The sequence below is a fragment of the Cenococcum geophilum genome (genome assembly GCF_001692895.1).
Source record: "Cenococcum geophilum 1.58 unplaced genomic scaffold K441scaffold_13, whole genome shotgun sequence".
NCBI classification, from domain to species: Eukaryota; Fungi; Ascomycota; class Dothideomycetes; order Gloniales; family Gloniaceae; genus Cenococcum; species Cenococcum geophilum.
Window position 1 is genome coordinate 1,031,508 of NW_027137571.1, and position 66,435 is coordinate 1,097,942.

A 66,435-nucleotide genomic window follows, 5' to 3' on the forward strand; every position below is an offset into this window, starting at 1 on the left:
CCTTATAAGGCCCCTACTAGACAGTTTAGACCTAAAGAAATACTATATCCTTACTATATAAGAACCGTATTATAATACCTTTATATAATTAATATACTACCCCTAAGGATTTTAGCTCCTATATAAACTAAAAGCAGCTATATACGTATACTTTATAATTAGTAAGGCTATTAGCCTATCCTTATAGTTATAGTAGGCAGTTAACCTAGATATTATAGTTATAACAATCCAAATATATAGGGGACCGGTATAAATTATTAATATATATAACCCTAGGGTTAAAGGGGTCCTATAAATAGAGAATATTATATTAGTAATAAGTTTATTAGAAACCAAAGGTATAGAGTTTATCCTACTAGGAGATATAAACCTTTATTACCTATAGTAGGGGGGTATCTATATTACTATAAATTAATAGTTAAAGTGCCTACTAAGAGCTATAGATATCTAGGGCCTTAAGCTAGCTACCCCCCTAGGAGTAATTATATAGTAATAAGGCACCGCCAGAAGTATAATTAACCTTATATTTATAGATAAAGGCCTATACTAGAGACTTAAAAGGTATAACCCCAAAGAAGAATAGGCACTTACCCTAGACTATATCCCTATCTAGATATAGCTAGACCTAGATACTAAAGCGTAACTAAATAGAAAAAGATATATAATAAGGAAGCTTAAGATAAATAGTTTCCTTAATATAGTTAAATAACAACTCTAAGACCTAAAAGAAATCCACCTAATACTAAATAAGTAAGGCTTATTGGCCACCCCTAAGAAAATTAACTAAAGACTAGAAAGGATCTAGGTAGCAATTAAAAATAGGCTAAAAGAGCACTGCCCGGTTTTAAAACCGGGCCCCTACACGCAATACGTATAGTCTATATAATATATAGTTCTAGTTACCAGCTAATAATAAGCAAGAAGGAAATATATAAGTAGCTATAACCCTAAAGACAAAAGATAATATAAAGATATAAGAAACTAGCTAAAGAATACCCTAAAAAAAGAAGTAAGGAATAACAAGAGATGGTTTATAAATAAGCATACTTTTAATCCGAGCCTCCCCTATAATAAGGGCCTTTAGGCTATAGTAAAATAGGTTAAAAAAAAAAGGTAGGGCGCCTAGTAAAAGACCTATACTTACTACCCCTATAAAGAGCAGAAGAATTATAGGCTATAAAAAACAATAATAAGAAGGTAAAGATCCTTATAGAAAGGTTCTTCCCTTAACTAGCTCTAGCAGACCTTAGTAATATTATAGACAAAACACTAGTAACTCGCCTATAGGTTAACAGCGACATAATAACAGAGGAAATGGCTAAAATTATTAGCCGCCTTTTAAATAATATAGTACTAGGACTAGATAGGATTCTAAATAAGGCCCTAAAAACCTATGGGCTACTTATAGCACCTTAGCTTATAGATATAGCTAGAGCATACTTTACTATAGGCTACTACCTATAACTTGGAAGATCTATAACAACAGTTATCCTATAAAAAGAAGGTAAAGTAGATTACTTAATCCCAGAAAGCTACCGCCCTATTGCCTTAGAAAATACCCTTAGCAAGATCTTAGAAAGGGTAATAGCGAAACGTATAGTAGATACGGCAGAGGAATACGCCCTACTACTACAAAGCTAAATAGGGGCAAGAAAGAACCGCTTAACACTATTAGCACTTACGCTACTCGCTACTACTATTAAATCTACATAGGCGATGCAAAAGGACTTTATAGTATTAATACTTAGCCTAGATATTAGTGGTACCTATAATAATATACCCCACAAGCGTCTTCTATATATCCTTAGGGTAAAGGGCTTTCTAGAATAGATTATATAATTTGTTTAAGGGTTTATAGGCCAGAAAGAAACATTACTAGTCTTTAGCGGATACTAGAGCCCCCTTATTACAGTTGTAATAGGAATACTATAAGAATTACCCCTCTCGCCTATACTCTTCCTTTTCTTTATAAGCAACTTACTTAACTCCTTTAAGAAAGGGGCGACTTAGGGGATAGGCTTTATTAATAATATAAACCTAATTATATACGGGCTAACAGCCATAGAGAATTGCAGAATACTAGAGAAAGCCTATAATACTTATATAGAATAGGCAAAACGTTATAGAGTCTAATTCTTACTAGAGAAATACCAGCTAATCTATTTTATAAGAAAACGTAACTAATTTACAGATCTCTAGCATATAATTTACATCTAAGGCTTTAGGGGTTAACCAGTTTAGGGCCTAAGGGTATTAGGAGTATAGGTAGATAATAAGCTCTAGTAGAGCATATATACGGCGTAAGCGGCCCATAAAGGCCAAGCATAGTTTGTCGCTTTATTTAGGATTATTAATTATATATAGGGTCCATACTTCTAGGGGTTACGCCTACTATATATAGTAGTCGTCTGGCCAACCATAACATATAAATCTAGTATTTAGGCCATTAGAGAAACTAAAAAGGGCCCCCCTAAATTACTCCTTAAACTACTTTAAAAGGTCTAAATAGCCTACCTTTAGAGTATTATAGGNGGGTATAAGNNAACGGCNATAGNACTNCTTAAGAAGGAATCTAATATTCCCCCCCTATAGTTATATATTAAAGCCGCTATAATATAAAGGATATAAAATAAATATAACTCTAATATTATAAAGTATATTAAGATACGCCTAAGTAAACTATAGAGGGATCTTAGGGTGCCCTATAGGAGAACAAACTAATAACCCTAAAGTAGGGAAGAGATATTAGAGAAATAGGTAAAGAAAGTAGAAGAAAAATAGTGCCGCTTTAGGGCCTAGGCCTATATAGAGAAGGAAGGGAGACGTATAAGAGGTTAGTAAAGATAATAGTAAGATAGAGAAAGGAGCTAAAGTAGAATATATAAGAACGCTAGGAAACTATCTACCGCAATATAATACTGGTTAGACTAACGCTAAAGAGGCGAATAGGAGTTAAAGGTATAGAGGCTAACTTAGGTAAGACGAACCTAAGCTATAGTATAGTTAACGCTATAAGGGGTAAATACCTAAGGGCTCTAAGAAGGCCTAATAAAGGCAGAAAATATAATAGCAATACTCTTAAGAACAGGAATAATAGGACTAAAAGATTAGCTTTACTAGGTGGGTGTCCTAGTAGGTAGCCTAAGATATAAATATAGCTGGCCAAGATAGACACTAAAACACGTAATACTANTATGCCNCNTACGCACTAANNNAGAANTAATACTCTTAGNAGCTAGCATANAGAACTATAANANACTNCTCTNNATATAAAAAGGCCTTAAGGCGGTTACCTAGTGGCTTATTAGTTAAAATATGCTAAATTAGTTCTAGGTTATAAGGGAAATGGTAATAAAAGGTAAGGGGGTAAGTAGTAGGTGCCCCCTAGTAACTCTATAGTAGTAGAGTAATAGTTTATAATACTAGCGCGTCTATAGGCTTATTACGGCAGCAGTGGTTCCTAAGGAGGTTAAACAGTAAGGTAGTAGAGCACTATAGGCGACTTATAGGCGCTAAGTAGGCGAGTCCCAAAAGGCGGGGAGATGAATTACGGGGTTTTCTCATTTTTCTTAAATAGAGTTTTCTCCCTATATGTAAATAAGGAGTAGTCCGCGTGGGCCCAATAGGGATCTAAATCGGACATTAAGCAATAAATTATTATTATTAATTATCTATCTAAAAATAAATTTTTTATATATAATATATATATATAGCTGCCTAGATGCTGCTTAATGCGTATGGTCTGTTTTAAATGCTGCGAAATGCTGCGAAAGGCTAAAAATGCTGGCAAAATGCTGCTAAATTTTTTCCTAACGTAGTAGTAAGTTTATTCTTAAGGTAGGACGCCTTAAATTAAATATAAAACCCTATACTAAATTATATAAGAAACTAAATAATTATATTAAATTATAAAACGTATATATTTAGCGTTAGAGACGGATTAAATATTATAGGATAATTGTATATTTACTCGCGTATACTTAGTATAAAAAGAAAGTTAATAACTAGACGGAGCCATATATTAGGAATAAGATAGTATAACTTTACTAAGTAATAAAATAATAGTTATTAGCTAATTATAATAATTAGACGCAGAGGATTTAATAAAGGGTATTAGAAATAATAAAGGTTATTAAATTAAAGATAGGAATGCTATACCTCTAATAAATAACTTAGAGATAGGAGATATCTTTAAAGACGAAGATAAAAAGGAGGGGGATAGTATTATAGACCTTATATTAGCAGTAGTATAACTACTAAAAAGAGATATAAATAGGTTAGTCAAGATAGTATAGAAGGTGCTAGAACTAATTAAGCTATAGGATAAGAGGTAGCCAAGTTACGTAGCTAGTTATATTATAAGTTTAGAATATAAAAATGTAGAAATATAGGAATATAAGACATACTAACGTACTAACGTACTTAGTATATTTCTTAGGCGCAGTATTATATATTTAAAGGACTATCCCTTAACCCGCCGGAATTCGTCCACTCGTTATCGATAAGGATCGGCCAATCAAATCAATGCATCCAAATCATCGTGATTAGAAATACGCTCCGAGCCAGTGGTGTCCAAAGAACCCCAGTAATCCTCAATGGATGATTCCTGTGTAAGGCCCATATAAATAAGCACACCAAAATACGCCCAGAGTTCTTCTTTGTATGTTGGCTTCCATGGACGGGCCCGTAGCTTTTCACCTACATCATTCAACGGGTGCAGCTCTGCGTACTTATTCGTCCACTCTACCAGCTTATCCATAATCTCACTAGTAAAGAATTGACTAAATATAGCGAACGGATCGTTTCGATCAAGCGTAGGAGGTAGATTTGGGGTGCCATGGTCGTTGAGATCGTTAATATGCAAAGGCTCGAAATCGGGCAGCTCCTATGGCTTGGGGGGTGGTTTTTTAGCAACCCGGTTTGGTAGAACTTTATATTAAGTCGGTTGAACAAGATCTATATCATTGGAAGTACGATTAGAAGGCATGGTTGATGGTAATTAATTGATCAAATCTATAGAGGTATACGCGTAGTTTTGATTCTGGTGTTCCGCACGGACCACCTGCTGAGTGGACGTCGGCGGGTTAAGGGATAGTCCCTACCTAAATAGTTCTCTTTTTTATAGTAAATCTTAGAATATAATTAGAGTTAATTTGTTGGGCAACCACTCCACTAGTTGTTATTACATTGTTGACTTCTTATTTACCTACACACCTAGCCCATTAATAAGTCTACCGTAGTACTTCCTACAAGGCTTCGTTACACTCCCTATATACATCCTCACTTCATAAAAAGGCTAAAATAAGAGCAAAGGAGCTAAAATTAAAGCCTTAAAAGGTATTAAATAGCACGTAGGGGCAAATATTTAATTTAATTAGTTGTAGATAGCTTCTAAAGTGGTGGTAACCGATTGGGTTAGAGAGCCGAGTTCTAGGCGTCCGAGTTTATAAATTTGGTATCGTAACTCTAAATAATGCTACTAAACGCTGGCAAGCAGCATATCCGCCATGAAGAATCCGTGAGATTAACGCCTTATATCCAATCAGCCTGAGGCTGATACCACTCCCAAATTTAACCAGCTTAAACGCCAGTTTATAGCCAAAGTACAACGCCTAGGGCAATGAGCATGCGGTAGTAATGTATACAGGCCCCCAAAAGATGACTCCAAAATAAACCTTCCTGATTTGAGCCCGTGACTAAGGAATGCCAGGAGCCCATTCTAATTAGTTCACCATGACCTACGATGCACTAGGTCTTCCTGTCCGTTTTTCCACCATAGCCTTATGCTGTCGATTCCGTAAATGGACTTCGAAATTCTCCACTGTTAACCCAGGGCCCGCGGTATAGAGCTTTCCTGGGCAGTCAATACACCGGATACGTGGTAGAAATTGAGTTTTGACGTTTGGAGGAAGTGGGGCTCCTGGCGGTAGATCGGCCTTGACGCTGTTTTGTGTTTCCCGGTCTACAGCGCTGTAACGCATAAGTGCTTCAAATTTGTCATTTGGATATTTTTCACGCAGTTCTTGAAGAGCCGAAGTTAACCAGGTTGGAGGAGGTGCCTATAGATGATGCGTTAGCATGACTGTTGTTTCACCGGCAGACAGGAGAAGTTTAAATTGAAAAAACCTAACAAATCTGTCACGGTGTTAATATCAGGAATTGAAATCATACTCACAGGCGTCGACCCGGCCGGCAGTGGATATGGTGCGTCTGCCCGACCATCAGGGTAGTAGTTCCATTGGTGGTTTCCATTGCCTGGCGTTTGGGTCGATTGCATGCGTGGCGATGCTTCAACATTGGTAGCTCCAGAAGTGGGAGTTGAGCGTTGCTGCATCGCTGGAGAGGGGGGAGGAGGCATCGAAGTTACCGTAGGTGTGCTATGTTGCGGGGTAGTGTTCTGTGATGCCATTAGGGGCGTTGATAGGTTTCTCTGCTGGTACTCGCCGCTTCGCCTGGCCTTCTGGCTCTGCCACCATTGCTGAAACTTCTTTGGAGAAATGCGGAGTTTCACAATGAGTGTCGGTTCAGCGACGCTTTCTTCTCTCGCCTCATAACCTCCGAATCGCCTAGCCGATGTCCTCGTCTCATGGTGATGGAGCGCAGATATTTCCGGGGTGGCCGACCTCCCGAGATTTGCCCTCATGGCGGCCTGGGCCGCAGTGGCAGCCCCTCGGATTCCTCTGGTCCGTGCGGTGCCGCCCATAATTTGTGACGGTGCAGGTGATTCAGGAGCAGAATCTTCGCTTTCAGATTCATCTGAATCATCGCCACCATCAGTTCGTCCTGCAGCCCGCCGGCCGCGGCCAGATGCAGTTCGAGAGATCTTGAAAACTCGACTGGTATCAATGGTTTCCGCGGCTCCAGGCAGGACAGACGAAACAACCAATGTCCGAACGGTGCGCTGGCGGTCCTTGAGATCTGGTAATGCAGGCCCTCCGCGGCGGTTCACTGATCGTTTCTGTCGTCGCTGCTCTCTCAAGATTGACAGCTCCGCTCGCTCTAATTCTGCTTCGCTCAACTCGTAAAGATACGGCGTGTAATCCTTTGCAGACTGCATAGGTCGGAAAACTGAAGGGAGTGGAGAGGGTAGGAAGCCCTCTCGCACATCTGCGTCCTCAATGGGACGCCCATCGAATGGGTGTCCCGTGATGTAGAGACTCTTCGTAAACATTTGGCTTTGCTCTCGGATAGAATGTGCTATTGCAGTTGTAAATTCCCCAGATAATGAAAGGTCTCGGGCCATTTGTCTTGCAAACTCCTCAGGGGAGTTTAAAGGGTTATTTATCTCCCATTCAAACTGATCCACAAGAGTGTGCTGGCCAATAGTAATATTAAGCTTAATAAGGATTCGCATCTCGTCATTTTTGTATGCAGAATAAGGGAGATGAGGGTCAAGCGGTTCTTCGTCGATGAACACGTGTGGGTAAAAATCTTGAATCTGTTCCTGTACTTCTCTGTTGATCTGCTGTGTCAAGAGACTCCTAGTCTCGAGCGGCAGTTTGAAATCTTCAACCAGGTTCTCAGCGAAAACTTCAACAGGAGTGACGCGGTCATGAAGATTCCACGTAAATGTGTCTCGCAGCTTGATTTTGTCGAATTCGATATCAAGTCGTACGGGGATGAGCTCTTCCAACTGATCTGCTTGTGTAGCCCCATCCTTCCTTGATACGTGCAGTGGTTTCGCTCTTCGGTTTCCGGGCCTCTTCCTCTGAGCTGGATACTCTAACCGTGAGGGTTTGGATTCTGTAAGGCCATTTCCATAGCCAGCATAGCCGTAGCCAAATAGAGATCCAGGATCGACTTGACGCTGCTGCCTCAGACTTGCATGATATTCGCTCTCTCGCAACTTTTCTGCAAAGAGAAGCCTTTTCCTTTCCTCCTGGTCATTCATAGCCACTGCATGAAGCATGTCCCGAGTGATATATTGGTTCAGAAGAAACTCCGGAATCCCTGGTTGATCCTGTTTTTGTGCACTGTTGAGGACAGGATGGGAAGGGATACGAGAACCAGAACGAGAGCGTTTTCGACTGGGAGAGGTACCATTCACAGTCTCTGTGGTTGTCGGTGAAGTTGTCTCCTGTCTTGGGGGGGATGCTTGGCCGGAATCCGCATCGAAAGTCACACCTGACGCAGCTACGACTGCTTTTGCCTTTTCCTTTCCCTCTCGTATTAAATCTTTCCCTTCAAGTATTGGCTCGGCGCCGTCTGTGCTCGTGATGGTATCCGGGTTTTGCACGGCGCCTTCTCCAATAGAACCGTTTTGTGTGGACGATGCGCCTTGCGCCTGCCGTAGGGATGCATCGTGCGCCTGGTCAGGTTGGGCGGAAGTGGTAGTGACGGGAGATGGCATGTCTAGTATTGTAGTACGGCGCTCTTGAGCACGTTACAGGCTCACCCTGAACGAAGGTCTCACGCAACAAGGCGGATACATGAATAATCTAGTGAGGTCAGTGTCAGGGTCGCAAAGCGATCGCGTCGCCATTGCGGCCGCAGCGACGACGACCATAACAGGGAGAGCGGAAAGCGACACAAGGGGGCTTCCATCTCAGCAGTCAATGGCCGCGAGAGATAGATCACGATAGTGTAGGGGTAGGAGAGCTGGATACACATACCGGCCGGTTGATGCAAATTGCGCGTCGACAATTCCAGGGCTGAGCTCTGTTTGGCTGAGGGAAGACTTGCCGATCACGGGGCAGTCGCGCGCAGGACTCGGGACTGCCTCCAAGGCGGAGATGGATTGCTTCCGGAATGATGGCTCCTCTCCTCCCCTGGATGTTCGGGGGCGCGGCGGAGGATAAGCTCGGAATGCCAATTCGTTGATGCGTGTTACGGTCGATACAGTTGATGGAAAAGGACGAGGCGCTGGATCCGCCGGCCTTTGCCGACTGACGTGGCGCCTAGAAGCCCGCCCGTGCCGGGAAGAGAAGCAACAATGAGAGGGGCGGCGTGCACCTGCAGTCGCCATGTAATGCTGAGCTTAATGTCAGGGACAGATTTAGCCTTCGCATTTGTTGAAGAAGTCAATCTACTCCAAAGTATAACAATGTTGTCACGTGATCGCCGATATGTTTCCTCACTGTATAGCTAGGCGTGGGCTGCTCAACTGTTGCCTAGCTTTCCTCCTTAATTAATATACCCTTAGGTATAGCTTCAAGCTGTTAAGAAGAGTTTGCGGACGAGTACAATAGAGTCTCAGGGAAACTCTTCCACACTTAGTAAAACGTGAACTCTACAGCTTTCTCTGCACATTCCATTCTAAACTTCTTTAAGAGCAAGGGTAAAATAACCTTTTGTGGGAACGACTTAACGGACCACGCCTTGAAGGGGAAGACACTGAAGCCATTGCCGCATTTTGTACTGGATCTCCAATCAACTTTGAACCAAAGGAAGAACCAGAATAACAGTAGTGCTAATACAGTGTCCGAATGGCCGCCAGACGCCATACAGAAACACAGCTCCCTAAGATGAATCGCTAGGAATGTGGAATGAGACTGTCAACGCTCCGGGCAGCTTTGTGTTCCCGGATGATGCACCACCAATGGGCCATCGCGCTGCCCCTTTCCCCACGACCTTCAAATCGCTCAAAAAAACCCCCTCATATAAAATGATCAGGCAATAATATCTACTACCGAAATCGCCAGGACCCAACAAAATCCTCTCTTATTCTGTTAGCCAGCTATATTAGTGACAGCTGTTTAGCAGAACTTGATCAGAGTAAAGAGTCAAGCCTTGTAAACACGCTCAAGCACGCAGCCACAACCTACGGCAATAGTTAGTTAGCACTGGGATCAAAATGTCTACATAAGACTAGAATATGTTTCCACACGTACCTCAAACTGCAGCTCCTTGTCTTTAGCGTTATTGATTTCGTCGTTGATCACCTGTCCTAAATTTGCGCCTACCCCACCCGAACCCCCAGCCCGTCTGGCGAAAGGCCATTGGGAATACTCTGCGAGTAGCTCATCTACTTGTGCAAAGGCTCGTTCTCGGGCTTCATGGCCAAGGGTTGATAGAGCGTTCTCAAGAACATTCGCGGCGTAGGCAGCACAGACCATGGCAATGGTCCGGAGGTGTCTAAATTCCATTTCCTCGGGTAGGAATTGGCTGGCTGGGAGTACAACTGTTCTGCTCGTGAGGACATTCCGCACCCTGCGTCTTATCTCGTCTTTAGCACCACCGTCAGCCACCGGGTGTGTTGCCATATCGAACAGGAGGAAGTTTTTCTTTTCGGTTCGCAGAATGCCCTTGTCTACAAGGCCTTTCGCCAGTCGTTCGCGGACTTGCTTTAGTTGATAGCCAATCTTCATGAGATTCCACGTCTCTCCTATGAGGACAAGAGGGTTAGCGGCCGCTTCATACTTTGTTTAAACGGACATAGTATGAAAGAGAACCCACCACTCATCAAGTCGATCCAGGAGTTCACACTCATCTTCTCGCTCGACTTCATCATCTTGAGCGCCTCATCCAGCAGAACCTCTCCCGTCAGAGTATCATCAATAACTTCAATGACTCGATCTGCTAGAGGAAATCGTCGCCGTGATGAATCCTTTTGCATGCTCACACGACCCCTAAACGCAAGTTCTATAACAATACAGCCTCGCAGTGCATACGATATATTGTCGTTCCAGAAAGATAGGTAGCCCTATGCACCAGACTGTCAGACCAATTCCTTAAAAGGCAGAATTTACCCACCTGCTTGTCTTTCAGGCCCATCAGGAGCACCTCCTCCATGAGTGTCAACTTTGGTTGTTTGTTCCTCTCTGCACTCTCGCTGATGTCTCGTGGATCAAAGGCGATTTTATGTCCATTTTCAGAACTTTCGTAAGACGTCTCTGGCGCTCGAGAATCGTCATTCCGCTTCGGCACTGGGGAGCTGACCCGACTGCCATCCTCGTTGTCCGCACTGCTTGCCGCTCCTCCTCCCCTTCGGCGGGTGAGACCTGACGTTGTAGATGCCATCTGCTGGCTAATAACGAGCGTTGGTCGAAGCTTTGAACGAGCGCAGGGATGGTAAGGCGCTCTTATGTTCGCATGCGTAACAGAAAAACGCCGGTGAATCGTTCAGAGTTTCGGCTGGATGGACAACAGTGTTATAGAGGTTCGTGATAAGGATAGAAAACGGTTCAGGGTAAATTATCTGGTTTTGGGATTGTTCTTTGGTGTCGTAAGTCAATCATGTAGGTTGCGGTTGAGGCACGCTCGCTTGGCGGCTCATGCTAATTTGGGAGAACGAGTTCAATGGAAGGATCACAAAGTTGTGGTGGAGAGGAAGTATTCATTCTTCTAGTCGATAGTACACGCTTGTAGACCCTACGGCCAGAGAATTACAAGCAGGAGAATATATATAACAAGGTTCAGAGCTTCATGCGCATCCGATAGAACTCATCTCCATGTCCTTTAACCACACAATAATCCGCCACTTCCCTTCTCAATGCGCTGAATGACAATCAGTCAACTGCTTTTTATAATATTTCCTCAAGCAATTACATACCATCAGGCTGACTCAAAATATATTCCACTGCCTTGTCAACTACAAATTCATTAGCATACGGAAAATTATACCCAAAATAATCGGCATACCACTATGAATCGCATCCGCCTCCTTGTCTGGAATTTCAATGCTGAACTCCTATTCAATCGTCAATTTCGCACCAAGCACCATTCTGATCAGCAGAACTAACCTCCTCAATCGCCATCACCACCTCCACAGTATCAAGGCTGTCTAGGCCAAGGTCGTTCGAAAAGTGGGACGTTGGGGAGAGCTAATATGAGTGAGATACAGCTTTATGTGACAGACATATTCCCAGGTAAATGTACCTTTGATGTATCGCTGACCTGCAATTGCTGTTATTAGCCATTGGGTCAGTCCGCTCGGAGGAATTCTAGCAGCGCATACCTTATCGAAGTTCTTCAGTAGATCCAATATCCTGCCCTGAACTTCATCCTTTGACATGCCGCCGTGTGCCGAATAGCATCGTACTGCCTGAAAGCATGCAACTGGGGTGACCTGCTTTGACTGAAACAAGGAGCTCCGCGCAACTGGTTTGGCAATTGGAGACTGCCACCGAGGAGCAGACCTTGCAGCTGTTCGGGCGGAGCGGAGGAGGGTGGTGCGAATCATGTTGAGGGATGCTGAGAGCGGGATTCGAGGTGATGAAGCTGGGCACTGAAGAGACGGTTTGGTTTGATGCTCGGAGCATTTCGTCAAGAAAGCTCGACGAATCTGCTACGGTCACGTGCTAAATCATCGTTATTGATGACTGCATCAGCAATAGAGATTTTATATGCATATTTTCTGCGCTAAAATATTTATCTAGTGCCTCGCCACTGTAATATTCAAACCTTTTTGAATATATCATTTCCAGAGTCGCGTGTTTTGCAATCCGGTGTTAGCCAGCGAATCACATCAATCCCAATTAAGGACTACCTCATCCGCGAACGACTTCCAATCCATAACTGCCCACCGCCGAAGCAATCGCCACAACCACAACTGCCACACTCTTCCAGCATATGCAATGGCTAGCGTAAAGTCATTGATGATGCTGGCTGGCAGTAGACCTGGCACAGCACTGCTAAGGGTCTCCCGAACCCCTTCGCCCGCGACGATCGTCTTCTTCTCAACAAGCATACCCCGAGCCGCCACACCAGCAGGACCTCCGCCACCAGGCTTCAGGCTATCAAGACCGAAACGGTGGGATGAGAGTAGTGAGAGCGCGCTGGATAAGGCGGGGAAATACTTCCTCCTAATGGAGATGATGAGAGGGATGTGGGTGTCTCTTGAGCAATTCTTTCGGCCACCGTAAGTAATGCGGCCATTGAGGCCCGCAGTCTTTGTAGTGTCTTTTTTGATAGATGCTGATTTGATGCTAGCTACACAATCTACTATCCTTTCGAAAAGGGTCCAATCTCCCCTCGTTTCCGTGGTGAACACGCGCTCCGAAGATACCCAACCGGCGAAGAACGTTGCATCGCCTGCAAGCTTTGCGAAGCTATTTGCCCAGCTCAAGCCATCACAATCGAGGCTGAAGAGCGTGAGGATGGCAGCAGGAGGACAACAAGATATGACATTGACATGACGAAGTGCATCTACTGTGGTCTTTGCCAGGAAAGTTGCCCTGTGGACGCGATTGTCGAAGGTATGACTGATGCTTCTATTGCTCTCTAGAACTTCACTAATTTAACAAGGACCAAATGCGGAGTATGCCACTGAGACGAGAGAGGAGTTGCTGTATAATAAGGAGAAATTATTGATGAACGGAGACAAGTGGGAGCCGGAAATTGCGGCAGCCGCTCGAGCCGATGCACCGTATCGGTAACAGGTGATCTAAGGTGCCATGGACTTGTATATAGTAAGAAAACTGCACACATTAGCAAATTGGAATTTTAGCTTTCGACAACTTCCTCCACTGACGAGTGGCTTCGAGCTGAAAGTGACCAGGTATTAAAATTACAACAAATTCTGACTGAAAGGACGGCATACATTTGCAAGACTTCAACATAGTTTTTCCTCCACCATACCTTATTGCGTTTCATGAACTTAATGTGCCACTTAGAAATCACCACAGAACGATACCTAAACCCAGGCCTCCAACCGCTGGTTCTAAAAAAAACCTGAGATATTGCCCATGAGAATCCCGATGGTGGAAATCTTACGCATACATGGTTGGCGAACGGCTTCTTGTAGATGTGAAGGTCCTAAATGTAAACTTTAATTTGAGCTTTGAAATGTGGATGTACAGGTGAACATATAAGAACATAACATTTCAGAGTCGCCCAAAGGTGATGACCGATGAATCCAAACTTGCGCTAGAGAAGACTATTCACAAGCCTCTTGGTCTGATTTTGGATTTGAGGAAAGCAAATATCGACATTGGCTGAAGGTTGTTCTTTTTGGTCGAGTCATGAAGGGTAACTTGTAGTGTCATCGAATCTTGGAACATAACTATATCAGAAGGGAAATACTTCGACTTGGGCAAAAGTGGCGCCTGAGCATGATGAGGCATCAGAAAAAAGATATTAATCTTATTCGGTATATTGCTCCCAGCAGAGCATAAGAAATAATTCAGAGACAGAAGACTTGGAATTTGGCACAGCTCTTTGACGTCTTGCTAATGAACTTCAAATATTCGCTGTCTACAGTCATCTCTGTCGGTTTCAAAACGTGTATGCCGCCTGCAGCTGTGCACTATTTAGCCTTTGACCTAAAACTACCCTCGAAACCTGGTCTTTTAGACTTCTTTCCCGGTTTCTTGCCCTTAGCTTTGCCCTTCCCTTTGCTGCCTTTCTCCTCCTTCCGCTTTCTCAGATTCTCCTCCCGCTTCTTCTGTCTCATCTCTTGGCCCTTTTGTACTCCGGCAACCCTTTCGTTCCACTCACTCTCACTTTTCAGCTTCGCTTTCTCCTTCCGCTTGAGTGTCTTCTTCAAAAGTGACATGTCATCACGGACCTTTTCCCCATGAGCTCGTTTCTTGGCATTGAGCCATAGATCCTTCTCTTCGATATCTGCTCGCTTTTGCTCGTCCAGACCGCTTATCCTAGCACGTTTCTTCTCTGCAGCCTCAAGAGCAGTGCGCGGATCTTGCGGGCCTTTCCGTTTTTGAGACTCAATAAAACCTGATAAGCTCGAGTCCATCTGCTGACCGTCTTCAAACGCGACTCTACCGAATGAGAAATTACATTCTGATTCCTCTCGTCGGGGTGAGAATATATCAGGGGTAGTCAGGGGCGATCCAGATCCACGCAGTCGAGCTAGCTCGGCGTCAGCCTTAGCCCGTTCCTCATCCTCTTTCGCTTGCTTCCGCACTTCTTTCTTATGTGCTTTTCGTTGCTCCTCCTTTCGTCGCCTAGCCTCCATAAGTTCTTGTCGATTCCGTGCTGGCTTGCCATCTATACCATCCGCCTTTCTTGCAGCACGCAGTGCTTCAATCCGAGCTTGTAGTCGAGCCTTAAGAGCCTCTTGATCGACCTCGGGGTGTTTTGTTGCTTTTGGCTTCTCGGAATCTTCGGTTGTAGATTGGGGAACTATGGAAGATGATGATGATGCTGAGGGAATTGCAGAGACTGTGGAGGTTGGTGATTCAGGGATTGGAGTAGGCGTTGCCGTGGACAGAGGTTCCGATTTGTCGTCCTCTATGATACCGCTCATGTCGAGCTTCTCGATGACATCGTCTCCTGCATCCTTTTCAGCTTCGGAATCGGCCATGTCCTCTCCATTCATATAGGTAGCATCCTTAGCAGTTATATCTTCCTTACGAGCCTTCCTTGCCTGAGTCTTTTGCTGCTGTCTTTCCAGCTTCTCTTTCTTTCGCTGTTCCTTTTCTTTCCTCTTTTCCGCTTTGGCTTTCTTCCGCGCAGTGGTTGCGTCACCTTCATCTTCACCCTCAGCCTCAGGTCGGCCTGGTTTTATTGGTTTCACTTTGTCTGCTGAATCCAGACTGAGCTTGAGTTTCTTTACTTTCTTTCCTGACGCCTTGAGGCCTTGCAGAGGTTGTTCTTTCTCTCCCACATCAAGATCCGATCCATACTCTCCCTCCTCTCCCTCCAATTCTCTCTTACGTTTTCGCTCATTCTCGTCCATGATGTCCTTGGCACTTTTGTGGGATTCCGGATCTAATTTAGCTCGCTTAGCGTTCTGGCGCTCTTCTTTCGTCTGCTTTTTGCGTTGCCATTGATCCTAGGAGAAGACTCTGCTTAACAAGCGGCCAAAGGAGGTGGCAAACAGAGACATACGCTGGTATCCTCCCCGTAGTAGTGCTTGGCAGGTATTAGTGACATTAAGCCCTCGAAAGCTCTCGCGTGACTATTGAGCCGTTCCTATGGAGCTTGTCAGCACGAAATCGTCGAGCAAGTGGGGTGGCAGCTGAGTGACCAACCTCGAGATCGTCGGCCATTTTGCTAGACAGCAAGAATTGTATGGAATTTCGGTGTGCCTTTCAATCGATGGCAGAGAGATGTTCCTTAGAGAAGAATGGCTATTGTGGGGTTCGAAACTTTTCATGCAACTCTTGGCAGCGTGCTTTTAGTGTGGGCGGTGAAAATGTCTCCGGGCCGAAGCGCGAGCCGTTTTATCCACCAAGCTTTCATGCCTTTTCCTGGTTCATGGAGGATGCTTTGAAGTAGCTTCAATAACGTATAATAGAATGTCTATGGGATGTTTATCAAAAGTAGTAAACTACATGGTTTCCACTGTATATGCTGTTCTGGGGTTTGTGTGGCACTACTGAAGGGATCGCACCTTACTCCACAAAGCCGCATGCCAAGGCCAACCCAGGGACGTCCTGCGAGCCTCTTCAAGTGTAAAATCATCTCATTTCTTGCCTTTTCCGGTTGGCTTTTTCTTCCCTCTTGCGATTGAACGGCGCCGCTCTGTGCGGCTTGCCAAACTGCGAATGTATTTTCAGATCGGGAGGCAAGATAGGACGCGTTCGGATTGCACTGCCACGCCACTTAAATCCGGAAACTGAAGCTTGCTTTCGAAATTAAACATGAAGGAGCCGCGATCCACAGTTTAAGCCTGCGACAGCATTTATTTTCCACTTGTGTGTCTTGTTGAAATATTCGCTCTTCTCAATCATTGCGCTTTACTCAGTATTCAGCCCCTACAAATTATATCATTAGGGCGCTGACGCCATACATCTCACCACGGGTTTTGAAGCTTCGATTTACCTCTTCAGTTGCGAATGGCTTCCGCTGTCGTCGAAGCCAGGTCTTTGTCATCCCTCACTACTCTTGCTTCAAACCCCCCGCGCTATCCGCGGAATCCTACCCATGAGAAGCACGAACCTCTGGTTCTATACATTGCACGAGTTCCGGGGAGCAAAGGTACGAATAAGTTCTAATAAGAATTTCCTTCAGCTAAGTATAGATATAGATGTGTTTCTCACTCCGATGAAGCCTAGACAAAAAGTTGTCACTGCCGAGGATGTCCAGAGCTCATTATATTACCTACATGTAAACCAGCCCGAGGATGCTCGGCTGCTTGAGCCTTCAAACGTGGGACGCACAAGTGGTGAAGGCGATGTACTAAATGTAGAATCAGCAAAGCCACTTATAATTCCCAGGAAAGCACTGCTACCCAAACCATCGCAGTACGATAGTGGTATGCTCGCCCCAGATGCCACGACGTCATACTCGTCTGCCCCATCCAACCCTTCGATTAAGAGCAATGGAAAGCCCGTAGGGCCGCGGCCTCCCCCCTCACGACACGGCGTTCAGTTCACATCAAACGCAGGCGCATCAAACTACTCCCAAAGGCCGGCCTCGCCATTCGCCTCAAACCACCAAAGTAGGCAGTCAGCGGAGATTTTTGATTTCAGAAAAGAAAATGCTTCACCCGCTCTTCCACCCCGGAGGCGTTCAGAATTGCCTAAATTACCACCAAGGCCATCACATTACGGAGATTCACTGCCAAACTACGACGGCTTCCTAATAGTAGAAGAACACCCCCCAAGGAACTCCATGGGTGACAGATTGAGTCCAATTCCAAGTCCTATCAACGTATTCAACGAACGGCGAGGGTCGCCATCGCCTCAACGTGGACGCCTACAATCTTCGGGCTCTGACCAAATGGGCAGTTCAATTCCTCTCGGTGTATCACTCACTCTCATTCGTCGGGATCCAGCCTCCAGTGCACAGTGGAACGTTGCCCTAATTGAAGATCATCCAGTATTCGAAGCCTCTCCTTCCGCCCTCCATAACCCCTCAGCAGTGCAGAAAACCAAGAAGTCTGGAGCTCCCCTCTATATCGAAATTAACAACCCTGGATACTCTAAGTTCCTACATAACTCTGATGATATTGCTTCCTTATTGTCCAGAGGAAGTGATATTTCAGAGAGTGCAGTAAGAGCTCTAGATAAGGACAGGACGTTGCTTGAATCAAACCAGCAGGGGCATAAAGACGCTGTTTTCCGGAGGTGTCTCTGGATGGAAGGATCCAGATATACAAATGGCGGTTTCGGGCATCGACGGATGAATTCCAGTGACTCAAGTTTTGGTTTAGAGACTCCGAGAAGTAGCTCAGATAGTAGAGGAAAGGAGGGTGTGCTCGGCGGCTTCAATAATCCCGCAGCTCCTATCCCAGGTTGGGATAACCAGGGGCCTGAAAAGCGCACATCGGTCTTTAGAGGATACGAATTTCTGAGTCCGTGGAATGGACGTTGCGAGTTCTCTACTGGAGGAGGAGGACAGTCGTTAAAGGTGAGGTGCTTTCAATGCTAGATTCAGGCTAACTCTGACGCGTTTCGCAGTGCAAACATGTTCTACCGGGTGGACTTCCAGGTGTAGCTTCTTCTGCACCCGCACCAGTCAGCGAGCTCCGCTTCAATCTCCCCGGATCATCTATCTTTACCGGGCCTTCATCACCAAAGCCCGACGATCCATCTTCGAAAAGGTCCTCTTTCTTTAATCGCCCTCGTGCTTACCGAATGAATTCATCTACCTCAGACTTTGGGCCTGATGGCTCTAGGGAGCTTGCGCGGAACATTGAGAGACTAGACTTATCATTAGGACAGGAGCCAGCCGGCGGAGGGTTCGGTGGAAAGCAAGCAAAACTTGGGAAGTTGATCATAGAAGACGAAGGCCTAAAAATGATAGATCTTCTCGTGGCTGCCAACCTTGCGCTTTGGTGGAGAGTCTTTGAAAAAGTAGATAGAAAGTCTCAGGCGAATCGTGCCAGCTTTCAGGCTTAGTAGCTAAGTAGCAGCTGCTTTCTTGTTTACTCGCTAGTGATTGTATGCCGCTACAATGCTCTAATAGTAATAATATAGAACAGAGCGCACCAATACAGGCACAAATAAGCATTGTAGACCACGTCAGTACCTCGCTGAGGATCATTCACCCAGCCGCATGTCGTACTTCACCCTACCTTATCTTGAAGCAATTTTATCAGCCTGGTCTTGTCTCCTTCATCAATTTTGAGAACCCAGCCTCCCCGTCAAAATCCCTATTGATCACTATAAAAACTACACCGCCAAAAAGCAGGGATTATCCACCAAGTTTCTCTGACATGGTCCCGCCTCAACCCATTGTCGACCAAGCGTCAGTAACGCAGTCTCAGGCAACGGCACCTATTAAGGTTGATGGAACTGCAGATGTCGAACAATTTTTCCATCTTGCAACAAGCCAAAATAGATCCAAAATCAAATCTATTAATCTCAACCTTAACGCAGACAAATATGACGACTATCAAGACGACCTCTTGGCCATGGCGTTCACACAATTTCATCCAGACCACAAGAACATAAACCCGCATAAAATCGAGCGCATGACGATCACAGTCCACGGGATGATCCTCTTCACGCGACAAACATACGTTCTCACCTCTCCCGCGGCTTCAGCGGATGTCAATACTCGACTGAGGGCCCTGCTGACCAACAGAACCTCTCGGCGTGATAAGGAAGAGCTACCATTTGGCATTATCGCTCACGAAAAAGCCATCGTTCCAGCGCTGCTCGGACTTCGTGGAATCAAGAAAGTGGAGATCAACGGCAACATGGACGGAGAGCTTCTCGACGAATTGCTGGTGAACATGACTACGCGCCCAGGGGGGGTCGCCCCAGCGTCTCCTCCCCGCGAGGGCTTAGACGTCCCTGGGACTTTCTTCTCCGGTGCCTATGAAGGCTTCCTTGACAGAAACCCAGCCGGCTACGGGAACCCATATGCAAAAAACACCTTCGATAAGAAAAGCACCCTCACCAGTCTACGAGCATCAACGGGAAGCCGCCGTGACCGCGGGAGCCCATCCAACTCGAACAACAACTCAAATGTTAGTGATGACACTCCTGTCTACAGAGTCGACACACTGAAGCGCATCGCCGCCACACCGCAGGATATGGATGACTTTGGGCCTGGCAAGAAAGTTGTGAGACAGATGCATCTGGATTATATGAATGGTGAGGGCCGGAAATCTCCTCCGAAGGAACGGTGGGTAGTCCCTACTGGGAAAGGTGCCAGATGCGTTATGGGTTGGAAGGCGGTCTCGGAGTAGCTGAGGACAAGCTTCTACTTGCTGATTCTGGCCGCTGATGAAAATCCTGTTGCACCTTGAGATGATGAGTAGCAAAAATATTTGGAACTTCCTAATTCCTGGTGGCGTAATGCTGGACACCGGCAATTTGGACGCTGAAGACAGCATTATAGCACTTTACGAGTCTGAAACCAAAAATCTTGTACATTCTAATCAATAGGAAATGGTTCGGTTCGTGGTTATAGGTATATGAAAGTCCTCGGAAACCTATCAAAAATACGTGTTGCGTGGTTATAAATGAACGCATTGCTTCAGAGCAGTTAATTTGCGGCAGCGACTGAATGGCTTGCCACCATGATTGAAACTGCTTAGGGGTTCGAAATATTGGATTACGGTTGTGTATTGGATCCAGTAAGCCGTTTTAAAAGGTTCTCAGTATCCTATTTTAAGTATACATTGAGAGTCACGCCTCCGCTCAAGCTCTGTGAGTCGCGTGAGCAGATCCGGGGGGATAAATGCGAGGGGTGCAGCGAGGGGTATCGTGTTGTCGCTGCATTTGTTATGCGGCATGCAGGCAGAACAGTAGGACCACCAACAGGAAGATCTCACGATACTTACAAATTAGTCACGATGGTAACAGCCTGACGCCTGCATTTTGCTTCTTCCTAACGGTCTAGAGGAACTAATAAATACTATACAGCTTCGCCTCCAAGATCTCCGTCCCACTTGTTCACTGAAGCTTGTCCCGCCGCTCACTAGGCTATTGGTCCACTCTTTGTCAGTCTTCAGCTACTCACTAAAGGCCCCAGATTCATTTCACTTCTAATGGCGACCCCAACGTCATCGTCTGGTCAACGGGGTTCTAGCTATGAGCAAGATCCTACAGCAATGCGCCATGCAACTGGCTACATGCCAGTACGTGTGTCGCTCCATTCCGATGAATCCGGAGCTGAGTTTATGTAGATTGAGAACTACGGCCTCATTGGGAACATGAGAACTTGTGCTCTAGTCGCGACCGACGGCGGGCTAGATTACATGTGTTGGCAAGTGTAAACCTCAATCCAATTATGGAATCTAAATTGACTGCGGAATAGGCCAGAGTTTGATTCTCCATCTGTCTTCTGTCGCATGCTGGATAAGGATAAAGGCGGATACTTCGCTATCAGCCCAAATAAAAACCAAAATCTCACCACGAAGCAGCAATACCTGCCCAGTAGCAACATCCTACAAACCAGATATCTCCACGAAGATGGCGTCCTCAACCTCGTTGACTTTTTTCCCCGACCTAATTCAAAGATAGTTGCTACTCAAATTCGAAATGAAAAGGTGGCTGGAGCAAAATGGAACGCTATCTCGGAAAGGGCGACGCTTAAAAAGTGGCTTGTGCGTAGGGTTGAATGCATCAGGGGAGCAGTCGACGTGGATTTAGAGGTGTTTCCTGCTTTCAGTGAGCTTAACACATCTGAAGTACTCAAGCCGCCATGCTAATTCCTATCACTCCAGATTATGCTCAGGACGAACACACGACGGAAGTCTTTAGCCCAAAGGGATCTGTTAAAGGCGAGTGTCGCCAGAGAGTCATTTTCAAGTCAAAGAGTCTAGCTCTTGAATTGAATGCTACAATCGACTGCGATCCATTGGGAGAGTCGCCAGCCCTTCATTTCCACAAGAAGAACGAGAAGTCACCCTTAGGTGAAGGAATTACTACTACTTTCCATTTGAAAGAAGGACAGGCGGTATCATTTGTCCTCCGTGACCATACTGTAGACGGGGAGACTGATCATGAACATATCACTACTGCTCTGCTTGACCAAGTCCAGTTTGATACCCAAAACTTCTGGTTCAACTGGATTTCGAAAAGCAAATACAAGGGTGGTTGGAGAGAGGTTGTATCGAGGAGCTTGATGATACTAAAATTGCTGACTTATGAACCTACTGGAGCTATAATTGCAGCGCCTACTTTTTCTTTGCCCGAAGATTTCGGGGGGGTGAGAAATTGGGATTACAGATTTTCTTGGGTCCGAGACAGCTCTTTCACAATCTACATCCTGCTGCGAATGGGCTTCACTGAAGAGGCAGAAGCCTACATGAACTTTATCAGTGACCGTTTTAGGTACTCTAGGACTAAGGAGGGTGCATTGCCAATTATGTTCAGTAAGTCCCGAGTCGCTTTAATACGCCCAATTTAATCATCCTTCACAATCACACTTGTTTTAACGTTCGCCAAAGGCATTCGTGGCGATACTGACCTCCCCGAAATCGAGCTCAACCACCTTGACGGCTACAGAGGCAGTAAACCCGTTCGCATCGGCAATGGCGCCGCCTCCCACAAACAACTCGATATCTATGGAGAATTGATGGATGGAATATACCTCTACAACAAGTTTGGCAAGCCTGTCTCCTACGACCAATGGGTTTCCGTCCGCGAAATAACCGATTACGTCTGTACCATCTGGCAAGAAGACGACATGTCGATTTGGGAAGTCCGCGGCCGAACGCAAAACTTCGTCTATTCTAAAATTATGTTATGGGTAGCAGTAGACCGTGCTTTACGTCTCGCAGAGAAGCGATGCTTTCCATGCCCACGTCGCACGGAGTGGCTCAGGATCCGGGATGAGATCTATGAGGATGTTATGCAGAAAGGGTACAATCAAGAGATGCAGTGCTTCATCCAGAGCTACGAGGAGAACGAGGTTCTGGACTCAGCTGTGCTGATTGCGCCACTTGTGTTCTTCATCGCCCCTAATGACCCAAGATTCACGAACACTCTGGAGCGGATTCTGAAACCGCCGGAGAAGGGTGGTTTGACAAGTACGGGTTTGGTGTATCGGTATAACTGGCTAATGAGCGATGACGGTAAACTCAAACACCACCATTATCCCTCAGTTCTTTTTTATATTCAGTCACCCTAATCCTTTCCTAGGTGTCGGTGGTCGTGAAGGCGCCTTTAGCATGTGTACCTTCTGGCTAGTAGAAGCATTGACTAGAGTACGCCTGCTCCATCCTCCACATTCATGAGTAATTCACTAATTTACCAAAATAGGCGGGTGCCTACGATAAGAAATATCTTGTCAAAGCTATCAACATCTTCGAAAATATGTTATCATTTGCAAACCATCTTAATATGTTTTCAGAAGAGATCGCTCGCTCGGGTGAGCAGCTGGGCAATACGCCCCAAGCATTCAGTCATCTGGCCCTCATCAGCGCGGCGTTCAACTTAGATAGAATAACTTCAGGAGAAGGGGGTTTATGAGATGCAGATATAACTTGGATTCAGAGCTCTTCTTTGTATTTCGAGTTACTATTGCGTTAGATGGTGATCTAGCATCACATGCCCGCATAGAACAAGCATTTCAAAGATATAGCCAAAAGTGGTTTTCCTAATTATGACAAGAGCGGAAATTATGCTTTCGAAAAGACGGCAGAGGCTAGTGCTGATCATAACTGTGATGACACTCTCCACATCAGAGGTTTTAGATATACACGACCGTTCGGTGCGGCCCTCAAGGATTCTGACCTACTCCCGGTTTGAATCAGTTCATTATCGTTCCTCGAGAATTTTGTCCCACCCTCTCCAAATCCTACACCCGTTTCTTCCGTTCTTGTCTACTTCGCAGCCCGAGCGGCTTTATCGCTCGCAGTCTGGCTAATATTCAAACCCAACCCATTCGCATCCAAATACACCTTGTTCTGCGAGCTCTGAAGGACCTGCGCAACATTCCTTGCGTTCTCAAACTCCCTGAGATCAACATACGAACGGGACTTCTTAATGGCATCACCAATAAGCTCGGCAGAGCGTGCTTCACCCTGTGCGCGGACTACCATAGCTTGCTTCTCTTGACGGGCTTTATCGACAACGAAGGCTGCACGCTGGGCTTCTTGCTGCGCGACTTGTTTAGCTTCGACTGCAGCGGTAAACTCCGGTGAGAAAGCGAGGTGCTAGGAAGAATTAGAAACTGTAATTTCCCGTTTGTTCGGACACGAGGAACGTACAGTTAGAGACACATCATCCAACATGATATTAAACCTCGCCGCTCTCTTAACTAAATTATCCCGAACCAGCCTACTGACATTTTCACGCTGCGTAATGAGCTGGCTGGCATTGAACTGCGCCACCACACTCTTCAACACCTCATTTACGATGGATGGTAGCACACGTTCGTCGTAATCTGTTCCTAATGTGCGGTATATCTGAGGGAGGGCATCGACTCGCGGCCGCGAGAGCACACGGCAGGTTATGTTGACCATCTGCAGATCTTTTGTGCCGGTGAGCGACGCGACATTTCGGGGTTTAGCACGCACGTCGTAGGTTATTGGAGTTTCGAACCAAGGGATGCGGAAGTGGGTTCCTAAATTGATTATCAGTGGAGAGATGAGCCAGGATAGAAGAACTTTAGTACCTTCGCTATAGATTTCTTTGCCTACGCCTCCCATTCTTGTGTACTTGATTGCTCGGTGGCCACCATCAACTATACATTCATACGTTAGCTTGAGGTTCACTAGACCATTTTTTCGGTCTCAAACTCTAGCAATCCAGAAGACGAACCGTTGAACAAAGCGTTATTCAACAATACAGCTCCTCCTCCTAATACAACTAGGCTTAGGAGACCTGTTCCAATATTCTTAGGAGCACCTCCGCCAGCTCCGAATCGCCTTCCTTGCTGCTGCGCATTCTGTAATGTCTGCTGCAGCCTCCGCCATGTTTCCTGGGGATCTGGTCCTGACATTTTGATATAGAGATGGAGAGTGTAAGAGCCTCTGGGCTAGCGTGGGTATATGGGTCGTAGGCCGCTCTGATGGTGGTGATGAAGAGAGACGAATGAACGAACGAGGGTAGTCGGCAAAAATTCTCAGAATGACCGATAGAGGTAGAATAGAAAATGTAAACCGTCAATACATGTATTTTCATCACTTATCCACTCAGTGGCTTGTAGTAGTCAATTAGTATAGCTAGCATTTCTTATAGGCTGTTACCCACTCCGCAATGCTTCAATAACTTGATACTCTTTGCTTTCACCCTCTTCCTGTTATTTCTGCAGCTCCTTTGCCTAAATCGTCCGCCCACCACCGCGCACCGCATGCACGGGCCTCGCACCAATCAACTCGCAGAGTGCCCTCTGAAGCAAACACCTGGCCAAAAGGGACATGGACATTTCTGACGTTGGAGTAAGGCATGCTGTTGATTTCTCTGACGGCCTTCTAATCAAACACACCATCGACTTTTCTCCCCAAGTTGCAAACGTCATAAAGGAAGTACGGAACGTTGCTCTTGTCCTAATTGTCGCGTGGGTTGTGGTCTCTGTCGTGAATTATCGACGAGATACTTCGAGTCGAAACTGAAGAAATCCGGAGTAAGTCTGCAATCACCAGCAAACTTTGGTCACACTGACGAGAGGCACAGCTATCCTGCTACACAGCATTATAATTCAAAAATCTCGCCCTAAGATATCCCCTGCGCCTAACCGCGTTACCTTCCTTCTCGTGTACATATTGCCCCCATCCATACCTTCTCCTTCAGAATGTATATGTCACCATGGAGCCTACGAGCGCTTGCCTGGTCCACAATAGCAATATCCGCAGCGCAGGCGCAATACATCATCGACGATCTTAGCTTCGGCCACAAGGAAGGCTCAATATCTCCAAACCTGCGAGAAATACCGGGCTGGGATGTTTCCGGGGAGGGACACAGGCCTGATTTACTATCAGACCGTGTGATCCTAACACCTCCGTATCCCGGGAACAAGAGGGGAGCACTGTGGTCAGAAAACCCGGTTCAGCACTCAGAATGGCAAGCTGAGCTGCACTTCCGCGCTTCAGGGCCTGAGAGAGGCAGCGGGAACCTCCAGATCTGGTACGCGAAGGACGGACGGAGAGAGATTGGGCTCTCCAGCCTGTATACAACTGGGAGGTTTGATGGGTTGGTGCTGGTACTGGATCAGTATGGCGGTCGAGGCGGGACGATTCGTGGGTTTCTAAATGACGGGTCTGCATCGTATATGGACCACCATAACGTGGATTCGCTCTCTTTTGGGCAATGCAACTATCCTTACCGGAATTTAGGGCGGTTCTCCGTCCTGCAGTTGAAGCAAACGGCGGATTATTTCCAAGTCACTGTAGATGGCAATCCGTGTTTCCGGAGCGATAAAGTAAGGCTCTCTACTTCAATTTGCATCGGCCGTTCTAATGGACTGAGCAGATCAAACTCCCATCTGGCTACTATTTTGGCGTCTCGGCTGCTTCAGCAGAGACTCCCGATTCCTTCGAAGCTAATAAATTCGTCGTGTCCACCACCAACGCCAACACGCGCGAAGAGGTCAACCGCCAGCCGCCTCCGCAACAGATGGAGCAGCCACCCCAGCAGCAGCAGCAACAACAACCCGATATTCCCCAAATGCTGCAAGACACGTTGGCTGCCTCCATCCGTACCCAACAAGACCAGTTCGCTGACCTGCACAATCGTCTGCAAATCGTAAACCACCAAGTCAACAACATCTTCCGCGAGCTCGAGAAACTCACTAAGCGGCAAGAAGAACGACACGTGGAGCTCATGAATCGTGCGATCCCAATCCACGAGCACGTCAATGGTGTCGAGCGGAATGTGGAAAAGATTGAGGGCATTGTCAAGGCTATACAGAAGGACATTGAAGGCAAAGATTATAGGGAGCATCTAACAAACTTGCAGAATACTTTAAGGGATACGCAGACTCATATAAGCGAAGGCTTGCCGGCGGCTATGACCCATAGTGAGTGCTTTCCGTCCTGACCTTCCTGACTATTTGCACAAAGATTGGTTAGATTTGCTAACGTCGCTTTTACAGTTGTGACTGGTGCGAAGCCAAAGATGGGCATGTTCCTTTTCATCGCAGTTGCAGTGCAGGTCATGGTTTTGGGTGCCTATATTGTATACAAGAAACGTCGGAACAGTGCGCCTAAGAAGTATCTATAGAGCTCTGGCATTTGATGCCTTTGACAGTGTTGAGATCTCCACAGATGCCGAAACATATTGTACCATATTGCTTTTTCTTTTCTGTTTTGTTAGTTGACTTATTCTCCACACTCTGTAGGATAGTTGAATTATTTTGGGCGTCCAGGCGCGTAGAAGGACAATTAGGTTGGGACAAAAATGTAGCTAATGCTGTACCCGGGATGAGTAAATAGTTATGCACATTCTGTTCTTCCATTTTCCTAACAGGACCGACTCAAATATGTACAAACGCCTGGCTGGAAGCTCGCAAGATGCAAACAAGAAACGTCTAATTCTCTATTTTCACATTCTTTCCGTACTTTTAATTAGAGGAAGGGGCTATAGCATTGGCTTGACATCGCCGGCAACTTTGAAGGGAGCTTCCGTCTTTGACCTTACCTCGTCAACAGTGACGCCGTCCGCAAGTTCAACAAGAGTCAGGCCATCGGTGAAGTCAACATCAAATACACACTGCAATACGCATTAGCAGGCTCCTAAAGGAAGGAATGTTGGAGAGACCCACCAGGTCAGTGATGATCCTCGAGACACAGGCCCTGCCCGTCAGCGGGAACTCGCACTGCTTAAGGATCTTCGGCCTGCCCTTCTTATCTGTGTGCTCCATCGTCACAACCACCTTTGTCGCCTGCGGGTTCGACACCAAGTCCATAGCGCCACCGAAGCCCTTTATCTTGCCCGGCAACATCCAGTTCGCCAGGTCACCTCTCGCGCTTACTTGCATAGCTCCGAGAATTGTGAGATCAATCCGACCAGCTCGGATCATACCGAACGACTCATCAGATCCAAAACACGACGCTCCTGGGAGGAGAGTCACGGTCTCCTTGCCCGCGTTGATCAAGTCTGGGTCCTCTTCGCCCTTCTTTGGATACGGCCCTAGACCCAGGATACCGTTCTCAGACTGCAGCTGCACCTCGACGGATTTGTCGACGAAGCTGGGTGCCAGCATTGGCATACCAATGCCTAGGTTTGCATACATGCCGTTCTTGAACTCCTTCGCAGCTCTCCGCACTATCCTCTCCCGCTTGTTTGCAGCATCGCCCGAGCCGAGAGCGTTCATCGCGTCGGCGGGATCTTTAGCGTTCACGATCTTCTCGATGTTCTTCTTCTCAGTGCTCTGAATCACTCTGTCGACATAGATACCTGGCACATGCACGGCGACGGGATCAATGTCACCAGGTTCAACAATGTGCTCTGCTTCGACGATCGTCACCTTCGCATTCCGCGCCATGGCACCGTTGAAGTTGGCGGCCGCAAACCTGAACATGGCATTGCCCAGCCTGTCTGCCTTCCAGGCCTTGATGAAGGCGTAATCACCCTTGATCGCCTCCTCCATGACGTACGACTTGCCATCAAACACCTTCACATCCCGCGGCGTGCTGTACGCAGCCACGGTGCCATCAGCATTGTGCTTCAGCGGCAGCTCGCCCGTCTGGACCACTGTGCCGAAAGCCGCAGGGGTGTAGAAAGCTGGAATGCCAGCACCACCTGCACGGCAGCGCTCCGCGAGTGTGCCCTGCGGTGTGAGTTCTAGCTCGATCTCACCCTTGAGGTACATGTTCTCGAAGACCTTGTTTTCGCCCACGTAACTGGCAATCATTTTCTTGATCTGCTTGGACTCTAGAAGGAGCCCAAGGCCTGAGCCGACCACACCAGCATTATTGGAAACAGCTGTTAAGCCGGTGATTGAAGGAGTCGATTTGACTTGGTTGATCAATGTGTCGGGAACACCGCAAAGACCGAAGCCGCCGCAGAGGAGAATGCTATTTGATTTCATGTCGGCAACAGCTTCCGCAGCCGAGGGGAGGATCTTGTTAATTTCATTGCGGCGGTAGGTGGAGGAGAAAGAGCGGGCGAGATTTAGGTATGTCTAGACGAGTTATTTTGGTCAATTGGAGCTCCGTAACAGAAGTAAATATCAGACGAACCTTAGAGGTTGATCTAGAGAAATGTGCTGCTGTCCGCACACATAAGGTTATTGAAGGCATTGTCGGTATTATTCCGCCCTCCTCAGATGTCACTAACACTATTCTGCGAGTTCAACTCTCAGATATAGCAGCAAATTTAATCAAACGGCAAGTTTGAACTAGGAATAAATGGGTAAGAAAGAAGACAGGAAGACAGGAAAAGTCAAGAGAAGAGAAATTGACTCGGGGGTTGTTTATGAGAGCTCACCCACCGCAGCTGGATGTGTCGGCTCTCTTGCGGAAGGTCCCCGCACACCACTAACCCCTGCAAAAAGTCCCAAGGCTCTCCTAGCCGCCCATCAAGCCGATGGTAACCTACTTCGGCATACCAGACAGGAATGTTTTGGACATACCCCAGCATTATCACCAAACCGTGACTGCTCTGTATTATTCTACGGCATATCGTTTCTCTTACATTTCTTCAGGCATTTATGATTCTATACGATCGGCCGAAGGGAGAATCTTCAACCCCGCTGGAGAGCTTTAGAACTCGTCTTGACCCCCGGGTATTGATTTTTCCACCATCCAAACCCACATATAGACATCTCCTCAACAATAACAAACCCTAGCATTAAACTATGACCACTTAGGAAGCATGCAGGTCATTCACACTTTCTGCACAAGATTCCACGGTACGGTTTTAAACAATTCAGGAGAGGAGCAAAATAGGCCGCCGGTCTATATTTGGTGAGGAGTACGGGGTATCTTCAATCTCGGGGAACACGGAAGATATAGGGGAAATAGAGAACTGGATCTCTTTAATAGGCATCCTTGGAATGCCAAGGTAATATGCTGACAAAAACTCTAAGAAGCATCTACGCCTCAGCCGAACTCTACAAAAGTTAAATTTTTTCATTTTTCATTCGCATGCCAGTAAGAAAGGTTCCTGGAGCGTTATAATATATCACCGAGCAAAACACTGGGTGAGAGTTCTAGCCGGGACAATACATAATCTATGCCATTTCTTATGACTGGTTCCAACACACTACTACCTGCAGCTCCTATGGCCTTTGGTGCACCGTCGCAGGGTCCAACACAGAACTTTCAACTGGCTGTGTTCAAGCATGGAGGAATGGTAGGTTGTTAGCACCACATTTCAATGCCAGGATCTTAAAAGACTCTACGGAAGGAGGTTGGCAAAAACCAAAAACCCGAAGGTTAAAAAATAAAATTCCAGGGAGTAGCGGGACAGAAAGTCAAAAATCCGTATGAGCGAAAAAAGGTACGAAAGGTGGTTCGTTTCCTCATTCGGAGTAAAGTGCTCCCAGGTAATAAATTACTAGCACTCAGCCTTTTTTTTCCGACAATCTCCTGGGGTCTCTAGATGGTCCTAGGGCCAAGCCATGCACCTGCAAACCAAATCCTCACCGAATTTCTTCGTTGGGCCCACTGGGGTCTAACTGTATTTCTCTATGACGCTAGAAGTCCCCGGAAATTTGAGCGTTCCTGTCGAGCTGTATATATCTGACTTTGGAATTCCGATATGGTTCTCCTACTTTCTGTATTTGTGAGTTTCGCTAATAAACACGTATGCAGTAGAGAGTTCGTTCTTTGAACCGATGTTGAAAGAGGGCCAGGAAGCCGGAACTTGCTTGACATAACGCATTTTATGTTGAACTCCGAGTCACTGTAAGAAGATGAGCTAAGACTCCCGTCGTCTCAGACATTACAATCAGTGTCTACATAGGATGGGCAATCAAATGGTGTACCAACCTCCCGAGACCCTCCACAATGGATGCAGAACTATGCACGACTGGGTTCATCTAGAGTGGCCAAGGCGACGATTACGTTTCACTCTAGATAGATTATGCAACAATGTACTCCGTGAAGGGCTAAAATATCTCCGCCACCTCGTTTGTAAAACGGTTGCTAGGGGCATCGGTATGGAAAGTGAGTGGGGAGAGAGTACGGCGCTAGAAGATGCAACACAGCATGGATTTGCGTACGTTAGATGGTTGTGGCATCCACGACCGGGTATTTTCGTAGATATTCTGGACAAGGACGCTCTGTTGGCATTTTTGATGGTTGATATAAGCACTTATGACGCCATACTATGTAGCTAGATCGTGTTAAGTAGTGGAAACAATTCAAAGAGCAACAACTGTGGCATTTAGACGACCAGGTGGGCGTTTGGCGGGACGAACATGGCCAGGTAGTAGAAGTTTAATAGATTTACAAAGTTGGTGCCAAAATAAGAGTTTCAGAGCATGGGCTGAGAAAAAGGACGTTCTAGTATATAATTTATCTTACTAAACCTGTAAGGCAGTATTGCCAGGGTGTACGGTAGGGAGCAGGCAAGCCGAGCATGAGTCACATAGGGAGTCGATGGAAGAGGACGATATGGTAATGAGGGTAGGCAATAGCCTGAGTACAGAGAGAGACGAACCGATGGGGGAGGAAGGAGGCTGCAAGCCCGAGGTGCTTATAAGGAGGTGCCAAGGGCTAGCCGAAGGCTAGCCTTGGCGACCCCTAAGAGCCCCTAGGCGATGCAGCCGAGTAAGGGACCAAAAGTACCCTTACAAAACCCTCGTTTTGGTGTATGGTCTTCATCTAAACACGAACCACGGAACATCGACAGTGCGTGGAATAGCACATCGTTAGCTGCTGAGTTTATAGTTATTAATTAGGGAGATGTGATCATGTGAATCACAGGACAAACGATGAATATAAATCTGGCAGAGACATTAGCTGGCTCCCGGGCTCTATAAAACGCATCGGCCATACTTACTTCTAGCTACTAAATTCTACGCATCAAAGGGCAAGTCAATAGGAAGCTGTCTGCAAAAGATAGGTTGCGTTGGTATGAGCATGCCATTTTGGCTGCATAGAGATCTATTCATTTGGGAACCCAGCGGCGATATAACTGATGAGCTGTGATTTCACGTTGTCACAAAAACACCTCGCACCAGGATAGCCAGGGATCTTCCATATGCTTCAGATGATGAGTTTAAATATATCCTCACTCACTTCCACAGATTACCTCAAAACTCCCTTACGACGAAGGCGAGACTGGAGAATTTGTGCGAAGTCTTAAGTATTAACAGAAATGGTTCGTTAATTTGGCCAGATGCTATTGGATTCCCTGGCATCATCCTCCATAATATCAGGGAGATGGAACTTAGTCAGATGACGAACCCTACTATGAGGGAATGCTTGATCGCCGCGGGTGAGGCCAAGGCGAAATTGGAAGAGTATAATTAGTGGAATAAGCAAGGCTCTAGGAACGTGACAGAACGCTTGAAGGCTTGATTAGAATATTACACGGCTAACGAAGAATAGAAGCAAGCTTGCGATTTCCTACGTCTTTGCCTCGAATGCGGGGCAGCTATTATTAGGCAAGAATATTTCCCACCCACCCAAAATAAAAAAATAAAAAATAAAACTTAAAATAGTGAAACTCGCAGCATAGGATCAATACTTGTAGGTGATATGTATTAAGAGAGTGGTATACCAGCGGCGCCCGAAGTACCTACCCCACACGCTGGCAATGTTCAAAGGCATGCCACTTGTTAGAATGAGGCGTCATGAACGGCTAGACACTCCCTGCTTCTTCGAATAAGCGAGCCCTTGGCAAAATACCGGCCTACCTACCTCTCAGCCGGAGAAAAAGGTGGCCGATATTCGTCCGTGCGCCCACTACACTATTTTGATGTAAACAAGACACTTATTACCACCCTCACACCTCATAATGCCTTCTTATAAGGTAATTAAAGTACGTAAATCAGTCATAATTGGTATACTAAAAGCTACATGAATGTGAGAGAAGAGATGGGCAAATGACTAGGTACTAGCTAGGTAGAGAAATTGAGCGATTTTAGTGCGGGCGTAAGGACGAATATCGGCCACCTTTTTCTCCGGCTGAGAGCCTACTAACAAGGGAGGCGTCTGAGCCATGATGCCCCTAGGACTATTGTTGTACATGAATTTTGGAATATCGGAGGAAAGAATCCATCAAGGCTTGAAAGCGGTCTCACCTCATTAATTCCTAATGTTCTTACCACAAGCGATCTTTCACTGATCGCAAAGATGCTATGACCACTACCTTGTGTTGATGACGAAGCCACGATACGGAAATCTCCAAGTTAACTCCAACTCCTTTCCACATACATAATTACTAAGGGGTTATAGCAACAGCTCCTCGAACAACTGGAAAATCATTGCGGATAGCAGGCAGACTTAGAGAACACACATGTTTAGGTGAGGAAAGAGATCAGCATCCTTAGACTTTCATTGACCCGAGGTACGAGTGGTCTATACTTTCAGGGTGTGCCAATTTTCAAACTTTGCCAAGCTAGCTTCTGATTGGTTCAAAAAAACTTGCGGACGGTAAGTCGTGGCAGAATTCACGTGACGAACTTCAAAATATTGGAACATCAAAATATTATACACGTACCTTTTTATTGACGTCTCTGTTAATATCTCTATTAATACCACTATATATGCCATAACTATAGCAGACCTTACTGTAATTAAGTGTAGCAAGTGCTGTATCTATAAGCCCCGCCTTAACTTTGTTAAAGATGGTCCTTTAAAGAAGCTTTTAAAGCTGTGCCAGTTATATTAGTCAAAGGCGCGTATTCCCTATATACTACTTCTACTTTTGCTTACTTTTCTAGGCCTCTAAATATAATTTAAATAAGCGGAGAGCTCTTGTAGAGTTAGGTTCTACTACTGATAATCATCCTATAAGGCGCCAGTAAACTACTCTACCTAAAAACGATACTAAGAACGCCTTCCTGCCTCACGGCCAGAATAGCTAAGATACCCCTAAAATAGCTCAACAGCGGAAGATAATTAGGGCAATACAACGGGAGCACCGCATTCTTAATCGGCGGGGTAAAGCTTACTCGCCTACTCCTCCGCTGTATAATACAGATAAAGCTCCGTATAGTAGAAGAGGCGCTCTAGATAGCCTAAATACGTCCTTACTAGAACTAGCTCCTATACCTACTCTACCGCCAATACCTACTCCTACTCCAACTACGGCCATACCCCCACCCATTTCGACTGTTAATTAGGAGCGAATTAAGAAGTTTAGGAGTATACTATAGGCTAAATATATAGAGACGTGTAGTTATTGTAAGGAGCGGTAGTTCTAAATAGGCCTAGCTACAGAGGGTAATAATATAGGTGTATATAAAGCCTACATTAAGGATGCCAATAGCCTTAAGGATCCAACCCTTTCTTCCCTATTTAGTAAAAGCAACGGGCTTAATCCGGGGCCTATTCCTGGCTTTCTACCTATACTTACCGCAGTAGAGGAGCTTCTAATTGCGCGCGTATACGTTTATCTATAAGTCGTGCGTATACGCGGCTAGTAATATCGCTATACTAGCCACGTCTGCTACTTTGGCTAGAACACACTAAAGACTTAGAGGTAGCTACTACGGCTACCTTCTAAACTCGATATACTAGTCGTAAGGCCTACGGCAGTAGAGGGTAGCGAATACCTAAGTTGGCGGTTTACTAAGCGGTATACTATAAGGCGCTCTACTATAGCATAATAGCTTTGCTTTCTAAAGGCCAATTATCCTAATTATTACGACGTTAAAATATATAGCACCCGGCTTACTAGCTTACCCGAAAATGGCTCTATATTAGATTAGCTACCTTATATTAATAAGTCGGAGTCTAATTCTAGTGGCCCGACGGCTTACCCTACTACTCCTATATAGCGTCCTCCTACTATTAATCCTCTGTCTACCAAGCTTAGCAGTAATATACTAGACAACGAATTTAATAACGACGTATTAGATACTTTAGTTCCTAATCTAGTACCTAACCTTAATAAATTAGAGCTTTTAGGTCGCAAGGTTTAACACTAATAAGACCTATAAGCGGGCCTAGAGGTTCCTACTATACGATAGACACCTCTCTCTAAGCGATTAGCTAACCTTATTATGCGCGGCGCCTTTCCTACTCTATTTCCTTATGGTAAAGCCGATTTTAATATACTATAAAGCTGTACAGTTATCCTGGCTGCGTACGCTAAGTATATGCTTAAGTATTAGGACGGTCGGTTTGGCCGCTACCCCTTATTTCGCTACTACGTGTTTAATCGGATTATAAGAGAGCAAGCCCTTAACGCCACCTGCTTCCTTTACGGCCGATTAAATAAGAATAGTTTATCTTTAAATAAGCTTAATAATCTTATAAATAGTAGTGGGAGTGACTAGGTTCTAAATAAGATTGTACGGCATATATAGAAGCTTAAGGGCACTAGGCCTTACTGGAAGCAAAAGAGAAATAAGCTTACGGCTTATACTAAAAATATTAAGAGCGGGTCTCTATTCTTTATACTTAGCGCTGCTAATCTATATTGGTATAATCTACACTCTTATATACCTCTATTTAACGAATATAAGGCTGTTAATAAGGCTTAGCGCTACCGGATTGCTTCTTAAAATCTTAACAATAATCTATATATTACTACTTACTGGCTATATCGCCGCTTTAATCTATTTAGGAAGCACATACTTATAAGTCTATTTAATAGCACTGACTTTTAGTCCTAATATAAGTGGTAGGTGTGAGGTAGCGGCTATATATATAGCTTTTTATGGAGTTTAATAGCCCCAAAGCCAGATCCGTTAACTGGTAAATTAAGGGCGGCTTTTACTAAGCACTGGGCTGCTTTTATATCTGTAATAAATCCTAATTAATCTAGGCCTCCTAATCTTTAATATCCTTCTACTCTTAGCTATAAAGAATAGCTTAATACCAGTAAGCTTCTTACCGCCTGCCTTAATCGATTTTAATGGCACCATAATTGCACCAAATCTTACTGCTTAAGATTAAAGAAAGGCTCCGCTAAAGCAAAGAAGTGCTACTTCTACTTTCTACACCCTCTCCGCAATAAGGCCGCTATATTAAAGGATTAAAATCTATATTACTAGATATTCTATCTATAGCGTAATAATAAGCTTCTTAATAGCTATAATACGGCTATAATACTGGCGTAGATGGCAAATATTAATACGTCGCCCGCTATAAGTATATTAGTAATAGTTAACTATATAGGCAAATATTACAGCAAGGAAGAGAAGAAGTTAACTTCCTACCAGGAATTACTTTAATTAGTACAGCTATATACTAATAGCCTTTATACCTTTAGTTTAGTTATAACTAGGTTTATAAATAAGCTTATTACTAAACGCGATTGGTTAGTATAGGAGGTATACTATCTGCTTTTTAACATTCCCCTTTCTAAAGGCTTAAGGAATATAATAACTTTAGACTGCCGCTAGGAGGATGATTAAAGCGCTATATATAAGCTTAAGGATAGGCAACTAAGAGGGTACGGACTATCTAACTATAAGAAATATAAGCGCCGGCTAGATGGGGTAGAGGACGTTACTTTCCTTAATTTTTTACTCCATTTTAATTACTCTACTTATAAGTATTAACTAAGAGTAAGGCCTTAAGTTATATTATACTTTCCGCGATATAAAGGCGATCCTTCCTATCCGCAGTATCCTAAGTTCTACCATATAAAGCTTATTCTTTATTATCCATAAAGGGAGTATAAGGAAGTGGCTACTTATACTAATAGATTTAGGGCCCCTAATTATATGGCTTCCTATTAGGCTTACGTTAACTCTTATTAGCACCCACCTAACTACTTCTGCAATTAGAAACTAGAGGAAGTGTAAGAGTACATATATTAGATCCCGCCGCGCTTACGATCAATATCGCAAGCACTCCGTGTCTTTTTGGCCGAATGGCGACGTTAGGGCGGGAAACGTTACAATTGTGCTTGCGAACTTACTGGGGCCAGGTGTCGTGGGTTCGATCCCCATCGGTCACTTCGCTCTGGTACAGTCTAACGCGCATCCGTGCGATGAGGCGTCGGTAAAGATTCCGATCGCTTACGTTACTGGGGACTCCTAATATATGGTGCGACTCTTCGTGTGCGGACCCCCTGCGGCTTGGCGTTCGAGGACGAACGCGCAGAGGGGAGGGCAATTGTAAGAGTACATATATTAGATCCCGCCGCGCTTGCGATCAATATCGCAAGCACTCCGTGTCTTTTTGGCCGAATGGCGACGTTAGGGCGGGAAACGTTACAGGAAGGTTATAAAACTACTAATAATATTAATAAGTTTAAGGGCGATTTTACAGACGACTTAGAGCTATACTAGTCCTTTAAGGCCCTATATACCCGCGTTTAAAATACTAATAGAGTTAAAATTAAGGATCCTAACAGGCTTAGTAATAGGGAGCTTAATTATAACTATAACTAGAGTATACATTAGGGTATATACCCGCAGCTTAATAAGAGGACTTATTAGCAGGAAGTACGGCTATAGCCTCTACCGTAAAGCCGCCTATTCTAAACAGTAACTCCGTCCTCCTTATAACTAGGTCAGCGTTATATCTATAATATTATAGTTAATTACTACAGGCAGATCTAAGTAGGCGTTGGCCCCTCCTTACTATAAATTAACGTTAATAGAGAGGCAGGAACTGGCAAATTATATCTTATTACTGTCCTCTCTACTACGCTCTATAATATGGTAAGGGCTAATAATAAGCTAATACTATTGGCTTAAGCGGCCCCTACTAGGGTAGCTGCCTTTAATATTAACGGCAGAACTATATACGATCTATTAAGGTTACCAGTAAATCGCCTATTTAAGGACTTGCCTACTGCTAGTCTTACGCCTCTATAACAGGCTTTTAAGGATATTTACTATCTTATCTTTAATAAGAAATCTATAATCGGGCAAGTATATCTAGCCTAGATTAATCGCCACCTCCGTTAGATCTACCTTATATATAATAACGACTACTTCGGAGGCTTAAACATCTTGCTAGTAGGCAATTTCTATTAGCTTCCCCCTATAAATCAGGCGGCCTTATACAGTAATCTACCCATTAGGCCGTCAGAGCTCGCTAGCCACAGAAAAGAAGCCTATAAGGCAATTAACCAAACTGCTATTTTAAATCAAGTTATATAGCAGGGCGGTAATAACACTAAGAGCTCTGTATTTAGGACTGCCCTTATAGAGCTACGTAGTAATTCTGTAAGTAAATTAACCTAGAAGCTTCTTTTAACTAGATATAAGCAGGGCCTATCCACTAATAAGGTTACGGGCTTTAATAACGCAATTTAGCTATATAGCACACGCGCTGCTATAGGTAAGTATAACACTACTTAGCTTCGCGACCTTTTACAGCTAGTAGTAGCTATTAAGTTAGTTAACACTGGTATAGGTATACAAAAAGTCACTCCTAATTAGTGCGATACTATAGAGAATCTAGCCCTATATATTGGCGCGAAAGTAATACTAATATAGAATATCTAGATTGAACTAGGCTTAGTAAACGGTACTACTGGTATAGTTAAAGATATTATATAGAAGGGACACGCGGATATTAAAAAGGATCAGCCTTAGTCACTACTAATTACGGTAGATGGGTATAACGGACCTGCCCTATTCACTTAGCAGGATAGTAAAAAAGTCGTCCCTATATTTTCCGTGCTTTATAAGTAGGAGGGTATAAGAGGCTCTTACTTACGGCGTTAATTTCCAATTACTTTAGCTTTTGCTCTTACCGTATATAAAAGCTAGGGCCTAATACTTAACCAGGTAGTTCTAGATATTAAAAAAAAGGATAAAACAGCCGGGCTAACCTATATAGCAATCTCACGAGTTAAGAAGCTTTTAGGGCTTATGTTTAAACGTAGGTTCGATATAGAATGATTTTAGTTATCTATAAGTAAGACTAAAGAGGTATAACAAGAAGATTTTACACGGAGGTAGCAGTAACTACTCGTAAACAACTTTTCCTAATTAGGAAATCATATACTGGCTTAGAGGTAAGTAGAGAATACGGCATTTGTCTTAGTTTCCTAACTTTTAAATAGCTTAACCGCGAAATCCAATTTTCTAAATTTCAACCCCCCTATCCGTCCTACATTCTTACCGCTTCTAAAGCTATTAGATATACATATAATAGTATATAGGGAGAATTAGCAGTACTATCAGATCAATATTGCTGCTATCTGTAGCGTTAATTAATTTTTAGAATTTTTTAATTTTTTAAAGGGTGGAAATGTCGCTTATATAATAAGTCACGTGACCTCTAAGAATACTTGGGACCGTATATTAGCAGCTACAACTTCTCTATACTATAGTTAAGATTTTATATATACTACACCTAGAGCTGCTTACAATAACTATTACCTATAGATCTGCCGATTTACAAATCAAAAATTAGACGTAGTTAGAGCTATTAGTAGCGGTTATCAATCGCGCTCCCCGTGACAAAATTTTAGATTTTGGTAATCTAAACTAACAAATTAAATTAAAAGTTCGGAACGTCTAAATAAGGTTCTACTAAGACGCTAGCTAGACCCTAACCTGGACCCTTCCTAACCTATTAAATTCTAAAAATAACAACCTCTACCGAATTAAAAATTAACCTTATTCTTAACAAGCTATCTAATTAGATTTAATAGTTCTTTATTATCTAAGATATAGCCAAAACTAATAATATATAGCAGTATATTAACCTATTTAAGAAAAAAGACGATCTTCTAAAGCTAGAACTACTAAGTCGGCCTATACTAAGGGACATACTACCTATAGCTATATTAATAGCAAAGCTAGACCTAAACTAGCTTACTGCCTATAACTAGCTCTACGCCAAATATAAGGATAATCTACGCGTACACTAGAAGCAAAAATAGGCTATAAACGATATTAATAACTACATCGTTCGCACCACATTGGTAGCCTACCTTTTACTTATTAACAGCCTTAGTAGTTAGTTACATTAAATATTTAAGGCGTCTCTACTACTATAGTAGCCACTATAGTGACAGAGATACCCTATATTTTGGTAAGTAATTAAGCCTATCTTATACAAGAATCTTATGCTATTAGTACTTACCAAATTACATACTCGCAGGGCCTCCTCCCGTCTATAAATACTCCCTCCTTTATACCTTCCTTTCTTCTTCTTTCTTCTTCTTTATAAGAGCTAGAGGTGCTTTAATACCCCTCCCTAGTCCCCACTAAGGGATCTATTAGTTAACGTAGTAATATAGATAGCATCTAACGAGGAGACGGGTAAGAGAGGGGATAGAAAGGATAGAGGGGCGTCTAGTAGGTATTAGTCGAGCAACATTAATATCTATATTATAGCTACCTAATCTCCTATTTACAGGCCTCCTCCCGTCTATAAATACTCCCTCCTCTATACCTTCCTCTCTTCTTTTCTTCTTCCTTATAAGAGCTAGAGGTGCTCTAATACTCCTCCCTAGTCCCTACTAAAGGATCTATTGGTTAATATAGCAATATAGATAGTATCTAATAAGGAGACGGGTAAGAGAGGAGATAGGAAGGACGGAGGGGCGTCTGGTAGGTATTAGTTGAGCAACATTAATGTCTATATTATAGCTGCCTAATCTCCCATTCGCAGGTCTCCTCCCGTCTATAAATACTCCCTCCTCTATACCTTCTTTTCTTCTTCTTTCTTCTTTCTTATAAGAGCTAGAGGCGCTCTAATACCCCTCCCCAGTCTCTACTAAAGGATTTATTGGTCGACATAGCGATATAGACAGCATTAGACAAGGAGATAGGTAAGAAAGGAGACAGGAAGGACAGAGGAACCTCCGGTAGGTGTTAGTTAAGTAACGTTAACAGCGGTTTTCGTTACCTAAAAATTACGTTACGTAATGATATTTGGGAACGCAAATATGTACCCCTATCCCATACTTACACTACTACTAAATATTCTAGATTTCGCACTTAGAGCTGCTTATAATAGGNATTCCTAGAAGATCTACCGGTTTAAAGCTCTATAATTAAACGTTGTTAATATTTTATATAGGGGTCGTCAATTAAGCTCCTAGGATATAATTTTTAAAGTTTAACACTATACCAATATTACAACCTTCTTATAGTAGCTAAGCCATCCCTAATCTCCTCCCCCTCCTCCCCCCTCCTATTACTTGGCGCTAAGCTATTACGTTATTACTAAGCCATTACGTTATTATACGTCCGAACTGGGTGGGTAATAACGTGGTTATGTTACGGACGCTTTAAGTATAATATTACGACTACTTGGAGAAGAGATGGAAGAAGCTAGTTAGTTAATATAGGCATGGTCCAGGATGGAGCTAATAGAACTATATAACGAGGAATAGTAACCAAGGTCACATAATATGATCTATATAATCTATATAATCTATATAATCTATAATAGAGCAGATAGAGTATACGTATATTATATATAAGAAGGATTTTATAGGAGTACGGTTGTGTATTTAAGGACCCTTAGTCCCTACCTAGATAGTTCCTTCCTTATAGTAATTCTTAGAATATAATTAGAGTTAATCTATTAGGCAACCACTCCACTAGTTATTATTACGTTATTAACTTTTATACTTGCATTTCCTATATACCTAGCCTAATAATAAGCCTATTATAGTTCTTGCTATAAGGTTCCGTTATATAATTACTACCTAGTTATAGTATTAATATAAGAAGTTAAATAATATGCCACTAAAAGCAGCTATTATAACGCTATTAATGGTAGCAACTACTTTAAGGATAGGAGGTGATACTAGTATGGCAGATACTAACTTATAGCAACCTGTGACGGTTGGATAGCTATAGGAAATAGTTAACTAGCTAATAGCTAACAATATAATGTTGGAAGAAAAACTTAACAGGATAGGAGTAGTAAAGATTAAGAGATTTATAGGAGAGAGGTTAAAGCTTAAAGGATTCCTTATATAGATGCACTTTAAGGTCTTATAGGAGGGAGTAAAGTTACCTATACCCGTGGATCGGATAGCCTACGTAGGACTATTCTTATTAGGAAAAGCACTTAAGTGGTTTAAATTTTACCTTACGGAGATATAGGCAAATAGAATAACGACCACTAACTAAGACGTGCGATTTATATTCTTAAGTTAGGAAGGATTTACAGAATAACTTATATAGATATTTAGAGACCTAGAAGAAATAACTATAGCGGAAAGAAAACTCCAGAACCTCGTATAACAAACTTTAATAATTAAGTATATAATATAATTCCAAACACTAGTAATATAAGTAGAGTGGAATAATAAGGCGCTTATAGTATAGTATAAATAGGGACTTAAGGCTAAAGTCTAAGACGTAATTATCCTAATAAAAGATGCGGATACCCTAAGGGAATTAATAGATTAAGCGATTAAGATTAATAATAGAATCTTCTAAAGGGAACAGGCTAAGAGAGGCTAAGATAGAGTTCTATAATTATATAAGGCGTAAAGTACACAACAATAAAAGCTAAGTTAGAAAATATGGTATGGCGTAGAGCTAATAGACCTAAGTAGTACTAAAAAAGCCTATAAGAGATAGAGTAAACTATAGAAACCTAGAGGATAAGGATTAAGTAATTAAAGGTCTAAGGAGCAAAGGCTAAATTAGGGATTTTAATAGTAGAAGATATTTAGGCGGACTCTATAGCAAGAGAAATAGTTTAAAAAAGGAGCTTATATAAATTGCGGAAAACAGGGTTATTACGTTAGAAACTATAGAAGTGGGTAGAGTCACTATATAGTAAAGGGTATAAGACTAGCAGACGACATATATATATAGAGGGATAATAATATACTATAAGAAACAAAAGAATATTTAATTAGAAGTTTTGCGTTTTATTATAATAACGTATACCGAATTTATAAGGACGCTAAGTATGGTATAAGCTATTAGCTATAGAAGCTAGCACCTATAGGATATAGAAGAACTAATAAACTAGTTTATAGATTGGATATTAAGGACGATAAATTTGATATAGGCGAAACATTCTATAATAATAAGGTAATAAGGGCCGCTTATTAGGAGCGAGTAAACCTTAAAGATATTATACTAGAGGTAGAGGATAATTCCACTATAAAATAGGGAACATTAGTAGGGATTGAAACCCCACTAGATATAATATCTATTACTTTATATGACGTAAGAGAAGTAGGATAGTAAACTACTTTAGCACTTAATAAAGGCAAAAGGCTAAAGGCTTAAGATTTTTAAGATGAGATAAGAGATAACTAAGATTCTTAAGATAAGATAAGGTATACCTAAGGACCTATAATAGACAAAAACCGATGGAGCAGGGTAGTAGCTTAGTTTAAAAATATATAAATAAGCTTGGGATAGAGTTTCCTATAGGTATAAGACTCTTAAGACAAGATAAGTAAAATTTAAGACTCTTAAGACGAGATAAGAATACTATAGACGCCTAGTTAGACTAAGGCGGGAGCTAAGCTTAAGTTAGAAGTAAGCTTAGGATTAAAGAATTTAAGGGACTAAGATTTCAGAGTATAAATAAGGACACCTATAGGTAAGAAATATGGAGCTTCTTTATAGATTAGAGAATTTGTAATATAAATAGTAGTTAGACTAGGAGACAGATATATAAACCTAGAAGACTTACTAGGGGAATATAGTATTTAGCCTAAAGATTGAAAGTTTAATACCGGGATTAAGAAGTAAGACGACTTTAAGGATTAGAGCGTAAGGCGCAAACTAAAAGAAACTATAGAAGAATTTAGGCAAAGAATTATTATATAGTAAGAATAGAAACTAGATAAAAGATCTAGCATATTAGGACGTATAAAGGACAGAGCACTAGTATAAAGAATTACTAATAGGCTAAGAGTAGGTATATTAAGAGCTAAGTAGCTTACTAAACTAAAAAATAAAGAGAATCTAGGGATTCTAACTAGGTTTAAAGAACGATATATAAAGGGTTATTACAATATAGTAATAAGAAGATACTTCCTTACGGATAAACCGTATATACTTCAGCAGCTATACTAAAAGTAGTATAGGTAAAGGCATAATAATAAGTAGGAAGATTTCTATATATAGTTAAATAAAAAAGTTATCTAGGACTACCTAATTATAGAAAAGGCCATAACGCATATTAAAGGAGCCTTAATTATAACGTTAAAGGATCTAGAAGAATGTTTAGAGGACTAGAGAAGCGAGAGACGCATTTTAGTACCTGTAAATAAAGTTATAACGTTTAGATTAGCATAATAAAGGTTTAAACTTAAGGATAAAGATAAGCTAAGAGTTAACCTAAAGCACCTAGCACACTATATATTATTATAGATTGCGTGTATAAATAATATATATAAAATATATAAGAATCCGAAAGAAAAGAATTGGAAATACCCTATAAGGATGTACTAAATAACAGATAAGTAATAGTATAGGAATGCTAAATATATATATAGATAACATCCAGCAGAGGTCTAAGAGGAAGAAAGTTTAGTACTTTAATTAGGAAGATTCCTTATAGAAAAATACTTAGATAGACGATAGTGGTAGAAATACCTAGAAAATATATATTTATGGTATATTAAAGATAAAAAGCGAACTAGGTATTAGCTAAAGAGTAAGCTAAGTGCACTAGAATTAAGTAGTTAATAGTTAGGAAAAGTAAAGGCCTATAGAACTAGAGGGAGCTAGTAGTAGAGCCTTAGACCCTTAAAGGAATTTAAGGATAATACCTAAATTTATAAATTAAGTAGTAAGATTAGCAGTTTAAAGCGCTAATAGATAGTAGAGTAACGCGAAACCATATCTTACTAGTAGTAGTTAAGAGAATAGGACTACCTTATAGATAAAAGGAGTAACCTTACCTATTAGTTACAATTTTAGGAGATCTAATAACCTATAGAAAAGGGATTATTAATCTTAAAACAGAACCTATTTAGATAACTATTAAAGGAAGATAAATTAAGATATCTTTTAATATCCTACTATTAGGACGGGATGAGGTAGTATTAGGTATACCTTAGTTATAGGAATACAATCTAAGGATTAATTAGATTATAGGTTAGGTTAATATTAAAGATACTTAATGCCATAAGATATAATAATAAGCTAAGTTAGTATAGTACTAAGTAGGAGTAATCTATAAAGAAATAAAAAAAGGACTAAGTTATATATTAAAGAGATACCATAAGTACGGTAAAAAACTATGGTTACTAGAAAGTAAAAAGCTGTTAGAATATATAGCATAGAACTATAAAATAGAGTTATAACTAGGAATAAGTCTAAAGTTCTTTTTAATCTATAAGCTTACTAAAGAAAAAGGTAAAACGTTAAAAGAGTTTATCTAGAAAAATCTATAAAAGGGACATATTAGACCATTACAGTTATCAGCAAGTTATCCAGTACTATTTATACTAAAGAAAAATAGTAAACTAAGGCTGTGTATTAACTATAGATAGTTAAATAGTATTACTAGAAAGGATAGGTATCCTTTACCCTTAATTAGCGAAATTTAAGATAGGATAGGCAATGCGTAAATTTTTACGAAGATAGATCTAAGATAGGCGTACTATTAGATTAGGATTAAGGAAGGCAATAAATAGAAGGCAGTCTTTAGGTTAAAGGAAGGACTATATAAACTATTAGTTATATAATTTAGGCTTATAAACGCACTAGCAACGTTCTAGAAGCGTATTAATAATATATTAGAAGAATACTTAGATAAATTTATTATGGTATATCTTAACAATATTATTATTTACTTAATAACTAAGGAAGAATACGGGGAATATATTAAATGGGTTTTAAAGAGACTATAAGAAGAATAAATGCTAGTAGTAATTAAGAAATATAAGTTCTTCACTAGAAAGACCAATTTTATTAGATTTATTATTAAACTAGGCTAACTTAATATAGATCTAAAGAAGATTAAGGCTATAGTAAATTAGTAGGAACTAGAGAATATTATATAGTTAAGATTGTTTCTAGGGTTTTATAATTACTATAGAAGGTTTATAGCGCAGTAGTTAAAGAACATTAAGCCATTTACGCGGTTAATAAAGAAAGAAGAACTATAGGTATAGGGAAAGAAGTAAAGAGAACTTTTTAAAAAAGTTAAAGAGTTGTTTACCTAGGAGCCAGTTCTTAAGATCTATTAACTAGAACTAGAGATGGTTATAAAAATAAATATATTAGACTATATACTAGGGGCGTGCTTTATATAAAGGTATTAAAATGGATAGCACCTAGTAGTATACTATAGTTAGAAGATAATACTACCAGAGTTAAACTATAATATCTATAACAAGGAGTTGTTAGGTATAGTTATAGTATTAAAGAAATAGAGAGCATTCTTATAAGGTATAGAGAAACTATTTATAGTTAAGACGGATTATAAGAACCTAATAGGATTCCTAATAATAAAGGAACTTAATTAAAGATAGGTTAGATAGGCAGAGATACTTACAGAATACTATTTTAAGATTTAGTATACTAAAGGTACAGATAATATATAGGCAGATACTCTAAGCCGTAAAGCTAAACTATAAAATAAGGAAAAGCTATTAGGGGCTTTATTACAAAAAGATATAGACAGATTAATTAGATACAATTATCTAAAAATTATAGTAACTTAAAAAGATAATAAACTAGAGAAAGTCTATAAGATACTAGAAAGCTTTTAGGTATAAAGAATTCTAAAGGTATAGCTAGAAGATCTACAGATAGATATATATAAAAATTAAGAAGCAAAGTATATCCTAAAAAGCATAGCAGAATAGTTTATAAAAGACTTCTATAAGGGACTAACTTAAGGATACAATAGAGCTACGGGCTTAGTATTAAGACTTTAGGAAGAGTATATTATTAACGGAATTTAGAGAATAGCTAGAAAAGTTATAAAGGAATATCTAGATTGCTAAAGGAATAAACTAATAAGGCATAAACTATATAGAGGGCTATAACCTATTAAAATACTAGAGAGACTATAGGAGGTTATATTATAGGACTTTATTATTAAGTTGCTAAAATTAAAAGATCCTATTATTAGATAAGATTATAACGTAATCTTAGTAATAATAGATAAGCTTATAAAGTAGGGATACTTTATAGCATATATAGAAGAAATCTTAGCGGAAGATATCGCTAAAATCTACGTTAAAGAAGTATTTATAAGACATAGAGTACTAAGCAAGATTATATTGGATAGAGATTTAAGATTTATAGTAGTATTCTAGGAAGTATTCTTAGTAGAGTAAGGAGTTTAAGCAGCAGCTTTTACCGCATATTATCTATAGACAGATAGCTAAATAAAAAGATTAAATTAGACGCTAGAGCAGTATCTAAGGCATTATATTAATTATATATAGAATAATTAGGTATCGCTATTACTAGTTATATAGTTTGTATATAATATAACACCTTAAGAAGGAATAGGCATATTACTATTTAAGGCAAATTACGGATATAAGCTAAAAATATTATTATTACTATAATAAGCAAAGAAAACGAGTAGTATAGCTAAAAAGAGAATAAAGAATTTAATAAATCTTTATATAGACCTTATAGAATTAGTAAAGAAAGTATAAGAGAGAATAAAAAAGTACTATAATACTAAGAGATCTAAGGGACTAGATCTTAAGGAGGGAGATAAAGTATAGCTACTATATAAAAATTTTAAGAGTTAACGACTAAGTAAGAAGTTAGACTATGTTAGACTAAGACCTTTTAAAATTATATAGAGGATTTTACCGGTTATATTTAAGTTAAACCTACTAGCTAAAATAAAGATCTACCCTATATAGTATATTATAATGCTAGAGCTAGTATATAGGAATATTAAGCCACCGGTTTATAAAGTAGATATATATAGAGGATAAAAAGAAGACAAATAGTAAGTTTTAAAGATCGTTAATTATAAGGATATTAACAACGAAACATAGTATAAGGTTAAGTGGATAGGCTATACTAAAACTACCTAGGAGCTACTAAAGAATTTAAAGAACGTTATAGGAAAGGTATAAAAGTATTAGAAGAGATTAGGTTAGGTAGCATTAATAAAAAAGGATTATTAAAGAATAAGTTACCTAAGGGGGACCTAAGAAGAGCAGTTACCGAACTACTTAGATCTATTTCCTTCTCTATTAGAGGAGAATCCGTTCTTTTATTACCTAGTTCCTATAGACCTTATTTTATAAGTTTCTACTCCTTAAAATAAACCTTCTTACGCACCTTCTTAAGACGGATTAGTTAAGCGGACGCCGCTAGATAAGACTTAAGAGCCCATTACTAAGCATTAGTAGCCTCCTATTTAGCATCCTAAGATTAGTATAATTTAGCAAGAGTAATAGACAGTTTATTATCTAGCTGCGTAGCAGTAGATTAAACATAAAACCCTAAAATAAATTAATTAGGGAACTAGATAACTATTAAGAGTAATAGGTCGCGTATATTTAGTATTAGAAGTAAAGCGAACGTTATAGGACGAATAAATATTCGCTTTAGTATACTCTAAGTAAAAAAACGGTTATTACAAAGATGGGTTCGCTAATATAATATAAACTAACCCCTCTTTTAAACAGCAAGAATACGGAGACGGTATAATCTCACTAAGAGATAATATTACAGTAATAGTGTGAGCATAACGAGCAGTTAAGGAAAAAGAAATTGCTTTAGGTATAATAAGCAATAATATTAACTAAATTAATTAGACGGATATTATACCTTTAATAAATAACTTAGAGATATTTTAAATCTTTAAGGACGAAAATAAAAAGGAGGGAGATGGTATTACGGACGCTTTAAGTATAATATTACGACTACTTAGAAAAGAGACGGAAGAAGCTAGTTAGTTAATATAGGCATAGTCTAGAATAGAGCCAATAGAACTATATAATAAGGAATAGTAACTAAGGTTATATAATATAATCTATATAATCTGTATAATCTATATAATCTATAATAGAGTAAATAGAGCACACGTATATTATATATAAGAAGGATTTTATAGGAGTACGGTTATATATTTAAGGACCCTTAGTCCCTACCTAGATAGTTCCTTCCNTATAGTAATTCTTAGAATATAATTAGAGTTAATCTATTAGGCAACCACTCCACCAGTTATTATTACGTTGTTGACTTTTGTACTTGCATTTCCTACACACCTAGCCTAATAACGAGCCTATCGTAGTTCTTACTACAAGGTTCCGTTACAGGTTACTTAATTATATTAGACGTCTCTATATACAGTTATATCTCTTCCTACACGCGTATTTAATTAAGTTGGGGTAGTAGACTTACTTTAATTCTAGCTATACGGCGATTTAGTTATTAGGCATTAAAAATATTTAGTATATAAAGCTTTAAATTNNAATNNTAATCTACTATATNAGATCCTACGTANAGGGCTCTNTATTAAAGCTCTNCAGTCNAAATATATACTAGATTNGTGACCAATATAATCCTTAAGCCCAGCTTAAGTAGGGCGCCTCGGTCACTGTAGTAGATCCTTACCTAGCAGTAACCAAGGCGCCTTAATCTTACTACTACTTCTAAATTAAGCAAAAGCTCTATATAGGGGGGTCCCAGGAGGTCTCCCCCTGGAAAACCTTATCTCTATATATATTAATTAAAGTCTATATAATAAAGCTCTAAAATTGATTGGCTTATTACTTATAAACTCGGGTCAAAATTTACGTTGGGGGATCAACGTTCCGCATGTTATGCAGGTTCCACCGGACCGGACCGGATGATCGTGATTCTGCCGGATTATCGTGAACTTAGAACCACGGGCCAGGCCCCCTGCTGACGAAGGATGATTAAGACGGTAAGTGGTCGCACGGCATTTTGCAGGATCGGGCTCCTGATCTATAAAGATCGTCACTGTATTGTTGGCAGGGTTGAGAGGTTGAGAGGTTGTCCTCTAGCCAGGTATTTTTCGGGATTGTTCCCTAGATGCGTTGGTATGAAAGTTTGCTTTGGCATTTAGCCATGATTAGCTGCGTTTTATCCTAGACCCAATGTGCAGTCGGCCGAGGATCTTTAATCTCACTATCACCATGTGAGCATCGCCATGTATTTGCTTGCTTATCCAGAAGCAAATAGATACTTCGACCAACTAAGCTTCATTCCCTTAACTGACTGATAGGCCCGCTAATGCCTCTCGCTGTAAGGATGCAGTTCATAATGGATATGCAGGTGCAGTCGCTGAGTAATATATGCAGGAACATACTCCCTCCATGGATCTGGTTTCTGTTGAACTTTCTCGTCTCAATTTTTTCACTTGGTCTGTTGTTTTATACTCACCACAAGCCTCCTTCCTGGAACATGTTAGTTTCAAATACCAAAATCCACGTTTTCCTGGTCAGCTTCGTAACCTTTGCTCGCCTGTATCTATGTGCCTCGATCAGTGAAACAGAATGGCAATCGTTAAATGCCACAATCAATGGCCACCTTCACAGAGGCACGCCTCTGTCACTGCCCTGTTTTTCCACCTATAACGGCCATTCAGTCCAGCGCGATGCCGTAGCCTGCGTTGCAATCCAGACCAACTATACATTGAACACCTTCCGAAGTCCACAATTCGGCGCCTTCATGAACGGACAAGGCGAGATATGCCTCTCAAATGCTACGGATCAATGTCTCCTCGATAATACGAACCCCAACAACCCCATTGCCTACACCAATGTCTCTTGTAACCAAGGTAGCGTATCGCCATACTACGTCGAAATCCACTCAGCTGCGGACGTCTTGGCTACCTTTTCCTTTGCCAAGCGTACAGGAATCAGGCTTTCCGTGAAGAACAGCGGCCATGACTATATGGGCCGCAGTAGCCAGCGCGGCTCACTCGCTCTATGGACCCGCAAGCTCACTAATCTCTCCTATTCTTCGTCCTTTGTCCCCGCTGGCTGCTCCGCCAATGCCTCCACCCCAGCCATCACCACCGGTGCGGGCGCGAACTTTGACGACATCTACACCTTTGCGCACCGGCAGAACGTCACATTCATTGGCGGCTATGCAGCCACGATCGGTGCCTCTGGCGGCTGGGTTATGGGCGGCGGACACAGCATTCTCTCACCCGTATACGGGCTTGGTATAGATCGTGTATTGGAGTTCACCATTATCACACCAGATGGCGTTCTCCGCACCGCCAATGCTTGCCAAAACCGTAATCTTTTCTGGGCGCTCCGAGGTGGAGGGGGTGGTACCTTTGGTGTTGTTCTTTCAAGCACACATAAAGTTGAGCCTGTGATGCCCCTCACCGCAGCATCCCTCTCCTTCCCCGCAACATCAGCAAATGTTCTCCCCTTTCTCTCCCTCCTTGTAAACGAGTCTCTCCGCTGGTCATCTGAAGGCTGGGGCGGTCATCTCGGCTCTCACAACCTCATCAACGTAACACCGCTGCTAAATCTCACCGAAGCCAAGCAGTCCCTCGCGGCCGTGGCCAATTACACCCTCGCCCACAATGGGACCGTAGTCATTGAATCCATGCCCGACTGGTACTCCTTCTACACCAAATACGTGATCCCGAACACCGCTTCCGTAGGGACGACGCGCATCATCAGCTCGCGGCTGATCCCCACGGCGCTGTTTGCCTCCGCCGACGGCCGCGCACAGCTGCTCGACTACCTCGCGTACCTCCTCAATCAAGGCATCACGCCGTACATCCCTGTCGTGAACCCCGTGCTCGTACTACACGAGCCTAACGCTACGTCCGCGACGCCCGCTTGGCGTAACACCCTGTGGCACCTGGGCGGCGGCGTGGCGTGGGCGTGGAACTCGAGCGTCGCGGACCGGAAGGCTGGAGTGCAGCGGCTGGCGCAGCTGACCGAGCGTGCTGAGGCGCTGACGCCGGGGAGCGGGGCGTATGTAAACGAGGCGAATCCCTGGACGGAGGACTGGAAGGAGGCGTGGTGGGGTGGGAATTATGAGCGGTTGTTGGCGGTGAAGAAGAGGTATGATCCGGATGGCTTGCTGAAGTGTTGGCGGTGTGTCGGGTTTGAAGAGGAGGACGAGAAGGAAGAGCCGTTTGCTTGCCTTGGGCTGTTGGAGTAGTTGAAGGGGTCAAAGCGTCCCCCCCGTGGCACACGTTAGTCTTGGAAGCAACTTTGTAGGTATATCTCTTGTTTACTTCTACAATGAAGTACAAGTGCACCTCCACCCTAGGCTAGTACCATCACCATGTCTTTCAAGAGATACCATAAAATCACTAACAGGCCGCTTATATCGAAAGCCATCATTTAGCATGTGAAGATGTTTCCTAGCGATTTTCATTGTAGTAGGACTTGCTTATCTTGTGAAGGCATTTCTGTCTAAAACTAAGATAGAAGTGTTTCCTAGGATCGCTGCGAGCGTACTCGAAAGTCCTTTCGTCTTCGATTTTTCGTATTGATGTGGCTGTTCTAGAAATAACAACGTCCTAGCAACTTCATCCATGTTGTCGTTTCATGCCGATACGCTCAAATTCAAACCAATCGCTGACGCCCTGCAGCTCCCTTCGAGTTCATTACACTTCACTCCTCAGTGGGTACCTAGCTTCTGACGGTAACCTTAAGATCTGCCGCTCCTGCCGCTCCGTGCACCAATTGGCGAGCACGCGCAAACAACTCCCACACCTTTGGTAAAATTTATCATATACATGGAGTACCTGCCGCACGTCGCTGTAAATTGACCGACTGACGCGGAGAATGGACAACTGACGCGGGGTCCGTCGGGCTTGAAGTATTGCCCCGAGATGCTGAAGAACTTACAACAAGATAGTACCAACGACTTAAATTTAATCAATCCTCCCCATTGGCTTCAACAAATGGGCGAAGTGAGTCCAAGGGCGTCTTCGGAAGTTGTTTCGGGTTATGCCAGGTATTTATTTGGAGTGGGAAGGCAACATGCATGAAGATAAGCTGATGGATTTCTGCAGGCAGGGCCAATAGCATGGATTTTGGCCGTTTCTGTTGAAGGTTTGAGCTTACATGGACGTATTCGAAAACAGAGTAAGCGTAGATACTGCCCTAAGTAACGATTCGTCTTCAAGCGAAGGGTCTTTTGGTTCCATAATTTGTTTGATCCCTTGAGGTTTATTCAGATCAGCAGAAGATGTGATTAAAACATTCGCTTTTCCCAAGAGCATTATTGATGTGGAAATGTACAAAGCTAGAAAACCTGGCGGGCGACGTAAAGAAGTGGGGGAGCTAAAATGTGGAAGATAGGAGATTCTTCTTTCATGTTACTCACTATGACAATGAGCGGTAAATAGTGAAGTGCGGGCTATGAAATTGCTCCTACTTTATTGAGCTCCGATGCTTTTTCCTTTGCTATGAGTACGTTTGAGTAAGGCTATATGTTAGGGGGGCGGTCGCTCGGGTGGTTGAAGTTCTACACTATACATCGCTGAGGTGCCTATTCGATTTTTCTGGCGCAGTTCTGCTCTCATGAATGGTTTCAGATACTTTTGAGAAGTATAAAGGCCTCCTGTATATCAAATTGTGAAGCACCTCAGACACTCATCACAAATCACAATGACATGTCAAGGACACGAGGAATAACTCTTTCCGCGGACGCTTTTCTCGGCGGTGTACGGGATGTTGCTTAGGTAGGACTTGGGGAGAGAATTGTGGTACTGAGGAGGCCTAACGAATCTATGAAGCGGATCGATAAGATTCGTAGCAATTATACATTAAATTGTTGGATTAAGCAAACCCAATGGATCTTCTATGATCTTATCATTTATGGTACAGAATAGGAGCGACTGCCCTCAGTGGAAAACAGCACCACTATAGATTCAGAACCAAGCCCTAACTCGTGCGTTTCGCAAAGCCTTTTGAGTGCGCTCAAGGGCCCAGCGCCACAAGGGCCAGCCTGCACTCCAAGAGCATGGAGATACCGCACTGACTTATGGGATTCAGCATCCGATATGGCCATGCTCGCATCAATGCCATCACGCAAAATGGGCCAGGCAATAGAAGAGACAGTCCCGCAATTCATGCCGCACATGATAGTATCACCTGTCTCTATAGAGATGATTCTCCCTGCTTCAAGACTGGATTTTAGGCAAGCAGCTGTCTCCGGCTCCACAGTTACAACAGTCGCGGATGGGGCTCTGCTTTTGTAATGCATAGCTACTGACTGCGCGAAGGAGCCCACCCCTACAGAGGCAATGGCGCATGTGGCTTGCTTGCCGGTTTGTTCTTGAACTTGCCGATCAGTCTCTGTAAGCATAGTGGAGTAGCCTTCAACTACCCACTACATATACTAGTCAGTGGCAACTCCTACGGTTCTCTTCGTAGGAACTCATACCTTAGGTATTTCTTCATAACCAGGCCAGGATGTGTCCATCACTAGAAGGCCACTTGAAGTTTCCGCCTCTTTCCGAGCAGCTTTAACTGACTCATCGTAGTCTCCAGATACAACTGACACTCTAGCACCTTCGCTAGCGATCTTCTCCTTCGTTGCTTGGTCCATATTATGTGGCACAAACACAATCGCAGGAATTCGTAAATACTTGGCCATTCGGGCCACTGCCCGGCCCCAATTACCATCAGTGCACGTCACCAGCGTGATGTCTCGAGTATTGGCGGAAACACTCAACTCGTCTAATGGGCACGTTTGTGGGAGCTCCACCTTGGCAGCGACAGCTCTGTAGACTGCCCAAGATGCTCCGAGGATTTTGAATGCAGGGAGGCCAAACCGAAAAGATTCATCTTTTACAAAGACGTGACCAAGTCCTAAGTCCCGCGCCAAGTCTGGCAAACTGACGAGTGGTGTGGAATTGTATTCTGGAAGACGACGATGAAACTCCTCCACTGCAGGGCTGGCGGATGAACCGCAAGTCCAAGTATTTGCAAAAGGATTCAGATACATTTTGAGTTGCGATAAAATTGATTGCAGGAAAAAAATTATGGGATTGTTTGAAAGAGTGGAGGGGTGACAAGACAAGATGTTAGTTTTCTCCTCAATCTAAACTCTAAAAATACACCCCACTCTTAGGGCAACACAATTCAACCATTTAAGGAAGCATATTTAAGGGACTACTAGCGATAATGATAGTGCCTTAGTAAGGGAAATACATTACAATTGTACTCTGAACTGGAGAACAGTTATTATTCGGGTGGCCCAGAAGCTAGGACCAAGGTATGGGTTACTAAGTTACTACCATACAGTGAGAGCCTCAGATACATAGTCAGTATCTGAAGGATTTTGGTATCCCGGATGCCAAGCCCAGTTGGGTGGCTAGCGACGACTAGTGTGTTTACATTTACGATAGTCAACAAGGGCACGGACGATCATTTAACCTCGACTATCAACAACCCGCCTCTACCTTTATCACACCAGGAAAGAGGTAGTGAAGTAAGGATTCTAGTTCAAATTTGTATTTTGGTTTTGGGTCTTTTCTTCTTTGATATTTTTCACTATGCCTTCCGACGATTTGATCGACTTCGACATCATCGAAAACCAGAAGGAGAATATTCAGTCTCTTCCAAGCGGGCGCTCTGCAAAAGCTCTTGCACAGTTGTATTCTCCTTTGTCGCTCGGGACAAAATCTCCTCCTCCTTCGCATACCCAGGACCTTAATAACGCTATCCGACAAGAGTACGAGAAGGAACTCCTAGCTATTGACGAGTCTGATGACCCACTCGACATTTACGACCGATACGTCAAGTGGACCCTTGATGCATACCCTTCTGCACAGAATACACCGCAATCGCAACTATCAACACTACTAGAGCGTGCGACGAAGGCCTTCCAATCTTCCACACACTACAGGAACGATCCACGCTACCTCAAGCTGTGGCTCCACTACATTCGCTTTTTCTCAGACGCCCCACGTGAAGCTTTTGCGTATCTGGCACGACAGAATATTGGAGACGGCCTGGCGCTGTTCTATGAGGAGTTCGCGGCTTGGTTGGAGAATGCTGGGAGGTGGACACAGGCTGAGGAGGTATACAAGCTAGGTCTAGAACGGGAGGCACGGCCGGTGGAGCGCTTGATGCGCAAATTCGGAGAGTTCGAACACCGTTTTGCTAGCAGACCGCAAGATGTCCCAGAGCCTACCAGTCCGGCACTACCAACTGTACGCCCGGCGCTGGCGGCGAAGATTGACCCATTCTCTCACACACCAACTCCTCCGGTAGACCCGCAGGCTCATAGCCGGACAGCTGCTGGTGCAAGCACATCAAAATCCGGCCGACAGAAACTGGCAATCTTTTCGGATGCCGACGAACCAGCGAAACCAGGCTCAAGTGGCAGTACAAAGGGATGGGATAGCATCGGGTCACTAGCAGATCGTAAGAAGGAGAACAAGGTGGAGGCGAAGCCATGGGCTGGTGAGACATTGAAGGCGGGCAAGAAGAACACTGGAGTTCCCAAGATGATGATTTTCAAGGATGAGGTAAGTTAATTCTGGCTATATCATTCCCTCATTCTCATTGTTTACGGTCACAGGACTAATGGCTGGGGTTGGCTTTGCTTTATGTATTTCAGTCCATATCAGATTCTCTAATCGAACCAAAATCACATTCACTGCGTGAGCAACAGCAGACTGTGAACCCAAAGACCGGAAAAACAGAATGCGTGTTTGTCAATTTGGAAGCTGTTTATCCCAATATTAGTGATCCAATGGCTGCTGAGTTCTCTTTTGAGGAACTGAGGGCTAAGCATAGAGGGTGGATGGAATATGATTGGGCAGCAATTCGGAAGAAGGAAGAAATGAAGAAATCCCAGGCTGATGCAGAAAACCGACGGCATGACAAACAGTCTATAACGAAAGAGCCGAAGCAGAGGGCCGGGCACGTCACCGACAAATCACGAAGAGAAGGGCGGGTCCAAGCTCTTGCCGCAGGCATTGAGGAGAATCTCGTGCTAAATGATGAAAACACACCCCCTTCACAAACGGAGATTGAAAAGGTTAACCTAGCCAAGAAAATTCGTAGGGAGGAACGAGCAAATCGGACACGTAAGATCAAGGTTATGGAGGTCCGAGGAGCAACTCAGACTGGTAGGTGGATCTGCTTCCATTCCTTTCAAAGAGGGGCTAATGTTACGTAGTTCAAACAAATCTGGCATCTCCAACGGGTCCAAAGTTAAGACGTAAAAAATCAGCTGAACCAACAATGACTTTCCACACCCGGGAAGCTATGGATGAGATTTACGGCATTTTCAATCAGCCTTTGAAGACAGAAGGCGACTTGGCAGGAGGGTCTGATAGTGGGGATGACAGTGAGGATGACGATGACGACGACTATACTAGCGCGGGAGAAAGCACTGGCACAGGGAGAATCTCAGGCACAACCAGCGAATTCGGTGATCAGACTGGAGCCGACTTTACTATGAAGACTACCGCAGATGAGGAGCCTGATGAGACCGAAGTCAAGAGCGTTTCGGAATGGTCGGAGTTTACCGCGAGCAAGCACATTCCCAAAGGCGATCAGCCTGATGGATCTGATGAAGAGACTGAAAATACGCAAGACGAGCCCTTGGAAGTCCACCAAGATCCGCAGGAGGACGCTCATGAGGGCGATCACGAATTAGCCACACCTACCTCTCCCGAGCCAGGGTCAGTTGCACTACCAACACGATTTGTTCCAATGCCGCCAGAGGACTGCGAGGTTCCAACGCGGCCTTATCGAGACCAAGCGCAGGTGGCACAAAACAGGCTCCCCTTCATGACGCCAATTGTAGAGAAGACGGAATCATCGATCGGAGCTGCTACAGCGCTTTCGCAGAAGGACTATTTTGCGATGAAGACACCTTGCCGCCAGAAGGGTGCCCCTACAGTACTTGAACACGATGGGGAGCCTTGGAGCAGCCCATTTCAAGATGAGCTAGATAGAGCGGGTGAATCCCACGAGAAGATTCCTCAGCCTGCATTACTAGAAAAGAAGAAACTCAAAGCACCACTAGGAGCCTCCAAAGCGCAGCCCTTAGCAAAGAAAGTTGTAGAGACAAAAGAGACGGTACCCAAGGGTCCGATCATCAAAGATGCGCAATGTAATCCAGTCGATGAAGCTATTCGAGAGGTCATTTTGAGCCAAGTTCAGCCACCGCTATCTTCGTACGACGGCTATTATGCAGACGCGAGTAAGACTTCGGGGAAAAGCGCTGAGATACGCAAATTCACAAAGGCTGTAACGAAGATGAGCAAGAATGCAAATGACAAGACCGCGACTAATTTGATGGTGATGCCTACTCTTCGATTCGATACGTCTGAGAGAACCTACTCTGTTAAGAGGGAGCTTGGAAAAGGAGCTTTCGCGCCTGTTTATTTGGTTGAAAGCACGCCCGTGGAAGACGAAGATGAGGAAAGAAAACCCGCTCAGATGGGCAAAGGAGAATTCGGACTTAAGCGAAATCCGCTCGAAGCTATTAAAATGGAAGATCCACCATCCGCTTGGGAATTCTATATCATCCGTCAGGCCAAGCGCCGTCTGGGCGTTTCTCGACCTGCAGACTCCGTCATCCACGCCTATGAAATGCATCTTTTTAAGGACGAAGGCTTCTTGGTAGAGGAGTTCCGAGACCAAGGCACACTATTGGACCTTGTCAACATCGCTCGGGCCGATATCAATGGCGGTGGTGTCATGGATGAGCAGGTGGCGATGTTCTTCACTGTTGAACTCTTCCGAACTGTAGAGGCTCTCCATACCAAAGGTCTCATCCACGGAGATCTTAAAGCTGATAATGTCCTTGTACGTCTGGACAGTTTACCGCCAGAAGATTACTGGTCTGCACAATACCAGCGTGATGGCCGAGATGGCTGGGCGGCAAAGGGCGTCACGCTTATCGATTTCGGCCGTGGAATAGATATGAAGGTCTTCAAACCTGAGGTGCAGTTCATTGCAGATTGGAAGACTAGTGAGGCAGATTGTGCTGAGATGCGCGAGTTGAGACCGTGGACGTACCAGGCTGATTACCATGGACTTGCGGGGATCGTACACAGCTTGTTGTTTGGTAAATACATTGAAACTGTCGCAGAGCGTGGGGCGGCGCTGGGCGCTGGAGCCACTAAGACCTACCGAATCCGGGAGAGTTTGAAGCGGTACTGGCAGACGGAGATTTGGAACGAGGTTTTGGACTTGCTCCTTAATCCATTGATGCACTTGGAGGAAGAGGAAGGCAGGAAGCTGCCCGTGCTTAAGGGGATGAAAAGTGTGAGGGAGAAGATGGAGGCGTGGCTAGAGGGGAACTGCGAGAAGGGGGTGGGCTTGAAATCACTGATTCGCCGTATGGAGACGGCTGTAAGGGACAAGAGACGATGAAAGAACTAGGGGTTTTTGGAGTGCTTTCTAGGTGTTTTGGAACATGCATTTCCTGGAGTCTTGAGTTTGTGGCGCTTGTTTGGCGCTTGTCCGACGCTTGTCCGACGTTTTTCCTACTGAATGATATCCTCTTTTATTAGTTAGCCATTTAGAATCGTCCTGGAAGCGAATATTTAATCGTAATTGTATTTGGGCTTACTGCGTACCCCAGCACGCTCCCCAGGTCTTGAGTCAAGGACGAAAGTTTAAACGAGTAGCAGTGCGTGCGACGCCTTTTCCGTGTTAGGCATTGCTAAGTCTAGAGCATGAGTGATGGCGGCAGCCTTATGCAGAGTCATGGCTGAGCTTCTGTTTTGCGGCGATCAAATCAATTGTCAATTGTCTTCCTACAGTAATACCAAAATTTATGCCTTTTCTCCCTATCGAACCTGCTAGAATTTGCTAGCCTGTTATGCTTTGGGGGATGAGGTGAGTTCGGTGTGCGGTGAATCCTCGACGGCAGGCAGGCAACAGACCTCGAACAAACCTCACCTTCTGCCCCTCTATAGCTGCCTCCGAATACCTCCTAAGCACCACCCGAAACTCACTCTTGCTGGCAGTTGAGAATTACTGTCAACCCCGCGGGCTGCCAGCATGGCCGATCTTCTGAGCATATTGTTCTCATTCCAACCCGATGCACCAGAGCTAAAGTCCAACCTCGAATATGATCGCCAAGTCCGCAACTTCCTCTCAACGCTTGCGCAAGTGCCCCCAAATGCTTTCATTAAAGGCGCCGACACTGGCCAAGACCTGTTAGAGGTGATTTACTTCATGACTCATCTCCAGGGACTCTACTAACAAGTGTAGATCCTCAACCCCACCGTTAACACCATAGCATATCTTTATGCCTTGCTTTACCGAATTCAAGCTTACGGTGAACACCCGAAATCTCTGAAGAACATTCCGGACAGTCTTCGGCCACAAGGAACACTATGGAGGAAACTCGTGGAATTCCTGGAGACGTTTGACCCAATCCAAGTTCGTTATGTTGGAGGGGACTGGAGGAGAGTGGTAGAATATGCAGAACGCGTTGCTCGGGTAGTGGGAATGGTATGCGGACTTTCTCTGTGTCTTTAGAGGAACATATGGATTATCTGACGTCGTTTGCAGCCGGGAGTTGCGATAGCCCCAATACGATCTGCAATGATCCGGCTGGATCCTTCAACAGGCACCTTCACATCTACACATCTGCTCTTTATCCGCCTCTGTCTTGAAGCCAGAGGATACGTTGCGGCGCTTCCAATCCTCGACAACTATATTCATTGCTTGCCATCTCACATACCAAGGGCAGTCCAGGAGCAGGAAAGCTCTCTGGCGTGTGCTGATCTCACCAACAGCAGCGATTATATTACCACAAGGTCTGGCCACAGTGAGAAAATAACCATTTCTGATGTACAAGAATACTTCCTTTTGGGGGCTATGGCATATCTCGGCGTGCGCAAATATAAGCAGGCTCTGCATTTCCTAGAGCATATTCTTGTGTCGCCTGCTGTTAATACTGCTAGCGGGTTCATGCTAGAGGCATACAAGAAGTGGATCCTGGTAGCTTATCTAGCGGACGGAGCGGTGAGAACTGTTTCTCATTTTACAACGAGCGAGTACTGATAAGAAACACAGGTTCTTGCGATTCCAAGGACTGCCAGCTCTTCCGCCATTAAGCAGGTTAGGGCTGCTTCAAAGGCTTACGAAGCTCTTGCGGATGCATTCAAAAACATGGAGCATCGCAAACTACATGCTCAAGTCGACATCGGGGCTCCAATATGGGCAGAGGTTCGTACCACCGCAGCTATGTGAAAGAGAGTGCGTATGCTAATTTCTACATATGTTTAGGACGGTAACCAGGGTCTCGTTAAGGAACTCGTCGATCATTCACGAAGAGTTTATGTATCCAACCTGCAGCGAACTTATTCTGCCATTCCAGTCTCGGATGTGGCCAATATGCTAAACCAAACGCCAGACCAGGCCGAGGCTTACCTGCAGTCACTGATAGATGGCCGATACTTAAATGCACGCATCGACCGCGTAACGAACCCGAAGGAACTCGTGGTTCTTCGATTTTTCCCAGATCTTACACAAGGGCCTTTGGCTAAGACGGAGAAACAGCAATACATAGAGCTCATGGAGCAAACGGAACGTACTAATCTGCTGGCTGAGCAAGTGAAAGCGGCAGACTACCGGTTGAGCCTAACAAAAGAGTATCTCGAGCATTTGCGGAGACAGAATCGCAAATCAACTCCTAATAATGCAGGGGGGGAAGCCATGGACGTGACGTGGGATGACAATACAGAGCCAGAGGAGGACATGATGGCGGACTTGCATTGAGATCTTGGAGACGAGCAGTAAATCACTAGATGCATGCGCGATGGGGTTTGGGTGGATCGATCTGCGATGCATTTCCCTGGAGCTCTTCTTCCAAGGAACACGCAATGATCTAGGGAACATGACTGATGGTGAAGCACGAATTGGAAGCAGTATAACGCCATGATGGGATAGCTGATGCTGAAACGTCGCAGTATAAGAGTCTAAACAGCTCAGACGTGGGAATGGTTGGACGATGGGCAGACAGCAACAGGTGGTTTGGTAGTTTGTAGAAGCGGACGTGCACACGGCTTTGTCCATTGCGCGTATCGGAGAATGAAAATTCATGGAAGGTGCCAAGCCGTTCTAATGCTTAATTAATTGTCTATGTCTACACGTTCGATATACTGAGCATTGCCGACTTTTGCCTGACTAGTGTGCTGGTTGAGATTGTCTCAGGGCAGCTGACACCGGAACGCAGAGGGTAGGAGCCTCAGCTTAACTATTTCTTCTGCCCACCAGGGAAAACCACATATACTCTGGTTTAAGTAGAACCAGACAGCGACTCCACTACTAGTCGCTACACATCACAGACGGGTGTCGTGAGCTCTCTACTCCAGCCATCCCTTCTGGCTCCAGTCTCATTTCGCTACCTGGTCGTGCATGTGCAGTCGCAAGGACGGCGTCAACAGCACTGACCACAGTTCTCCACACTGTCCCCAAAGGCGTATCGTCATCCTCGGCAGACGCAGAGGCCCCGTGCAGCCTCTTCCGACCCCTGACAGGCCGACTCCAGGGCCGACCTCAAACGCTAGGCAAAGCAGGGAGCCCCAAGACCGAGACCCGAGTGATTCGTCGCGGACGGGCTGTTTCGAGGCGCGAGGCGTGCGGCGTCGGGCACGCAAATGGTTGCGTAGCCAGCAGTGGAATTTATTGGGGAATCCTAGGGCAGCTGAATATCACGAATCTTGCGGCGTCTAGGTAACCTATTTCTTCAGCGATTCGAGGCGGTCCTTGGCATCAAGCCACGTCTTTTGCACGCATCTTCTCCTGGTCTAAGGGGAACGGAAACCCCTTGTCGCTTCAGGGTCAGGGCCGCCAGAAGCGTGTTCGGCAGCCGGACGGCTCTCAGATTCTCCACGACCACATGTCTTTGGATACACAACAGCACCCAACAGCAGCACCGCAGCAGCACCCATCCCGCTGAAATCTTCCCCGGCTGTATCGCTGTCTGCAACCAGCGTGTTCCTGGAGCCGCCATGCCGTATCTATCATTTGCATGAACTTCGGGTACCTGTGCATAACCGTCACTTGGCGGGTCTGAGACACTAAGCCAACACCATCAACATGTACAATTCCTTATCCCAACCCTCTCTGCCTTCCGATCCTCCAACGGGACCCCTACACCGCCAGGCCTCGAGGTCCAACTCTGTCTCCTCGTCGGTCGTTACTGTCAAGCGCTCTGCCTCGCTCAAGGACCAGCACCCTGATTCCGCTATACCCTACAAAAAACCCACACCGCCTCCGTCGAGACGGCGTTCGAGTGTTGCCCATGTGGCTGTGGAGAGCATTGGTGGCATAAGGGAAGGAATTGGGAACCTCAATCGCTGGTCGCAGTCGACGACCTCGAGTAAGTCGTCAGCGAAAGAGAAAGACTCGCGCCAAGGCAGTTTTTCGAGACGACTTAGCATCAGCGGCTCACCCTCATTTACCTCTCTCCATGGATCCTCGGCGCATCAATATTCGCCTCCAAGAAAATCCACCACGAACCCAAGACGCTCGCCGGCATCGAGTCCTCACCAACGCTCCAGACCGCATTCCCCAGTATACGACCCCTCGCGATCCGTGACCGCTCTCCCGCCAATATCTACCTTGCCTTTCCTTCCAACCACGGTATACGATCCGAATTTTCCAAATACTTCCGCGACTGATACGCTCTCCACATCCGGGTTGTATACGCCAAATACATACACGACTGCCGCTTCAACTGATTACTTTAGCCCCAAATCGCAGAATACAATACAAATCAACAAGCGTCCCTCGTCGCGCAGTAGATTGGGGCAGCCTCCACTTGGTTCACCTCCCGCAACGGTTCTTGAATTAGACGCAAAATACAAAAGTAGCTCTGCCACGCGGCCCTCGACAGGCGCCGGGCGGGAGCCTTCCCAGAATCAAAATCAAAATATCCCTCGAGACAGACGCACTGGATCAAGGGACAACGAATCAAATCGAAGGACGCGCAGTCACAGTGACGCGAGCAGCAGACTTGACGACGGAATTGCAAACACTCCCCCGCGCAATCGAGAGCGGAGGGAGAAAGATAAGAAAACGATGCTTTCGAAGGCTTTGCAAAAAGCTAATACCGCAGTTCTGCTTGACCATGCTCAGAATTTTGAGGGAGCGATGGAGGCGTATGGGGACGCCTGTAAGTTGTTGCAGCAGGTTATGGTCCGGAGTTCCGGTGAAGAGGATAAAAGGAAGCTGGAGGCAATCGTACGTAAAAACCTTTTATACTAGTGATAGTGATGGCTTTACTAACTGTTTTTTACGTGTAGCGCGTGACGTACACGAACCGAATTGAAGAACTTCGACGTCTAGACCCTTCGTACCAATCTGCAGCGGGTAAATCCTTACCAGCCAGGCCTATGAGTAATGAGTCGCTGGATGCGGATTCTCAATCCATATTACTGGATGCCACGGAAGATTATGATGAAGAGCCTGCCATCATCGAAACGGCCACAATGACGAGGATCGTCAATGACAAGTCGGTACAACCGGATCTGGATCCAGAACCTAACCTCCAACCCATGCCATTTTCGTTAAGGCTAGAGCAAACGCCGGGCCTCAGGGAGTCTGTATTAACGACGGCAATACGGGAGGTGGAAAGTACAATACCGAACTCTTCACGATTCCTCCTACAGCCCCCACCAGGGAAGTTGGGCAATGGAGACCGGATCCTAGAACGGACGGGGGCTCTAGAGTCGCCTATGGATAGGAGCTATATGCCCCCGCCGCTATCTCCTAGGCGGCCCGTATCACCTAATCCCCAGACAAAGAGAGATCCATTTGATGAGCCTGGCGTACAAAAGGCCCTACTACAACCTGACCAAAATCCCCCCCAAAAACACTCTAGAGGAAACAGCAGTGAGTCAATATCGTGGCTTGATACGATAGATGAGTCTGGTGGATCTTCTTGTTCTTCCTCGGTGCATTCTTTATCGCCTGGTGCTGGGCTTCGGCGTAAACACCTTCATACAGGCAGCGGTGCTACAGAAGCCGAGTTTAACGCTGCATTGGATGCAGCTGTAGAGGCCGCTTACGATGATGGTCTCGAGCCCTTCGAGGAAGATGACCCATTAATACAACCCGACCTCTTCACTAACGCTTTGAGAAAGGTTGAACTTGCAAAGGAGAGGGTACGTGAGGTAGAAATAGAAGAAGCTATCTCTGCAGCGAGATATCGATATAGGGAAACCCAAAATCGGAACGATTCATTGCCTCATGTGCGAGAGAGCGCTGAATTCAACCTCCAAGGGGACGAGGCCGAAGAAGAGGAGCGCTTGTTGGATGAAATGACGAAGGAATACATGTTAGACGGTTTCGACTTCGACCTTCAAACAAAGTCAGCCCTCCCTCGACAGTCTGACTCTAGCGGCTTCTCTGGCACTACTTGGAATAGCTCGGTGTCTTCCAACCGAACGACCGCGGGCACTTCGCTTTCCACGGTTGCCGAGGTTATTTATCCTTCGAGATTATCACAGAAACCACCGAACCATATGCCACCACCAGTTCCGCCACCAACTGGTGCACTGCCCTCAATATCCGATTCTACTACTTCGAAGCCCTCTAATTCTCCACCCATAACCATGCCAAGATCATCTAGCGTTAGCGGCAGTCAGGGACCAGGAGTTCGGAGCAGAAGGCTCTCAGGTCAGAATGCGAAACAACTAAAGATCGAAACGTCTCTACCACCAGTGCCTACACCTTCACTAACCCAGCAACCTTCGATGTCTAATAAGGATTCAATTCCGGATATACCTCCCATCCCGAAGTCAGCGGGGGCAGCCCTAAATGACAGTGAAAGCATACCGGACCCTGTCTTTAAGATGCCAGGAATACCAGCTTCCCAGACGTCACAAACTTCTGGGCTCACAGCTCCTTCTCCCATTCCACCTGTGCCAAGTCCCGCCGATACTGCTTTTACTGTCTCTCCCGCAACGCCTGCTTTGACACAATTGGTGTTGAATGATAGCACGCTTGCCCCGTCATCACCTGGTACCTCCAAATTTCCAGGAAAGTCTTCGAGCTTGGGTACAGGTATTCGAAAGAATAAGTCCTCTGTTAGTCTGAAGAACAGGACCTTATCTATATCAAGTCCCGACGGCTCAGAGGGATCGGTAGGCACCCCTCTAAGTACCACATTCTCATTCTCTGGACGAAAGCAAAGCAATGCTACATATACCATCCCAACGCCAACGGTGCCAACTTTCAACGTCGAGGGGCTTCCGACTGGCGGCATGCACCTCTTCGAAAGTGATATACACTCACCCTATAGCCCCGGCTCTCCTAACGCTCTCGCTGTGAACGCCCCTATTCCGCTTGAACCTTGCCCAGAGTCATACCTCCTACGGCCATTTTGGCTCATGCGATGCTTCTACCAAACTATTGTACACCCTCGTGGTGGCTATCTCTCTACAAAACTCTTCGTTCCTCGCGATGTGTGGCGTGTTAAAGGTGTTAAGATAAAGAACATTGACGACAAAATATCTAATTGCGACCTTCTCACTGCAGCGCTGCAGAAACTCTCCGGCGTCGACACGCTAGATGCGGACGCTGTTCTAGAAGAGATGCAGGCGCTTGAGGTTGTGTTAGACCAAGTTCAGACCCAACTCTCGAAGAAACTCGGCAATGAGGTTGGAGTTCACGGTGTTTCGTCTCTCTTCAAAGATGCACACATGGTTGGCAACAACTCAACTAATCCCGAGAGCTCACAAAGCTCGCATGGATCTGGCTCACACGATCCTGTGCCTAAGAGTGCCGTCTCACAGAGTATGTCGTACCTCACATCGTGGCGGAAGCTACGGTCAAAGAGTTCGGCTGTGAATCTGAGTGCGATGGCCGGTGGTAAAGGGGCTGGCAACGAGGTGCCTAAAGA

At 44.1% G+C, this 66,435-nt stretch overlaps 16 protein-coding genes across 16 annotated transcripts in view; 8 read left to right on the forward strand and 8 right to left on the reverse strand.

Moving 5' to 3' along the window:
• Positions 1–5,356: 5,356 nt before the first annotated feature.
• Positions 5,357–8,832, reverse strand: K441DRAFT_657022 (SNF5-domain-containing protein). Its single transcript, XM_067648110.1, has 3 exons — positions 8,613–8,832; positions 6,176–8,438; positions 5,357–6,059 (listed from the first exon to the last, which is right to left on the reverse strand). Exons 2-3 carry the CDS (start codon positions 8,348–8,350, stop codon positions 5,739–5,741), a joined length of 2,496 nt encoding a protein of 831 aa, XP_067505903.1. The 5' UTR covers positions 8,351–8,438; positions 8,613–8,832; the 3' UTR covers positions 5,357–5,738.
• Positions 8,448–9,025, reverse strand: K441DRAFT_45883 (uncharacterized protein). The gene has a single exon (XM_067641757.1). It carries the CDS (start codon positions 8,963–8,965, stop codon positions 8,546–8,548), a length of 420 nt encoding a protein of 139 aa, XP_067505904.1. The 5' UTR covers positions 8,966–9,025; the 3' UTR covers positions 8,448–8,545.
• A 684-nt stretch (positions 9,026–9,709) lies between these two features.
• Positions 9,710–10,959, reverse strand: K441DRAFT_551990 (vacuolar protein sorting-associated protein-like protein 74; the record flags this gene model as incomplete). The annotated part of the gene is made up of 4 exons (XM_067643126.1): positions 9,710–9,760; positions 9,831–10,324; positions 10,396–10,642; positions 10,693–10,959. 4 exons carry the CDS (start codon positions 10,957–10,959, stop codon positions 9,710–9,712), a joined length of 1,059 nt encoding a protein of 352 aa, XP_067505905.1.
• Positions 10,960–11,419: 460 nt separating this feature from the next.
• Positions 11,420–12,144, reverse strand: K441DRAFT_657027 (acyl carrier protein). Its single transcript, XM_067648111.1, has 6 exons — positions 11,897–12,144; positions 11,818–11,835; positions 11,682–11,762; positions 11,581–11,629; positions 11,492–11,530; positions 11,420–11,436 (listed from the first exon to the last, which is right to left on the reverse strand). The coding sequence occupies exons 1-6, from the start codon at positions 12,119–12,121 to the stop codon at positions 11,429–11,431; spliced, it is 420 nt and encodes a 139-aa protein (XP_067505906.1). The 5' UTR covers positions 12,122–12,144; the 3' UTR covers positions 11,420–11,428.
• Positions 12,145–12,490: 346 nt separating this feature from the next.
• K441DRAFT_657028 (NADH-ubiquinone oxidoreductase 23 kDa subunit mitochondrial precursor) lies at positions 12,491–13,267 on the forward strand. Its single transcript, XM_067648112.1, has 2 exons — positions 12,491–12,799; positions 12,871–13,267. The coding sequence occupies exons 1-2, from the start codon at positions 12,516–12,518 to the stop codon at positions 13,163–13,165; spliced, it is 579 nt and encodes a 192-aa protein (XP_067505907.1). The 5' UTR covers positions 12,491–12,515; the 3' UTR covers positions 13,166–13,267.
• Positions 13,268–13,996: 729 nt separating this feature from the next.
• On the reverse strand, positions 13,997–16,044 carry K441DRAFT_607454 (SURF6-domain-containing protein). Its single transcript, XM_067645440.1, has 3 exons — positions 15,873–16,044; positions 15,730–15,813; positions 13,997–15,673 (listed from the first exon to the last, which is right to left on the reverse strand). The coding sequence occupies exons 1-3, from the start codon at positions 15,888–15,890 to the stop codon at positions 14,186–14,188; spliced, it is 1,590 nt and encodes a 529-aa protein (XP_067505908.1). The 5' UTR covers positions 15,891–16,044; the 3' UTR covers positions 13,997–14,185.
• A 355-nt stretch (positions 16,045–16,399) lies between these two features.
• K441DRAFT_46050 (uncharacterized protein) lies at positions 16,400–18,917 on the forward strand. Its single transcript, XM_067641767.1, has 3 exons — positions 16,400–16,821; positions 16,871–18,195; positions 18,246–18,917. Exons 1-3 carry the CDS (start codon positions 16,680–16,682, stop codon positions 18,684–18,686), a joined length of 1,908 nt encoding a protein of 635 aa, XP_067505909.1. The 5' UTR covers positions 16,400–16,679; the 3' UTR covers positions 18,687–18,917.
• Positions 18,918–20,694: 1,777 nt separating this feature from the next.
• On the forward strand, positions 20,695–23,559 carry K441DRAFT_46065 (glycoside hydrolase family 15 protein). Its single transcript, XM_067641771.1, has 7 exons — positions 20,695–20,878; positions 20,927–21,006; positions 21,058–21,410; positions 21,467–22,117; positions 22,193–22,819; positions 22,887–22,951; positions 23,007–23,559. The coding sequence occupies exons 1-7, from the start codon at positions 20,789–20,791 to the stop codon at positions 23,214–23,216; spliced, it is 2,076 nt and encodes a 691-aa protein (XP_067505910.1). The 5' UTR covers positions 20,695–20,788; the 3' UTR covers positions 23,217–23,559.
• Positions 23,560–23,569: 10 nt separating this feature from the next.
• Positions 23,570–24,690, reverse strand: K441DRAFT_685941 (uncharacterized protein; the record flags this gene model as incomplete). Its single annotated transcript, XM_067651937.1, has 4 exons — positions 23,570–23,902; positions 23,957–24,312; positions 24,364–24,432; positions 24,510–24,690. The coding sequence occupies 4 exons, from the start codon at positions 24,688–24,690 to the stop codon at positions 23,570–23,572; spliced, it is 939 nt and encodes a 312-aa protein (XP_067505911.1).
• Positions 24,691–25,482: 792 nt separating this feature from the next.
• On the forward strand, positions 25,483–26,909 carry K441DRAFT_551486 (concanavalin A-like lectin/glucanase; the record flags this gene model as incomplete). Its single annotated transcript, XM_067643102.1, has 3 exons — positions 25,483–26,109; positions 26,160–26,706; positions 26,782–26,909. The coding sequence occupies 3 exons, from the start codon at positions 25,483–25,485 to the stop codon at positions 26,907–26,909; spliced, it is 1,302 nt and encodes a 433-aa protein (XP_067505912.1).
• Positions 26,910–27,266: 357 nt separating this feature from the next.
• On the reverse strand, positions 27,267–28,930 carry K441DRAFT_551482 (succinyl-CoA:3-ketoacid-coenzyme A transferase subunit B; the record flags this gene model as incomplete). The annotated part of the gene is made up of 3 exons (XM_067643101.1): positions 27,267–27,398; positions 27,451–28,812; positions 28,871–28,930. The coding sequence occupies 3 exons, from the start codon at positions 28,928–28,930 to the stop codon at positions 27,267–27,269; spliced, it is 1,554 nt and encodes a 517-aa protein (XP_067505913.1).
• Positions 28,931–49,858: 20,928 nt separating this feature from the next.
• Positions 49,859–51,780, forward strand: K441DRAFT_657035 (FAD-binding domain-containing protein). Its single transcript, XM_067648113.1, has one exon. The coding sequence runs from the start codon at positions 49,879–49,881 to the stop codon at positions 51,745–51,747; it is 1,869 nt and encodes a 622-aa protein (XP_067505914.1). The 5' UTR covers positions 49,859–49,878; the 3' UTR covers positions 51,748–51,780.
• Positions 51,781–53,333: 1,553 nt separating this feature from the next.
• K441DRAFT_694940 (tryptophan synthase beta subunit-like PLP-dependent enzyme) lies at positions 53,334–54,819 on the reverse strand. Its single transcript, XM_067652770.1, has 2 exons — positions 53,986–54,819; positions 53,334–53,931 (listed from the first exon to the last, which is right to left on the reverse strand). Exons 1-2 carry the CDS (start codon positions 54,547–54,549, stop codon positions 53,416–53,418), a joined length of 1,080 nt encoding a protein of 359 aa, XP_067505915.1. The 5' UTR covers positions 54,550–54,819; the 3' UTR covers positions 53,334–53,415.
• Positions 54,820–54,989: 170 nt separating this feature from the next.
• K441DRAFT_632716 (uncharacterized protein) lies at positions 54,990–59,139 on the forward strand. The gene is made up of 3 exons (XM_067646355.1): positions 54,990–56,077; positions 56,170–56,683; positions 56,734–59,139. Exons 1-3 carry the CDS (start codon positions 55,100–55,102, stop codon positions 58,941–58,943), a joined length of 3,702 nt encoding a protein of 1,233 aa, XP_067505916.1. The 5' UTR covers positions 54,990–55,099; the 3' UTR covers positions 58,944–59,139.
• Positions 59,140–59,260: 121 nt separating this feature from the next.
• On the forward strand, positions 59,261–61,675 carry K441DRAFT_657038 (uncharacterized protein). The gene is made up of 5 exons (XM_067648114.1): positions 59,261–59,741; positions 59,790–60,032; positions 60,093–60,548; positions 60,600–60,752; positions 60,813–61,675. The coding sequence occupies exons 1-5, from the start codon at positions 59,577–59,579 to the stop codon at positions 61,302–61,304; spliced, it is 1,509 nt and encodes a 502-aa protein (XP_067505917.1). The 5' UTR covers positions 59,261–59,576; the 3' UTR covers positions 61,305–61,675.
• Positions 61,676–62,627: 952 nt separating this feature from the next.
• The window catches only part of K441DRAFT_552395 (uncharacterized protein), a gene marked incomplete at both ends in the record, with an annotated part of 4,253 nt that continues 445 nt past the window's right edge, over positions 62,628–66,435 (forward strand). Inside the window, 2 exons of the mRNA XM_067643147.1 lie at positions 62,628–63,773; positions 63,836–66,435. The exon at positions 63,836–66,435 is cut by the window's right edge and continues 146 nt beyond it. Coding sequence (XP_067505918.1) covers positions 62,628–63,773; positions 63,836–66,435 — 3,746 coding nt within the window. The remainder of the gene's footprint in view (positions 63,774–63,835) is intronic.

Excerpts from the sequence above, each read along its gene's own strand:
- K441DRAFT_607454 (XM_067645440.1), bottom strand. Across the intron at positions 15,674-15,729 it reads ACTACGGGGAGGATACCAGC|GATCAATGGCAACGCAAAAA; the intron begins GTATGTCTCTGT and ends GTCTTCTCCTAG.
- K441DRAFT_657022 (XM_067648110.1), bottom strand. The coding sequence starts at position 8,350 with ATGCCATCTCCCGTCACTACCACTTCCGCCCAACCTGACCAGGCGCAC. Across the intron at positions 6,060-6,175 it reads TGCCGGCCGGGTCGACGCCT|GCACCTCCTCCAACCTGGTT; the intron begins GTGAGTATGATT and ends CATCATCTATAG.
- K441DRAFT_46065 (XM_067641771.1), top strand. The coding sequence starts at position 20,789 with ATGGCGACCCCAACGTCATCGTCTGGTCAACGGGGTTCTAGCTATGAG. Across the intron at positions 22,118-22,192 it reads TGCATTGCCAATTATGTTCA|GCATTCGTGGCGATACTGAC; the intron begins GTAAGTCCCGAG and ends CGTTCGCCAAAG. Across the intron at positions 22,952-23,006 it reads TAGTAGAAGCATTGACTAGA|GCGGGTGCCTACGATAAGAA; the intron begins GTACGCCTGCTC and ends TTACCAAAATAG.
- K441DRAFT_657028 (XM_067648112.1), top strand. The coding sequence starts at position 12,516 with ATGGCTAGCGTAAAGTCATTGATGATGCTGGCTGGCAGTAGACCTGGC. Across the intron at positions 12,800-12,870 it reads GAGCAATTCTTTCGGCCACC|CTACACAATCTACTATCCTT; the intron begins GTAAGTAATGCG and ends ATTTGATGCTAG.
- K441DRAFT_694940 (XM_067652770.1), bottom strand. The coding sequence starts at position 54,549 with ATGTATCTGAATCCTTTTGCAAATACTTGGACTTGCGGTTCATCCGCC. Across the intron at positions 53,932-53,985 it reads GTTATGAAGAAATACCTAAG|TGGGTAGTTGAAGGCTACTC; the intron begins GTATGAGTTCCT and ends TAGTATATGTAG.
- K441DRAFT_46050 (XM_067641767.1), top strand. The coding sequence starts at position 16,680 with ATGGCTTCCGCTGTCGTCGAAGCCAGGTCTTTGTCATCCCTCACTACT. Across the intron at positions 16,822-16,870 it reads ACGAGTTCCGGGGAGCAAAG|ATGTGTTTCTCACTCCGATG; the intron begins GTACGAATAAGT and ends GTATAGATATAG. Across the intron at positions 18,196-18,245 it reads GAGGAGGACAGTCGTTAAAG|TGCAAACATGTTCTACCGGG; the intron begins GTGAGGTGCTTT and ends CGCGTTTCGCAG.
- K441DRAFT_657038 (XM_067648114.1), top strand. The coding sequence starts at position 59,577 with ATGGCCGATCTTCTGAGCATATTGTTCTCATTCCAACCCGATGCACCA. Across the intron at positions 60,549-60,599 it reads CTTATCTAGCGGACGGAGCG|GTTCTTGCGATTCCAAGGAC; the intron begins GTGAGAACTGTT and ends TAAGAAACACAG. Across the intron at positions 60,753-60,812 it reads GGGCTCCAATATGGGCAGAG|GACGGTAACCAGGGTCTCGT; the intron begins GTTCGTACCACC and ends ACATATGTTTAG.
- K441DRAFT_657027 (XM_067648111.1), bottom strand. The coding sequence starts at position 12,121 with ATGATTCGCACCACCCTCCTCCGCTCCGCCCGAACAGCTGCAAGGTCT. Across the intron at positions 11,630-11,681 it reads TGGTGATGGCGATTGAGGAG|GAGTTCAGCATTGAAATTCC; the intron begins GTTAGTTCTGCT and ends ACGATTGAATAG. Across the intron at positions 11,531-11,580 it reads GGCGGATGCGATTCATAGTG|TTGACAAGGCAGTGGAATAT; the intron begins GTATGCCGATTA and ends ATGAATTTGTAG.
- K441DRAFT_45883 (XM_067641757.1), bottom strand. The coding sequence starts at position 8,965 with ATGGCGACTGCAGGTGCACGCCGCCCCTCTCATTGTTGCTTCTCTTCC.
- K441DRAFT_657035 (XM_067648113.1), top strand. The coding sequence starts at position 49,879 with ATGGATATGCAGGTGCAGTCGCTGAGTAATATATGCAGGAACATACTC.
- K441DRAFT_632716 (XM_067646355.1), top strand. The coding sequence starts at position 55,100 with ATGCCTTCCGACGATTTGATCGACTTCGACATCATCGAAAACCAGAAG. Across the intron at positions 56,078-56,169 it reads TGATGATTTTCAAGGATGAG|TCCATATCAGATTCTCTAAT; the intron begins GTAAGTTAATTC and ends TATGTATTTCAG. Across the intron at positions 56,684-56,733 it reads CCGAGGAGCAACTCAGACTG|TTCAAACAAATCTGGCATCT; the intron begins GTAGGTGGATCT and ends AATGTTACGTAG.